The sequence below is a fragment of the Pleuronectes platessa genome, chromosome 13, assembly GCF_947347685.1.
Source record: "Pleuronectes platessa chromosome 13, fPlePla1.1, whole genome shotgun sequence".
Lineage (NCBI taxonomy): Eukaryota > Metazoa > Chordata > Actinopteri > Pleuronectiformes > Pleuronectidae > Pleuronectes > Pleuronectes platessa.
This window is the reverse complement of record NC_070638.1, coordinates 24,165,466-24,237,554: the sequence shown is the minus strand read 5'-3', so window position 1 is coordinate 24,237,554 and position 72,089 is coordinate 24,165,466. Positions and strand designations below refer to the sequence as shown.

Genomic DNA, 72,089 nt, shown 5'->3' with positions numbered 1-72,089 from the left:
GGTTTTTTACAGTTAGTTAAAGGCCTCTTTCCTGTTTATTGTAAGCTCTGTTCATTGAAAACAAGCTAACCAACAACAGTTTGTAAGGCTGCAGTAGAGATGCATGCCAAGAAGTCCATATTTCTGGTTGGAAGAAAAAAACACAATTTTTTTTACCATTATAATGACATGGAAAAGCTTGTAATTTTTACATTTCTGAATACATATGGTTTAAAAAACCCTCCTATATAGTGAACTTTATAGTCACTGACATTGATACTAAGCTAAACGTATCATATGCTATACAAACATAGGAGGTATCAATCCTCATATCTCTGCCACTAAGCTTATTTCCCACAATGTCATACAATTCCCAAACTGCTGACACAAATATGGAAAAACCTTGTTGTCTGCAATATAATTTTATGCTGTAGTAATGAGAGTTTAAACACACAGCACAGGTGTGCATGTAGAGTGAAAAACTGGCAACAGCAGCATTTCAAAACATACACAGTTTTTGTGTTGAATAGTTGGTTCATATTAAATACATTTTTTAGAATTGCTTTCCAATAAAAATTGGCATTCTCACAAAATACAGTTTAAAAAACCCTGAACCATGGATGGGTCTTTTTGAATCAATAAAGTCTTCTTGATTCAAAACTTGATGCCTACATTACCCAAAATGCAACTTGACTGATGACAATTCAATTAGGTGTGTTAAGATAGTAGTGGTGAATGAACCCCGGAGCCTCCAGACTTAAGCAGAGATTAGAAGCAGGTTTCAGATGAGATAACTTCTTCACTTATCTAACTCCAATTTAAGCTGCCTTCAGACATGCATTGAACTCTGGATATTCTCCTGAAATGATTGTGAGGGTCTATATGTGAGAATGCAAATGTTTGAGTCAGTTGCTGCGGACATTCTGCAGAGTTTCAACTGCCAGCCCACTAGATAGAGCTAATGTCCGAGTGAGGCGATGTGAGAATACAGCATGGGATCGGACGATTCACAGCGAGTAGATGGATGGCTTTGATGATGTTTCTACCACACAACAGGTGCAAAACTGGAAAAAAAGGAACATATCTCAGGATGAAAAATGAATTCATAAATTAGGTCCTGCCTCCTGCTTGCAGCGCCAACCCACACCTAAACGCTCCATATTTAGGCTTTGTTCTTAACATGTCATACTACTGCTTTCTTGTTCATGTGTGAAAGGCAAACTCAAGATAATGTCTGGACCCAATTGTCAGAACATTTAACAGAGTTCAAGTTTGAAAACGGCTTCACAGTCTTCAGCCCTGTTGATTTAAAAGATCAATCAACAATCTGTGGTGTTTGTGTTTTGTATTTCTAGTTTGTTGCTGTCGTCTCCTGCTTTTCTGTGTTTTCCCTGTGTGTTGTGTGTGGCAGGGGGCGTGGCTGGCTGGTGACTGCAGCAGGACGAGACACACCTGCCTCCAATTCTACTAATCATCACTGCTATATAAGCCTGGTCGTCTCGTCACTGCGACGCCAGATTATTCCGTCGTCGATGGTAGCAAGTCACAGCCTGAATGCGTTACTCGTTGCTTCTCCTTGATTTATGCTAACCTACTCTGCTCTTCACTCCAGGACGCTTGTGTGCCTCACTGCGCAGCCCTTCGTCCTCCAACCAGCCAGGACCTTCTAGCCAGCCAGCACCCTGCCTCTCCAGCCTTATCCAGCCTCGTCAGCAATAAACTTTGTTCCATCTCCATCAACTACCACTCCGTGTCTGCTTTGGGGTCCGACCTTTAACTTAAACCCTAACACAATCAATAAAATGTTATTTTTATAGCCCGTATTCACAAATCACAATCTGTCTCATAGGGCTTTAAGGAGGTGAGACATCCTCTGTCCTTAACCCTCAGCAAGAGTAAGGAAAAACTATTAAAAACCCTTTTAACAGGGTAAAAAGAACGTAAAAACCTCAGAATGCCACATGTGAGGGATCCCTGTCCCACGACGGACAGAAGTGCAATAGATACCACGTGCAATGTACACCAACAAAGGTAAGGGTAGAGAAATCAGGTTTTACCAAAATAGTTGTAATTTAAAAATGATTTGGTCCTAGTGGCATTCACAACCATCCGTCTTGACAATATCTACAAAGTTTTTGTTCCATTTTGTGTTTAACAAAGCTCCCAAGTACAAAGATGTGCCACAGCACCTGTGTTTGGGTCCCCTCTCCTGTGTTCTTGTTGCATCAGTTGTGACAAAGAGCTCATGCAGGAACCATGATGAAGTGTGCGATAGCTGAAATCTCAATCTCTATATTATTTTTATCTTACGATTAATTAATCAATTCAGTCCCCTACTCTCATTGCAGGAAATCCTCTGCCCCATGTTTCTATCACCTTGACAACTAGCAATTACTATAAAGCCACAGGATCCAGTTTATGGTTTATTATTGTCTTTCTGTAGTGCTTTGTGTGTGCGTGTGTGTGCGTGTGTGTGTGCATCTCTGTGTGTGTAGGCCAACCTGTCAAAGTGGAGTAAACCTCATCGTCACATTGTTGTCTATGTAAACTGACAGGCTGTCAGCAACACTATCTCTTCTCTATGTCAAAATTTGCCTCTCTCCCAACTCACTTCAGTTCAGTTCAATTTAATTTAGTTGAATTCAGTATGCTTTTCTGGCATGGATGTCAGGTGAACAATCCTACCAAGCACTTCAACAATGAGATTAGAAAAAATGATATAATTCATGAAGTCAAATACAAATTAATACATAGATGAAATGATCTAGTAAATGCCCAAAAATGGTACAGGATATATCATTTTTGTGTTGTACTGATTTGTACTAATTGGTGTCCATATAGGTTGGTGGGCCCCACTAAGATGTCATAACAAGTTAGAACACACACACACACACACACACACACACACACACACACACTCATGGGCGGCTGTGGCTGAGGGGTAGAGTGGTCGTCCTCGAACCTGAAGGTCGGCAGTTCGATCCCCAGTCTGACCCATCTGCATGCCGAAGTGTCCTTGGGCAAGATGCTGAACCCCGAATGGCTGCCCATAGAATAAAAAAAGTGCTGCGAATAGATGCACTGTATGAATGTGTGTGTGAATGGGTGAATGTAAAACTGTACTGGAAAGCGCTTTGAGTGGTCACCAAGACTAGAAAAGCGCTATATAAATACAAAACCATTTACCATTTACACACACAGTTTATGTTCCACTGTGAGAGTGAAAAAGCGACTAAGAGGATGCTGAAGCAGCCATTCGGGGTTCAGCATCCTCATTGACTTAAACCAAAGAATCTAATTTGAAGAAGAAACCAACCGATCCTCCAGCTGTTGTTACAAATCAAGACAAAGCTTCTTATAAACAGTTTCAATTTCATCATTGATACCTCATTATTGTTTGAGCGACATATTAAGAAACTGGAATTAGATTAGAATTAGATTTCTTAGCTACAGGTTAAAAAAAGCATCTCAAACAGACGAGTATGTCAACAGAGTTAAGCTTAGCCAACAGCACACACACAAACAGGTGTAGGATCCAGCAGGAGACAGGAACACCAGGAACACCGCAGCCATATTCGTTGGGTAAAGAAATCTTATATCGTCTAACCCTAACCTTTACCCTAACCCCAGGAACAACATTTAATTATGACCGTCTGATAAACCTCATTCATGATAATCACTGCAGTGTGTTTTCATGTGACATTGTGATATATTCTTCAGTAATTGTATGATTGTGTTGTTAAGTTTATGTAAATAAATAAAAGTGCTGCTAATAGATGCACTATATGATTGTGTGTGTGAATGGGTGAATGTAAAACTGTACTGTAAAGAGCTTTGAGTGGTCAACATCAGACTAGAAAAGTGCTATATAAATACAAAACCATTTATCATTATTGTAACTTTAAATTGTATTCATGTAGAACCCAACGACACTGCTGAGAAAATGTGTTATCAGGGCCTGTAGGGATATAGAGTTACTGTGGTTATACTTGTTGACTTTGGTAGCAGTTCACAACCTTCCTGATAGACAATACCAACAAAGTATTTCCATACCAGAGCCATTACACAGAATGTGACCAAGCTCCGGGGCTGTGATGAAATGTTCTCATAGAGGCAATGTACTGTATAGGGATGCAGACACCCTTTCTACGTCCAAATCTTCATCTTTGATAATCAATCAATTCATCAAATTTTTTTTTGAATATTTGTATAGCCCATATTCACAAATCACAATTCGTCTCATAGGGCTTTAACATGGTGTGACATCATCTGTCCTTAACCCTCTCCCATGACGGACAGAAGTGCAATAGATGTCAGGTGTAGGAAAACATCATCAAGATTAAAGTTTTTAGCAGCATTGATGAGGGTTAACATTTTGAGGGATAACTTCAATACCATATGTCAAGCAATCCTGCTGCTATCATAGTCTATGGTCAGCAGCCAGCAAGATCCTGATCCGCCATCCAGATCGGATCCAGTATAGTCCACAGTCATTGTCCACTGCTGCTTATTAGAATCCATCATCAGCCGCCGACCTCGGTCTTGGTCCACCACAATAATATGATGCCAACGCGACACAGGATCCGCCATTACCACTACGATCAGCCCGCACGATATAGAATCCCCCATACTGGATCCACCATTGCAACCTCTGATGCGCGATCCACAATCGTAATCCATGGTGCGGCCACAGCGAGCCCGGATCTGCGGGCGATAAAGCAAAGGGACTCGGGGAAGGGGTCAAGTCAGTAACATGTATTGATGAGATATGAATTACTTTGATGTGATAGGGATGAAGAAGAGGAAGAAGAAGCTGGAAAGAGAAGCTCCATGTGTCATGTGTCATAAATTCCCTTTGCGTCTTAGCGTCATTAGGGGTTTTTGCCTTGTAATCCATGATAAATTGATACAGGCCGAACTTGGGAGTACACTGAGGCTCAAGGTAAATCTGACTGGCTACTGGTTTGTATGGTAGTACAATGAAAACCATGTGGCCCACTCAATAGATCAGCCATCAATACCTCTATGCCTTTTTAAACTAAACGCTTCCTATTTTAGAACATAGGACAAGTAACGTTCTGCCGCACTAATTAGCTCTAACTATAAGCTTTATCAAAAAGGAAGGTTTTGAGCTTACTCTTAAACGTTTTAAGAATTACAATAGTCCAGTCTCGATGTAACAAAGGCGTGAACTAGTTTTTCCGCATTTTTTGGCGAAAGGACATGTCTAATTTTTTAGATATTGCACAAGTGGAAAAAGGCTGTCCTAGAAATTTGTTTTAGGTGTGAATTAAAGGACAAATCAGGATCAAAGATCACTCCCAAGTTCCTGACTGTTTCATTTGAAGCAAGGGCAATGTCGTCTAGCGCAGCTATATCTTGAGATAATGTATCTCTAAGGTGTTTAGGGCCAAGTATTATAACCACTGTTTTATCTGAGTTTAATAAGAGAAAATTGCGGGTCATCCAGGTTTTTATGTCCTTGAGACATGCTCGAAGTTTAGTTAATTGATTACTTTGATAAAGCTTATAGTTAGAGCATGTTCAGGTTTGTCTTGGACCAGCTATTAGTTATGCTGCTATAGGTCTACCATGTACGGGGACACATGACACACAGAGCTTCTCTTTCCTCTTTTTCCTCTTCATGACATTAATGTATCATCAATACATGTCACTGACTTGACTTCTTCACCAGAGTCCTTGTGCTTTATCGTTCGCTTATTCAGGATCGCAGCTGCAGCCACATCATGGATCTTGTTCATAGATTGTGACCTTGATTGTGGATCATGATCGTGGATCATAATCGGGACGGTTTTGTGATGGTGGATCATAATCGTGATGGTGAATCCTATAATGAAGTCTTATCTACTGAGCGGGCCACATGGCTTTCATAGTACTGCCATACAAGCCAGTAGCCAGTCAGATTTACGTTTAGCCTCAGTGTACCCACAGGTTCAGCTTTTAACGTTATGTGATTAAAAGGCTGATGATGCCAGGGTACAACTGAATATTATTATTATTTTCATTCATTCAGAGCTCAAATGTGATGGTTACACAATTGTTCCTGGTCTCTTAAATTGAACTGAATTGATTACCATTTATCATGCCACCACTTAGCAGTCTATGGCAAAATCATGTTTTTTTGTGCAATCAATCATTCTCATTGCTACTAGGTACTCTGCTGGTTGACTGCTAGGAGATTCGCTCCATCTCCTGCCTGGGTTAGCTTTAGGTGACTCTTTGCTGTCTGTCGAGTCAGCGTACTTAGCGTACTCACCATCTCTGAAGATCCGCTGTTGGCTGTTAACTGCCAATCAGCTGTTAGCTTCTCCTCATCGCTGGTGTACACACAAACCTGGGGATTTTTCCACTCAGGTCTTGCCCTGGACCCTCATCTACCTTGATATCAGGACTATCCCTCCTTGTTTCGGCCGGTCTTTTCTCGACCTCGCTCAATCCCGTTGCCCTGGCGCCTTGTGGTTGGCAGTGGCAGCCGCTTCACCTGCTCTGGCTTAGCTGCTGGTGACCGGACAATCTAACAGCTGAATGTTGGATGGCTGCTGTTTCCTGCTCCAACTGTTCCCTGACTGGACCCCCGCCTACCACAACATTTGAGCTTTCCCAGGCAGTCTACTCCCTGTCTAATAGCTAACTAGTTTGCTGCTGCTTCCCTGTACTGCTGAGATGGTGCTCATGAAATACAATAATAATTGCTGTGCAACTCCTGAATCTGGTCTGCCAATACACTCCTTTCTGCCTGCCAATCATTAAATCCCATCGTGGACCCTGTCATTCCCGCAATGGTGTCTGACCAGCGCCCAATCGCGCAGTGACGATGTCATTACAACAAACCACATGTGCACACAGGAAATCTGAGACCTCTCTTCACTGTTGATAGCATTTCCCCCTCACCCCCTCAACCTCAGCTTCTACCATCAACATAGCGTCTTTTATGTTACAGAATGCTCGCTCCCTAAACAGTAAAGCACTACTCATCCATGACATCATCACTAACAGGAAAATAGATTTTGTTTGTCTAACTGAAACATTGCAGAACCAACTGGACTTTCTGACTCTAAACCAAGCCACACCCCCATGTTACTCTAACATTCTAATCCCCGCTCTATGGGCCGGGGTGGTGGGCTGGCCAGAGCCGACTTCCTGGTTAAAGAACTTCCTGTACCCAATACCAGCTTGTTTGAATGTGTCGCTTTCACCCTGGCTCGTCCTCATCTACCGCCCCCCAAGACAGTGAGTTCCACACCCCTGGCAAACCTACTGGCTACACACCTGGCCTCAGATCCCCCCCAACATCATCGATGATCTCCTGGTCGCTCACTACTACACTGCTCTAACCCTCAGTCTCGAATCTCTAACCCCTCTCAAAACCCAAACTGTATCCTACACCCGCCCAGCCCCCTGGTTCACAGCTGAACTTCAAGTAATGAAGGCCTCTGACCCTCAACTGGAGTGGCTCTATAAAAGATCTGGCCTCACTGTCCACCTGTAGGCCGACAGAACATGACCATGAGCGCTTATACAAGAAAGTTCTCTCACATACCAAGATACCACTCCTCCCTCATTGGCAATCAGCGAAACCAACCCAGAAAGCCATTCACAACCATTAACCACTGCATCTCTGGATATCTTCAAAACACTCCTCAAGCCCCACCTGTTCACTAAGTCCTTTGGCCTCAGTTAATGCTCTGTAGTATGTAATACAGTTAATGATATGTAAAGGGTCCTTGGGTCTCTTGAAAGCTGCTATATAAATGGAAACTATTATTATTATTCACTATTCCTTTTGCCATGGATTTTTTTGTAAAGCAATTTGTAACCTATTTTAGAGAAGTGCTATACAAATAAAGTTATTATCGTGGCCGTGATCGTGGACTGTCGATCATGATCTTGGTGGATAATAGATCATGGCTCGTGATTGCGGTGATCATGGTGACAGCTGAGCGTGAATTAGGATTAGAGCGAGATTGCTTAGATATACAAAATATGACCTCCTCACATATTTTACCATTACTGACAAAATCTTGTGTGTGTGCGTGTGCATGTGCGTGTGGGTGTGTGTTTGTGTTTGTGGGCAGTTTCGGATTGTTTTTGGCCCAAACACCCTTGGGAGGAGACACAAAACCACACATAATTGTCTTGCACAAACCTGTATCTATAATAGAGTATAATAATATAACAATCCGTTACTTCGTATAGTTATAAGCAAACCTTCAAATCTAATATGTGTCTTTTACAGGATAGGCATCTTTCAGTGAAGCAGCCAAATGTACTATAATAGAAATATTGTAATAAATATATTCAACCCCTGTTTTTTTATGTCATTATTCCTCACCGATGACAACATTCATAAAATAGCAAAGTGCAATGTTTCAATTGGTCAGATAAGTTGTAATGAAGAGGACCTTCATTACAACGATCCATTCACTCTTGTTCTCGTTATTTCCTGATTTATTCTATTGAAATCAGCAGCACAAAGAATTGTCTGTTTTTGATGATGTGCTTCAGTAGCTGCTGCTTTTGCGATGGCTGATTCAAATGTACTTCAGGGTTTTCTGGACCAAACAGGCTAACTAAATCAGAATCTTTCCGAGAAAGTAGCTCAGATGAGAGAGAAACAGAAATCACAAAGGAGCGTTCACTTGAGGCAGGTTTCAAACAAGTCCAAACTGACCCTTATATACAGTGGATATAAAAAGTCTACGCACCCCTGTAAAATACAAGTTTTTTTTATGTAAACAAATGAGATGAAGATAAATCCTGTCTGAACTTTTTCCACCTTTAATGTGACCTTTAACGTGAACAATTCAATTGAAAAAACTAACTGAAATCTTTTAGGGGGAAAAATAAAAATAAAAAACAAAAATAATGTGGTTGCATTAGTTTGCACACCCTCTTATAACTGGGGATGTGGCTGTATTCAAAATTAACCAATGACATTCAAACTCATGTTAAATAGTAGTCTGTACACACCTACCATCATTTGCAGTGGCTCTGTTTAATTAATAATAAAGTTCAGCTGTTCTATAGGATTTTCCTGACATTCTCTTAGTTGCATCTTACAGCAAGAGCTCTGGTACGCAGAGAGCTTTCAAAGCATCAGAAGGATCTCATTGCTGAAAGGTATCGGTCAGGAGAAGGGTACAAAATAATTTCCAAGTCATTAGATAAACCACGGAACACAGTGAAGACAGCCATCATCAGGTGGGGAAAATATGGCACAACAGTGACATTACCAAGAACTGGACATCCCTCCAAAATGGATGAAAATACAAGAAGAAAACTGGTCAGGGAGGCTTCCGAGAGGCCGACAGCAACTCTAAAGCAGCTGCAGGAATTTCTGGCAAGGACTGGCTGTGTACTACATGTGACAACAATCTTCCGTGCAAGACAGGAGCTTTTCTTACCAAGGAAAACATCCAAGGCCGGCTAAATTTAGCAAAAACATACATGATGTCTCCAGAAAGCATGTTGGAAAATGTGTAAGGGTCTGATGAAACCATGGTTGAACTTTTTGGCCATAATTCCAAAAGGTATGTTTGGTGCAAAAACAACACTGCACATCACCCAAAGAACACCATACCCACAGTGAAGCATGGTGGTGGCAGCATCAGGCTCTGGGGCTGTTTTACTTCAGCTGGAACAGGGGCCTTAGTCCATGTGGAGGGAATTATTAACAGTTAAAAAATACCAGTCAGTTTTGGCACAAAACCTTCAGGCTTCCGTTAGAAAGCTGAAGATGAAGAGGAATTTCACCTATCAGCATGACAAAGACCCAAAGCATAAATCCAAATCAACAAAAGCATGGCTTCACCAGAAGAAGATTAATGTTTTGGAATGGCCTAGCCAAACCCCAGACCTGAATCCAATTTTACAGCTGTGGGGTGAACTGAAGAGACCTGTGCACAGAAGATGCCCTCGCAATCGGTGAAGTTTGGAGCCCTTTTGCAAAGAAAAATGGGCAAATATTGCCAAGTCAAGATGTGCCATGCTATTAGACTCCTACCTTAAAAAACCGAGTGCTGTAATAAAATCAAAAGGCGTTTCAACAAAGTATTAGGTTATTTATGCAGCCAGGTTATTGTACTTTTTTTATTTTTCCGCCTAAAAGATTTCAGTTTGTTTTTCAACTGAATTGTTCACGTTAAAGGTCACATTAAAGGTGGAAAAAGTTCGGACAGGATTTATCTTTGTCTCATATATTTACATCACGAAAACCAATATCCACTGTATATCCCACCTGCTGTAGTGACCCACGTCTTTCCCACCTTCCGCATGCACCAACCTCCAATGATATGTGGATATACACTCCTGATCAAAATCTTAAGACCAGTTAAAAAATTGCATGAATTTGCATTTTGCACTGTTGGATCTTAGGAAGGCTCTAAGTAGAGCTTCAAAATGCAAAAAAAAAGAAATGGGAACAAGAGACCAAAAGTTGTGAGCAGGCAATTTATTGAAAACAACAATTTAACTCAAATAGGCTGTTCATCAGCTGATCAAAAGTTTAAGACCACAGCCTTTAAAAAGCCAAAATCTGTGCAAAAATTTGGATTCCATGTCATTTCCTGTCAAGTAATCACACTGTGAAGATCTCTTGAGGGCAAAGGCAAAAAAGCTCACCGTCTTTGAACGTGGTAGGATTGTTGAACTACATAAACAAGGCCTCTCACAACGTGCCATCGCTGCTGAGGTTGGACGCAGTAAGACAGTCATTTTGCATTTCTTAAAAGATCCTCAGGGTTATGGAACAAAAAAATCAAGTGGTAGACCCAAAAAAATCTCACCGGCGCTGAGCCGGAGGATCCGAATGGCTGTCCGTCAAGACACGGGACGATCCTCGTCCCAAATTAAGGCCATTACTGGTGCTGACTGCAGCCCAATAACCATCAGACGGCATCTGCGAAGGAAGGGCTTCAAAAACAAGAAACGTCTTCAAAGGCCACGTTTTCTTCAACGCCACAAAATTGCCCGTTTAGACTTTGCAAGGGAGCACCAAACATGGGACATTCAAAGGTGGAAGAAAGTTCTATTCTCTGACGAGAAAAAAATTAACCTTGATGGTCCTGATGGCTTCCAACGTTACTGGCATGACAAGGAGATGCCACCTGAGATGTTTTCTACGCGGCACAGTGGAGGGGGCGCCATCATGATCTGGGGTGCTTTTTCCTTCAATGGAACAATGGAGCTCCAGGTTTTGCAGGGGCGTCAAACAGCAGCTGGCTATGTGTAGATGTTGCAGCGGGCATCCCTCATGACTGAGGGCCCTCGTCTGTGTGGTAACAACTGGGTTTTTCAGCAGGACAACGCTCCAATTGACAATGCCTGTCTGACCAAGACCTTTTTCCAGGAGAATAACATCACTCTTTTGGACCATCCTGCGTGTTCCCCTGATCTTAATCCAATTGAGAGAACATTTGGGGATGGATGGCAAGGGAAGTTTACAAAAATGGACTTCAGTTCCAGACAGTGGATGCCCTTCGTGAAGCCATCTTCACCACTTGGCGCAACATTCGCACTAGCCTTTTGGAAAGACTTGCATCAAGCATGCCAAAACGAATTTTTGAAGTAACAATAATGGTGGAGCTACTCATTACTGAGTCAGTTTTTGACACTTTAATTTCTGTTTTAGGAGGGTTTTTTTTTATTTTTAGCTGTGGTCTTAAACTTTTGATCAGCTGATGAACAGCCTACTTCAGTTAAATTGTTGTTTTCAATAAATTGCCTGCTCACAACTTTTGGGCTTTTGTTCCCATTTCTTCTTTTTGCATTTTGAAACTCTACTTAGAACCTTCCTAAGATTCAACAGTGCAAAATGCAAATTCATGCAATTTTTTAACTGGTCTTAAGATTTTGATCAGGAGTGTATATCTATCTAGATATATTGCTGGATATTCTATTTTTCTTACCTGTTTTCAGCCTCCGGCCGTATGGTTTTCTTTGGAGGTGAGCTGCTTGATCTTTTTAATTGGGATTCTGCGTTTTGCATTTGAGCATTTGATATTCACTCTATAAACATATGTGAACAATTAAGGCAGCTAGGACTGGAGGTGGGGAACATTAAGAAAGGGTGCTGTCAGAGGACATTTTCTTGTAACCTAGATTCAACCTCTACCTTCAGGTAAAAAGTTGCTCTTTAGACCAAAATGATCAGACCCCTCCAGCAAGGGTGGGAATCTGACCTGCAGTAGGAAAAAGAGAAAAGGGAGTGAAGGAAGGAAGGTAAAAAAAGAGAGAGATGCTGTAATTTGGAATTTTAAATTTTTTAACAAATATTTACCCCCACACATGCCCCTACAATTTTAGGGGCATGTGTGTGTCTCTCTGTGTGTGTGTGTGTGTGTGTGTGTGTGTGTGTGTGTGTGTGTGTGCGTGTGCGTGTGTGTATGTGTGTTGGTGTTATACAGTAGCATAATAAATTGCCCTGTATTAAATAATGATGAGCCTGGGTATAGAACAGTGACAGCAGGGAAAAATAGGCCTGAATGATGCATCAACCCTTGGTTAAAAATGTGCAAATGAATTCAATGGACTTGACATTCACTGAATATGAGACTGTCAGATCAGTGTCTGTGTGTGTGTGTGTGTGTGTGTGTGTGTTTTTGATAAACAGCGAGAGAACCTTGGTATGTTGGGTTCTGCGGGGTTCATAAAAGTTAATAATAAATCAATGTTTGTTTAGATTTTTACAATATGAATTCGGCTTCTCCTTTTGCCTTCCTGTTAAAGCTTCCTATCATTTTTCCTTTCCTTTCCTTCTCTAAATTGAATGCTGACCTGCGCTTATGGAGCTGGTAATAAGAGGTAGAAGTATAAAAGGTGGAAATTGTATCATATGTATAGATATATTTCTATATCTAGATATAGATATAGATCTAGATATATAGATATTTAAACACATGTCAAAGGATATTTATATATATATATATCCATAGTCTCTAAACGTTTGAGTAGGAGCGAGAGCTTTATGTCTCATCAATAAATGTTACTGACTTGACTTCTTCCCTGCAGTCTTTGTGCTTTATGCTTTGTAGATCCAGGACCCAGCTGAGGCCACTTACTTGATCTCGATGGTAGCTCGAAGATTGTGATTGTGGACCATAGATCATGACCGTGGATCTGAATCAGAGATTGTGATAGTCTATGGTGATAGTGGTGGCAGCTGATCATGGATCATAATGGTGCATCATGATCGTGGTGGTGGATCCTGATGGTGGATCCTGATCATGATGGCAGCTGTTATTACAACTAGACTGCTTGATATACAATATGCCTATACTCATATTCTACTATTACTGACAATTACTCCTTAATTTAAATTGTCAATGCTGCTCCCTTCATTTCTATCAGGGATTTTCTCATTTATAAATATTTTAAACATCGACATACTTTTCCATTTTGTTCAAAACTTCTTCTAATCATGGTTGTAAATACTGTTATTTTGTCGATGTGTTCAGTGGCATCTATTGCACTTCTGTCCGTCCTGGGAAAGGGATCCCTCACATGTGACTCTCTCTGAGGTTCCTATGTTTTTTCACCCTGTTTTTTTGTTTTGTGGTTTTTCTTTACTCTTTTTGAGGATTGAGGGCAGAGAATGTCGCATAAGTCCTATGAGACAAATTGTAATTTGTGAATATGATATAATGAGTGATCTTTTTCAAGTTTGACTCTTTAAATCCCTTTATCTAATTACATCCTGATCCTCTGCAATGGTTTAATTGCACCCGATTGGAGAATCAGCATTAACCAAAAGACCTAAATTATTCTTCAGTTTCACTTTATTCACTGCAGACATGGCAATCACTTGAACACAGATGGAAGCTGACTGAATGTAGAGCATGATACATTGGGACGTGTTGTGTTGGTCAGAACGTTACTTGTGACTCTGAGTTATCTCTGAACTACTCTATTCATATGTTTAGCAGGTTCAGTCATCACATAAGGCGACTGTTTTAATGTGTAGTAATATGACTGGAGACTGTTTAGACCAGTGAGTTGTTCAAGGACAGAACTAAGTTTGATTGTATCATACTGATATGAACCGTCTGGTCCTTAACCAACCAAAATTATCATCAAAAAACCCTTATGGTAAATGTATTTGTTTTCATCTGAAAAACTGCTCCACTGCAACTTAACCAGCCAACATAACAGACTGCTGCGCTGCCATCTGAACCTCATGCAGCCAAACCCATAGAAATGTATTATGATATCTGGAGGAGATCCCAGAGTTTTCAATGATATCATATGTGTCATGCTGAATTATAGAGAAAAGTGTATAATATACAACACATTTAGAATATTTCTTTTTGTTGGATTATTGCAGCTGTGAGCAAGATTGTGTCTCAGATTTGTAATATCTCACAATGTAATAATCATATCGATTCAATAGAGAAGCAATAAGTGGATACATCATATTTATATATGACACTCTCTGATGCTGTGTAACTGTAATAATAGAATAGAATAATACAAGTTTCTGTTAAGGGAACATTTTAAAAATGGATTAAAAGAGGCAAATTGCTTAGATAATTGCTCTGTTTTTCTCAGGATCAATTTCATTAATTCACATTCATTAATGCCTTTAATGAAACATTATCTATATCATTACACTATTGATTAATCTGGTGCCAGTAGAATTTAAATTAACACTGTTCTTACACAAGATACTGTAATTACAAAAGAGAACATTTACAAAACTACAATTCAAATGATCCAATTCAAGCATATGGCTACTATTGTTCTAAATGACAGTTCCCCACCTCTTCAATTGTTGTCATCATAATGCAGCATAAACATTAAATAAATCTCACAATATTTTATCATATTTTAGACCTTATAGCCAGCTTGTTCATTTAACAATCTCCTTTTTAAGAATTTTTTCCTGTCTTTGCATCTTCTCTTTATTCTACTTATCCTGGGAAGCTATAATAGCTAAATGGCTGGCTGTTTTTACCTCAGAGTGGATAGCTATGCTATGAATCTATAATGTAATCCTCCAACATGAAGAGAATCACACACCATTCAAAAGATACATATCTATATATCTAGTTCATCCTATCAGACATGTTGGAAAGCTCATGCATGGAAATGTGAGAACTGCATGGTAGAGTGAGAGAGAGAGAGAGAGAGAGAGAGAGAGAGAGAGAGAGAGAGAGAGAGAGAGAGAGGGAGCCAAAGAGAAAGAGAGAGCACATACTGCATATGTGCATGTGGTTTAGTGTGTGTGTGTGCCTGGTTGTGTGTTTGTTTGTGAGTGGGCTCTAGATATTACTCCTATTGTGGGGACCTAAATCTGTTTACACAGCTATGATGAAGAGTTGTTGTCCGACTTGTCCTCTCCGTAACATAAATTACAAAATTTTAGGAAGAAGACATATTTTAAGGTTGGGTTAGGGGTTAGGTTTATGCAACTTGTAGTTGTAGGTTAAGGTTAAAGTAAGTCTGCAGGACAAAAAATGTGCGTCAATGTCCTGAAATCCTGGAGACTCAACTGTGTGTGCGTGTATGTGTGCGTGTGTGTGATGTGCGTGTGTAGTTTTGTAGAGAGGAACTGTGTGTGGGGGAGGAGAATATGGAAGTGAATTATGCCTTTTTCAGTGGGGAGGGGTGCATATATGTATGTGTGTAGGTGGGGGATGGGTGAATCGTACACCGTATGTATGTTCACTAAGTATGTGTGGGCTGGTTTGTGGTTTCGATGTGTGTGTGTGCGTGTGTGTGTGTGTGTGTGTGTGTGTGTGTGTGTGTGTGTGTGTGTGTGTGTGTGTGTGAGAGAGAGGAAGAGAAGAATGTTTGAGAATGCATGAAGAAGAGAAAATGCGTTTCATGATTTTGTGTGGATGAACTCTGCCATAATTTTAGGGTTGCAGTGTGCACATGGTTATGTTTCCTACATGTATGTATGTGTGTTTGTACCACATACATATACTCATATATATATTTGTATGTGTGTGTGTGTGTGTGTTTCCATAATGCACGTGATTGTGTGTGTGTGTGTGTGTGTGTATGTGTGTGCGTGTATGTTTTATTTGGGTCTGCAGGTATATCTGCTATAAGGGTATGACTTCTATAATAGTGAACTGTAGCCTATGTGTGTAAATCAGCATCATGTGCACATCTGTGTGTGTATGTGTGTGTGTGCGTGTGGCTGGGAGAGCATCTCTTTGTTTATATGTTTCTGTGTACATGTACTGTATCTATTTGCAGATAATGGAGATGTGTTCTGTCATTAGGACCATTTGTACGGACAGAAAGCTGCAGTTAATCTGCTCTGGTTGTATTGAATGGCCTAATTCTTCTTCTCTCAGACACACACATTAATTATTTTATTTACTATACCTGCACCCCATGTGATTATTTACACCTTATATTGTTCTCTGAAGTCATTAGGACCTCTTGATTGACTTTTCATGAAACTGTTTAATAATGTTCACAAACTGAATAAATCTTATAAGACAAGCAGGGGAGAAAGACAATCGGAAAATTGACTGCAGGGAGACACATACAATAATATTAACTGTCTAACTTTAATTTAGCTGTGAATTAAAGCTTATTTGCTCTAAAATGTACTGACTAAAGATACAGTTGTTTTGTAATTGCTTTACAAGTGGAAGCCTTTCCTCTTTCTTTTCTCTGCACATTAATTGGATTGGGATGAATTCAAACAATTCAATATGATTTAAAACAGTCACCCCACAAAAAAGTGTGTACAATTTAGTGGCTTCTAGTGGTGAGGGTGCACATTGCTACTGACCAAATACCCCCTCCAAGAACATAGGAGGAGCCACGTGGGCCTTTAGGTAATACAAAAAAGGCCTTCCATAGTGCCACTGTTTTATTTGTTCATTCTCAGCTTCTGTAAATCCTGGCGATACAACTGAAAAAAACTCCTGCTGTAGATTTAAAGTTTATTCTAAACGCTGCAATTATTTTTTCTGGTTGATTTAGACAAATGAAACCTCATTATGAACATTATATTCCATTTCCTCTCATAGATCTTCCTATATTCTACATATCGGTCCATTAAGACATTATATCACAGATGTTTAAAAAGGAGTATTTTATTCCTTTTTGGCTGGTTCATTAATCTCAGCCCCTTCTCTCTAGCCCAATATTTACTGTCTTCATTGTGCCTATCAAATAAAGAGCATAAAATTATCTTGAAATCAACAGTTCTTACCATGTTGTTGTCCAACCTTTTTAAAAACCAAAGGTTTTAGCTAACTGAAGGCAGGAAGAAAGAGGAGAGATACGATAATCAGTTATCTAGCTCTGCATGGACTTACAATGGCATGGTTCCTTCTGCTGTTGTTGTTGATGTTGGCTTGGAGTGTTATACATTGCCCGAACCACAAACTGAATTTTTACCACACCTTAGCTCCACTGAATTAAAAAAAAAAAATGCATTGGAAGCATTAGATCTGGTCTTCATTTGCCTTAAGGGTGGGAGACTGGAGCAAACTTTCCACTCCCTGCTGGACACAACATTGGGATACTAAAGAATGGCGGACATATGGGTCTACAGCAGCCTCTTCGCTGTACTGTCCTCAGCTCTCATAAACCAAAAGCTCTGTGCATAATCTGAAGAGGGGGCTGGAAGACTTTTGGTCCTGCCTCCAATGTCAAGACCAAACCAAAGTCAGCTACAATTTTTTCGGCCTTTGACTGTCCCAAAACCAAGTTCAACAACTTTTTTTAAACAACTCAGCTGATAGAAATACGCTTTGCGGTCACAGCAGAGTTCATTTTGGACACCAGACCAGTGTTTACAGTCAGTGCTCCCTGCAGACAGACATTTTCTTTGATGCTGCATTATATATAACGATGTTTCATAACCATTTACTCTTTTTACCTTTACAGTGCCAAGCCTCTTGCTCAGTGTCTTTCCTCACATGTAGTTAAGCTTGGCTCTCTGGGTAATGACTCTCTTGGGCTGGCAATTAAATGCTAGTTTGATGGATTATACACACAACTGTCAACAATTTCATTGGATTCACAGAAAGTGACTGAGGAGCAGAAGGTTGTGGCTTAACAGCATTAAAGAGAGGAGATACAGCACTGTACAGATGGAGAGAAACCTCTGAACCTCTAAGTCCCCATCAAGTACCACAGTACAGACCACTACACTGTATATAACCCTAGGTTCACTGTGGTATTATTGTCCGAATTAATATCGATCACAATGTGCTGTAATTTGTCTGAATCACTATTAATTAAAAAAGGGGCTCACATGTACGAGGAATGCCGGATCTGCATGGACACATTTAACCAAAGACTTTGTGACACACAATGACTTTAATGGTCTCTGAGGATTTAGATACATCAGTACACTTTTGATACACACGTATACACATCAATACACTTACTATTTAAATTTGACTGATGATCAAAAGGTCAAAGCCAAGCCGAGCCAATATAGGCACCTCAATTGAAATTAATAATAAATAATAAAAAAATTAATCTAAATAAAAAAACACAGAGAGACAAACATGTATATCTGACAAGAAAATATGTTCATAGTTGTAAATGAATACGTTACTACAAGCAAATATTAAGAAAGACAGGTAAAATAAAAAATGTGAATAATGCAAAAAAGATAAAATAAACAATGAATCGAGTTGAAACAATAACACCTAACTAGACCTCTAGATGGAGCACATTGTGCTATTGAGCTCTTCCGGGAATTAAAAGATAGTTTAGTGTCCCAACTACTCTCATCCACTGTGGAGGGCTCCCGAAATATATATTTGAAAGTCGTGCTTCTTACGTTATTAATGAAAAGATGACTTCACCGTGTTTGTATGAGCTGCTTTGTTCTTCCCCTGCTCTTATTTTTTCCCTCCCGACATAACTCGAGCTTTTATTTTGCGAGAAGACACACATCCGACCCTGCTGCTCACTGTGTGCCGCTGGCTTGACGGAGCAGCTCTTTGTATACCTGCTGGTCCGGAGCAGCCGCGGCACGGAGCAGACGCGCAGCGGCAGTGGAGGAGCACAGAACGGCACAGCAGCACAGACAGGGTCCAAACCGAAACACGCACCGGCTAGTGAACACAGAGAGTCTGTAACAAAGCAGCGGAAACCGGTTAGGTTTTTACAGCGCAGTGTTCGTATCAAAGAAGTGCGTTTAACGGGAAGTTTGCTCCCCAGAGCAGCGGCCAACGGAGCATGATAGCCGGCGTGGAGAGAAGAGCATCAGCCTAAACTTCAGCGACTTTTTGAGTTCGCTTTATACCGGCCTCATCCGCGTGAAACCCGCATTTTATTACGTGGTTGTAGCTGCAGGACTCGCTGAAAAGCTCCACTATATCTTTATGAACAAATACAATAGATAGTAGCTCATTGTTTGCCGACAGAGTAGAAAGAAACTCGGAAGCAGAGTTCAGCGCAGGAGAAGTGGATGTATTGTCAGCCATGGATGTGACAGTTTACCCACCTCCTCCTCAGCCCCTGGCCGTGTCAAGCCACACCAGGCTCGGGCAGCTCTCCTACCAGGACCCGGCCTATGGCAACAACAAGGTAAGACCGGAACGACAGAAGCAAATATTCTGTTGAAACCTTGTCTGTTTCCCATTGTGCTGTGATGAAAGTCACCTTTGTGCTACTTTAACCAGCCTCGCTGTGCATTCATCTGTTCTGCTCAGTCAAATTAAGTGGTAATTAATTTATTTATTAGGCTACAGTTAATTAAAGCAGCTAATGAAGGTAACTGAACCCCCCCCCCCCCCCCCCCCCCCAAGTGGCTTTATTCGCACCAGAGCCACTCACTCACTAGATGATACACATGATCTAATTCCATTCATGATACATGAACAACAGCTGTAATTAAAACTTAGTACTAGTGGTTTAAATATGCTCCACGTTGTAAGTACTAATAAAGGAGTTATGATTTACGAATTAGTTGATGTTTACTCGAATTCCCAGCAGCACATCATACCTGCTCTGTGATACTTACATTGGTGTGTGGGATGCTCTGCTGTCTTTCTGCCCCCAGAAAGCAAGGTCAGGGTCAGAAACACTTCAGAAACATATGCAAACAGATGATGAGTGCAGCTAGCAGAGTCAAAGACAGATGATTAACCTCTCTTCAATCTTAGCACAATTAAATGGAGCAGACACGTTGCATTTGCATTTTCACTTTTAATAATATCGCTTAAAAAATTCTTAGCTAACAGTAATCATGCTCGGTCATCAGTTTTATGTACATTTATTTTGATGCTAAGGCGTGTAAAAGAAAATCATAAGAAGATTAAACAGACAACGAGTTATACATTTGTACAAGAAGCAAGGATGTTAACTTAAAGAGGATCAGATAATATTTATATAGATCTGACTGTATAGATGTGTGGTACTTCTCATCATGCCCGGAGGGTTAATTAAATGTACACTACCAGGTGAACCAGGGGCTCTACTCTAACTTGTGTTGGTATATTTACCTATTCCACTGAGTTCACACTGCAGGGACACACTAAACCCTTTCTTTCTTTTACTAGCTGCTTAAAATCTTAAACCATCTCTCTCACTGTTTGAATGAACGGAGTCTCAGAAGAACTGTAAACAGTGACAATGCCGTGCAATTACAGAAGCATGGACAATTAGTTTTACCCAAAACCCTGGGTAAAAAAACTGTCTGCCAGCGGGTGTTGAAGGTACCCAGACATCTTACTCTGACTTTTATTCAAACAAAGTTCCAACTTAGATCTACTTTTAAACAGGTTCTTGGGAGTGTAGTATGTTTTAATGTCCTGTTGTTCGACAGTTTTTCCCCCCTATACATGTAACTAGTGTTTTTTAGTGGAATAAAGAAAAGTCTGCAACAATGCCATGTACATAGAAAACCGAGATGCTACCACTGTAAAAACAAAAAAAGGGAAAAAACTTGTGTAGAGGCATCTCTAGAATGGTGTGATCCGCGACGGGGCACAAATGTGGATTTCTTTGGCAATTTTCCCGATTTTCTTCTTCAATATTCTACTGAAACGAGGCACTTAATAGAGTGCATGCCTCCTCCCAGGCTCAGCAGTCCGGTCATAAAATTCACATGATCTGGATTTTTATTTGGATCTGCGGCAAATTTCATGCACTCATAAATATGAGTTCCTTTAATATGCCAGAATAATTTTTTTATCAAATACATGAATTATTCCCTAAGAATATGTGAAAATAAATCCTGGATCTTTGTCTGGAACCCTGGATGTAATGTGTTCTTTCTTGGCCCATGTCCCATCCTTCTACCAAGTTTGGGTAAAATCCGTAGTTGTTTTTGTGTAATCCTGCTGACAATTAGACAGGGCTGAAAATATAACCTCCCTGGAAGTCCTAATGTTTGGATCTTGATATAAAATATCAAATGTATGGTGTTGAGATCTACGAGTTTTTACAGTTTAAATTCAAATTATGAAACGACTATACCTTTTGTGTTTATCTTTCTATTATAAGAACAGGACCGATGTGTTGGATTGGTTGGCCTTGGCAGAGGTATGCGCTAGTGGTAAATACTGCATACAGGCAGTATGTAGTTTGGAGTTTGACCTCACTACATGCTGGTTGAGCATTAACCCAAATATGACATTAACATCTTTGTTAGCAACATCATAGTTTTTTGTGTTTAATTTTCATGACCTCTTTTTATTAAACAGTGAAAGACTGAATTATCTGTACTATATATATCAATCTGATGATTTTTAGCTGTGAATCTAACATGAAGCATTGAAATGCTCTACCCTCAGAATCATGAGTTTCGTAAGGGAGCGTATTTGTTTCAGAGAGAGAAAGAGAGAGAGGCCGGAGATGTAGAGTGTGGGAGAGAGAGCAAGAGAGCTCTATGGTTGGGGGTAGGGACTGGAGAGAGGTAGTAGGACGGTTGTTGGGGGTAGGGATGATGTAGATGAGAGAGAGAGAGAGAGAGAGGGAGAGAGAGGGAGAGAGAGGGAGAGAGAGAGAGAGAGAGAGAGAGAGAGAGAGAGAGAGAGAGAGAGAGAGAGAGAGAGAGAGAGAGAGAGAGAGAGATTCCCTCAACATCCTAAAGTTGGGGGCGGTGTGGCCTAGGGGGTAGAGTGGTCGTTCTCAAACAAGAAGGTTGCCGGTTCCATCCCCATTTTTCCCCATCTGCATGCCGAAGTGTCCTTGGCAAGATATTGAACCCTAAATGGCCCCTCATAAATGTCGCTTTGGACAAAAGCGTCAGCCAAATGACAAGTTATAATAATAATAATAATAATAAAAAAGTTAGCTAAATGTCATCCATTTTGTTATTTTGTAGATCAGACATAATGACGCAGAATAATCCTATTTTATCTCCTTCCTGCTTGAACATATTCCAGTTATAAGACTGTTGTTGGAACTGATAATGTGTTATCATTGTCATCCACACAAATTCAGATTGATTAAAAGAGAGAGAGAGAGAGAGAGAGAGAGAGAGAGAGAGAGAGAGAGAGAGAGAGAGAGAGAGAGAGAGAGAGAAGTGGGGGTGGGGCCGGAGCCACTATGGTTTGCGCTATATTTCAGTGTCTTTAGATTCACAGCTCTGTCGGCCTGATCATATTACTGTGTCGGGGAACAGAGGGAGGGGGAAAATACAGACAGGGGATGTATATAAAAGGGTGTGTGAGAGAGAGAGAGAGAGAGAGAGAGAGAGAGGCATGCCTGACAGATGTGTGAATGTAAAGATGTAATGCCTATAGTGGTCTACATTTTCCATCTCACCTAAACAGAGAAATTCCAGTGCTCCCAGAATATACTCAGATCCCACCACTGTTTGCACACTTCATTTAAAGATAGAACATTTAACAATTCTTCATTAAAAATTTTAAAAACAACTACACCTTTGGTAAATATTTTGTTGTCCTGTGAACTTACACTATCCAAAATGTTTCCAACATTATTCAAAACCAGAAAAATCTCCAATTATGCCGAAGTTAAGGTTTTGGCCTCTGCTATAGGTTTTGAACCAATTAAAAAGCAAATTGACAACACCATAAAGTTATCGAGGGTGAGGGAAGTTAGGGACGACTACTTACTCTTATTACAATTACATAAATCTGGTGCTGAGCCCTTTGTACATCGACCATTCACCCTGACCTCCTCCCTTGTATTGTGTGTGGAACAAAACATGGCAGTAACTATACCAACCATTGTACTGACACATCATGTAGGAAACAGTGATGTCTGCCCTTTCAAACCATGAGTGGAAAAACAGAGAGTCTGTCAGCTACTGATTATCAACATAAACTGTTGATAATCCATTAATCATAATATATTTGGGCAAAAACATTGTATGATTCCAGCCTTTTAATAATTTGTTGCTTTGTTTGATCTTAACTGTATAAAAACTGACGATTTTGTTGGTCGCACAATTCACATCATGAGATAACGTCACATTGGGCTGTAATAAATACATTACAGTATTGTAACTGTAACCGCAATAGTGTTCTGATCGCTTATAGACAAACAAAATTAATTGGATCAGTTACTTGATTTATTAGCACATGAATCGGTAATGAAAATAAGTTCCTACTAAGTAGTTGTATATAAATGTAATTAGCAGAAGACAGTTTTGAAGAAATAATCTTTGTATTAAACAGGACCCTTTCAAATTTAGTGTCACACAAGTCTATTCTTCAGAATTTAAACTCTAAAGGACCATGCAGATCATGAACATCATTAATGTTAAAAATATTTCACTGTTTTTATGGCAGAGACCATACCAGAGCCAGCATATCCTCTCCCTCTCTCTTTTTACTGCCCATAGTCACTGCTGTTGAGTTGGTGCAGTTGGTTATAGATTTGATATATATTAATTTCTTTAAATATTTTGTTCTTTTGACCAAATGGATCACTGAGTGGCCCTTTAAGATCCATGTAACATATATGTATGTACATTGAAGGAACCCACATCAACCTTTCGTTGTATTGGTAACAGGATGTGACATTAGTTAGATTGTACCTTAAATATCAGATGGCTCTGCTTTTATTTCTCCAACAGTTTGTACTGCAGGACACATCCACTCTTTCTGTGTCTTTTCTTGTTAATACTACCATTGACAATGAAACTCCTCATGACTGAAGTGTCAGAGGAGGTGTCTCTGTGGCCAGCAGTCAGCACAATGTCACTGTTTGTGATACTTGTGAACGGCTGGATGGATGAGCCATTCTGAGCCCTGATTGGGTGACAGTGCTCACAATGAGTGTCCACAGACACGAATATGAGCAATACACTTAATACCAGAGGTGAATAAGATGTCCCCTGCTGTAATCTTGTGAGGCGACTTTGGCATCTTTATGAAATTATACACGTATTTATGGTGTAGCCATTTAAATGCATCAACTATTTACTGAACTTATAGCCGTACAGAAAGTAGACAAAAATAGAGAGGGACAAGAATGGGAAGGATGAATCTGGGAGAGCGGGAGAGGAAGGGTCGGGTGCAAGAGGGACGGGTAGAGTGAGAGAGCGCCTAATGTAAACATGATGACTGTGAAAGCTGGGTGAGGTATTTCTAAAGCAAATAGAAAGAGAACAGGCAGCACAGAAGTAGGCCTTAGGCTACGTCCACACTACCACCTTTTTGTTTTAAAACACATCAGTTTTGCTGTTACCATTGATCTTCCTTGTTCATAGCATTTTATACAACTAAGCAAGCAACTGCAGGATAGACAATTTACACTGCCCAGTGTTTGTGAACGTTCATGTGCTGTGATTCAGGTGCGTTAATATAGTTAGAGATCTTTTTCATTTTATTTTTGTGGATCTGGCGTTAGTGAATAAAAGGAGAATACAGAGTGGAGAAAAGCAAAAAAGCAAATAAATTGTACGAGTGAAAAGGATGAGAAAATGTAGGGAAATAAAATCTAGACCAATAAGAATTAGAAGCCATAATCTTGTGATCTGGATCTAAACCAGTGCTGTGATGAGTCAAGAGGTCACTTCATCTGAAGTCATGACTTGTTTTCAAATCATGCAAATCATAGGATTAGCTTAGTGGGTATGCTGTTTAAACTGGACTCAGATATGTGTATAGCTCTGGTGTGGTATCATCATCATTTTAAATTGATAGCTTGAAAGTCTGAGCCCAGTTTTCCATGTGTGGCCTCAGACTTTTGGACCCATGGTTTCAGTTTTATGGAGAAACCCACTGAGCAGGGTGCATCAGCAAGACCAAAGTTTTCTTCATTTACTCTGGGATGCTTTTAAATTTGCTTCTCAAAGTATTGTGGGATGGCAGACAAAACTGAAGTACTTAGTGAAAAGAAAAATGGTTTAAAGCTGGGACACTTTTAAATTAATGCTATATTAACCTGTATGATAAAAACGGACAAATAAAATAAAACGTAGCTGGGAGACGAGAAGTTTGTTTTCTTTCCAAGTGGAAAATTATTAGATGCCTTTGTCACAGAGGCATTTTTGACATGCCATTGTAGAAAAATAGTACAAAGCCATTATCAATGCTTGTTGCACCTGCATTTACACTACTGTGACCTGTCAAAATGTCTGCTGTGGGAAAAATGCCTGTTGTAACAGGATTTCTATTTCACACATGGTATCCTGCCTTTCAAAATTACAGATACAAACCAAAATAAAGCTTCCAGCGCACAGAATTAATTCAATCTATGGTGGTAACGGGGGTGCACATGCGAGTGCACAAAGGTCCCTCTCATAAGCAACAGATTCCAAGTGACAGGCATACAGATTAAAGAGTGAAACAGATGTTACGAGAGGGAAAGAACTATATTGCATATCGCAACTGAAGCTGAAAAAAAGAGGTGTGTGTGGTTAGTAAAGACATTATGGTCCATAGAGAAAGAGAACGGAGCGCTGAAAATTAGCATAGAGCAAATAATCGATAAACCTATAGATTATTTTTTAATCGATTAATCTAACGATGAGTTTCTATTACTCGATCAATATTATAATGAGTTGATCAAAAATGAATACGTAAAACTTATGTAATTTATATTTATTTAAACATCTTCTCTTTAATACAAACAAATATAGCATGAGACAAAGTATGCACTGCAGGGCATTATTCCCCAACAAAAACCAGCCCAGTCTGAAGTGAGAGAAATAACGTCTACCATATGCTGCCAGAATTTACTACTATAAGGACGAAAAAAGCTGCGCAGGTTAAAATAAAAACGCTCCATCAAAATCTTATTATAGGTTTGTGTCCGCAAAACAGCGGCAAGTTCTGGATCTGGACTGCGGTCCGCCTATTGGTGACCTATAGTTGGTGGGCGATTTTTTACGCTTTAGCTTGCTCTTCGGGTGAATCCATGCTTTGACTGCAGCCACCTTCCAACGTTATCATTACTTCTGAAGGAAATGTATCTCAATTTCGACAAAAAGCCAACACAAAGTTAACATTTAAATGATGTATTACTCCAAACTTTAATAAGGACTAATTAGAAAAACGCACCAAAAAATCTGCAGAAGCTTTAGGCCTCCACTTCTCATACAGGCCTTCATAAAGCCTGCCTCCAACCCAAAGCTGTGATTCAGAGTCACCTTGGGGGACAGTTTATTATCATCACACCCTCTTCTCATCGGTGCTCGTGTATGCACGGCACATACTTTATGTTGTAGTAGTAATAAATCTGCTCCACGTGAGTTGGCTGAGTTAACTTATGATGATTGCTGGCGACTAGCCACGGAAAAAGCAGGATGGTCCATTCTACTGTGCAGAATAATCCTCTCTACACCAAGGGGCTACAGCTCTGGAGGCTAACACTGCTGCAACTTTTGCGGCGAAATGCACTTAAAACCCCGGTTATGAGTTTATTTTAAAGAGAGCGACTGAGGCACTGGTTCGTGCAGCTCGGGGTGCGTGGAGCAAATCTGTACGGGCCACAAAAGTTATAAGGCGCAGCTCTTTCCCCCCCTCCTCCTCCTCCGCTTCGCCGCCCGGGCATCGCAGGATAGGCTGTCCGCTGAGCGAGCGCCAAAGCACAGGTACAATGAAGCCGGAGACCGGGGGGGGGGGGGGGGGGTCCTGGAACACGTTCCGGTGCTATTTTCTAACCAATACAGACACACACAGAAGCTACGACTCGGGTTAGCCTCCGAGTGCATTGTTTTCTATGTATACCTGCTGCATGCCCGGGGCACCACTAACACACACAAGCTGCTTCCAGGGTGGGGTGCCACATATCCCTGCAATACTGCTGTAAACACATTCACAAGCAACCATTCCAGAAAGTGCTGCAACTTTAAACACAAACTAGCAATAAGCTAGCGTTAGCTCGCTGCTGCTACCCGTAAGACATCTAAGTGTCCGCAGTGGCAGAGACACGGTCCCCTCACCGGCACGTCCCCGGAGCTAACACCGACACGTCCACCAGCAGCGAACCGCTTATGTGGAGCCAGCAGCCCGAGGACAGCACCCAGCGAGCCAGAGCATTGTGACAGGAACGCCCCGAGCTGAGGAGGGGGCTGTGGCTTGTAACTTACCCCGGCCGCCGGCTCTGCTCCTCCGCCAGACCTCCGCCTCTCAACCCGCTCCCCGGCTGGTTAGCTTCCCCCCCGGCTAGCTTCCCAGCTAACACCCGCCGCCCCGAGCTAAGGAGGGGGCTGTGGCTCGTAACTTACCACGGACGCCGGCTCTGCTCCTCCGCCAGACCTCCGCCTCCGGAGGGGGGCAAGGCCATGTAGCGAGACTGTGACGTCAATTCGTGTCGTAATCCCATTCGACACACTCTAGCGTATCGTTTTTGACATAGAGGAACCACAACAAATCGCGGTAGTTGATTTTTTCCAGAGTTTTTGGGACAGTAGACATGCCAGTTACCCAAACTAACGTGTAGAAGCACTATAAAAGTGGAATTTTCATAGTATGTCCCCTTTAAGATAATTCATTTTATTTTAAAGGATTTCCAATTGACTACAGATACGTTATTATCTTATCCTTTGTTCCCCCTCCAGTGGTTTTTGGGAGTATCACATACTGCTATTGTCTCCTCATACAGTTTTCTTACCGGCCAAAGTGTCGGCATCTCATCTAATTATCTATGAGAACAACAACCAGTCAATCTGTCCGTCCGTCTGTCTGTGTTGGCTGTCATTCCCGTAACAGAACATCAAGCCAGACTCTCCACAACACCACCCACTGCCCAACGTACACCCTCAATTGGGTAACGTGCAGCACTGTTGCACGTGTGCCGATGTGGCTGAAGGTGTTTCATTTGGTTTAATTGAGGGGACGAAGCACCGAGGGACCCCCTGGTTGGTGGTGGTGGGGTTGCCAAAACGAACAGATGGGCAGAAGTAGATTCCTGCCAGAAGAGACTAATTATCAGGATTTCGTTTCCAAAACAAACATATTGCAGTCAAATCACATACTGCAATCATCGCTGCATTGTTCCGTGTGTACTTTATTAGTGACAATGGCTCGGATCAATTAACTTGTGGTGGAAGAGATGGGATCAGTTCCTGAGGCATTATTTGGGAGTTGTCGCAATTTTTTAACGCACTGCCTTTGTTAACGATCCTACATTATAAATGATGAATTATTATTATTATTATAAATGAAAAAAAATTGCCAAAATTGAAAGGTGTAAACTTGTTTATGCTGAAATGTTCTTTCTGCCTTCATAGACAATGACTTGGAGTTTTCTGCTTATCTGTGATTGAACTGCTACTTTTGTCCTGTGTATACAGTAGGGACTGTCAGACTTTTACTGCTATCTTAGCCTACAAAAAAGAGCCTCATGCAAGAACATTTTGGTATTTTTATATCATGCCTCTCTAACGTTTTACATTTGAATACTGATTTAAAACCGGTTTATTTGGAGCTATGAATCTGTGATCATTAGCATAAAACAACGCTGAAAAGGCCAATGCACACCGTCAAAAAAACAGAGGACAGGTGCTCAGGAGAAAGAAGCACATGCAGGAGAGAGAAGAGGAATCCCTTACACTGTCATGTACTTTCCCCCAAAAAAGTAGGATTGAAATGTTGTACACTTGATAACGTTTTTTTGCAAGTACAGGACTTTATGCAGGATTCTTCTTCTCTCACCTGCATGATCATTAGAATATCACTGCCTAAAGGTTGCCATATAAGGCTAGCTACTCTGGAGCCGCAATTACTTAAAATGAAAAGTGTCTGTCGTCAGAGAGGGGACCAAAAACACTTCTATCTACATTTAAACAGATCATCTCTGTGCTGTTACAGGAGCATAAAGAACGTTTTCGCATGAAGTTAGAAACTATCAAATGTCTGAGTGAGTTAAATTGAGAACAATTTATTCTGCTAGGCTCTGAGTCTGCTGTCCACCCATGTAAAGTCGGATACGACTTATCTGATCATCTTGAGAAAATGATATGAGCATGCAGTAGTTTTGTGCTAAAAAGTAGTTGCCAGGAGTTAGCTTAACAATGGGTAGCAGCATAGAAGGGTCCTGATTTGTAACTCACAATATGTCTGTGGAGTGGAGGGGTCTGGGAGAACACCTTCACCTGTACCAGCGCAGGTAAGAGCTATTAGCTGATTGATCCTCAGGTATTAAAGGCAGTGGCTGAGCTGCCTCAGGGTCACTCAGAGATAAAAGGACAGCCACGAAGACGCACTCAGGTCTGAGTGACGAGAGACACATGGGAGAGCTGGAGACCGTGAGAGATGCTGAGCTGTAAAGCTAGTCGCCAGCATGAATTGCTGGCCCTTTATGTTTGTGAGCTTTCTGATTCTAGAAAGGTGTGTATCTTTACTCGACCAACTAATAACACACAAAAATTATGTCATTTCATGATTAACATTAAAATATCAGCTTGTCAGTCTCAAAACAGTTTTGTTTTAAGCTTCTTGTTCAAATAATGAAGGTCATGAATCAAAAATATTAAGTCTGTAAGCTTAATTTATTGATATGATGCAGAGGCCATGACAATTGCAGTTTGCACAGACACAAAAGCTTTCCTCTCCCTGAAGTGTTTTTGGTACCACTGGGACACATAATTACACTGTACAATGGCAATAAAGGAATTGAATGGAATGGACGCAAATTATTTGAATGAAGATATCTAAATGAAAGATTGATTATATTGGCGTCAGCTTGTTTTACTTGAAGTAGTTCAATTCCCATCATGCATTGTTTAAGAATTAAAACTATATACATTTTAAGTGTTCAAAACTTATAAAACGTAAAATTATAGCGAAACTTTACATAGCAGGGAGACGTTTCGAAGGTGAACAAACTTAAAATTATTTACAGTGGTTTATGTTGTTCTCATTGTGACAGAGATAAGACAGACAAAACAATTGCTTGTTGAATTAAAGCTAATAAGTTGAATTATGTCCCCTGATACTGAGTCAATAGAAATCCATTCATTCCAGTTCTACACAACTAGTTTCACACACCAACCAAAATCATTAATAATTACAATAAGCAGGTGTCTTGACACATTTACTCAAACACAGCAACTTGATGAGATTTCATGTTTCCCTCTGTAACATAGGCTTACTTGAGGAGAGTTTTTGACTTTAGAACGTTTACTATAAAACATTTTATCTTTCTTTGAAGCATCTGCAATTCAGAATTCTAGTTTTAAATCTTCTTTTTTCTTTGTTCCATTGAGTAATGAAAATAATTTGAGATTGCACAAATTCTCCGTGAGAGGTGGAACAGCCTTCTGAAGCAAAGAGAGGCAATAATTTACATATTTATAACTCTGCTGCTTGGATCACCTGCATTTGTTTACAGCCTCACGTGTTAAGCCCAATTCATGCTTCTGCGACAAATCTACAGCGTAGGTACGCACGCCATGTAGCCTAAGCACAGATGTGTGTGAGTCCAGCTGCCATTACACCGCTGAAACGCTAGTGGTGGTAAAGTTTCTATGCTGGTGTTGAATGTCCTCCGGTTTATGGTCCATTATCTACAAATTCTCTGCTGAGTGTTTAGCAGATCATGTTGGAGTTGGAGCGGATAGATGTTACACAGCATCACTTTTTCTTGAAGAACTGCAATGAGGAAAAGAATGACGTCGTCCGTGTTTGTTCTTCAACTCAATTAAAAAATGGCGGCAAGTCTGCCGGAAATGCGATGCTACCAAGGGGACCAATCAAAGCTCTTGCCTTCTGCTTCTCCTCAATGAATAGTTAAACCCCCACCCGGTTGCTGTGAATCCAGCTATAGTATCACTCTCTCTCTCCTTTTTAATTCCTTTTGGAGTGTTTTCTCCATCCTATTGTAAACTGCATATGTAATTTCTCTCTACCTCTCTTTTCTCTATCTCTGTTCCCTTTTCTTTCCTCAATACACTGTATTTCTCTCTTTTCCTTTGTCCTTCATCCTAATAGTCTCTCTCCCCCTTTCTTCCCCCTTCTTCCACCCTGATCCACTTAGCTGGCTGCTTGTTATTCAAACCTTTGCTTTGCCCACACACACGCACATGCACACACACACACACGCACACACACGCACACACGCACACATATATAGATAAAACAGCCAGGGAGGGAGAGAGAGACAGGCCATGAAGTCAGAGAGGGGAGAATTTGGTCTGGTCAAGTTATCTTACTGTAAGGTTTGACATGCACATTGACGCAAACTGTTATTTTTCTATTATTGTCTTGTACAATAGTTGCACTGATTGACCGAAAAAAACATTTATACAAACACCTTTATACATAAAGCCCCAACATCTAGACCATAGGTGCTCCCTCCTGTCTCAGAATGAAGCTAAAGTGTGGCCCACTGAATATTGACTCATTTATTAAATGGGAAATAAATGTCAATAAAGCTATAGTCCAAACAGAATGATGGCGGTTCCACCTGCATCATCATGCCTATATTAAGATCATGTTCTATGTAAAATATGTCATGAGTTTTTAAAAGGATGTGCAGTGTTTATATACATTTTTTAAACGGCTGTTTATACAAGGTGGAACAGTAAGTAGTACAAAGAAAATATTTACACACTACCTCAGCTGTTAAAAAATGCCTCCTAAACAAGATGACAGAATATCATACAGGCACACATCCCACTTAGGGTCAAACAATCATTGCACATGTCAAAACTGGATGAGAACAAACTTTAAAACACAATATTGTGGTAACACATTTTATATGTTTTATGTAGGGTTAATTCGGGGGAAATCTGGGACATTGTGTAATGTGGGACACATGAGTTTGTGGTAAGACAGCTTCAGTTACTCTGCAGTGTAAACTATAGTGGTCAGTATGTTCTTATTGTAGGATATCAGAACAAATATTATCTGAAAGGTGACATAAGATCATGTTGAAAAGCTCTTAAAATAGATTTGGATCCCAAAAAATCAAGCTTATCAACAATGTCTCACCTGATCACATGCTGACAAACTTGCTTATAATGAGTAAACCAGTGCAGGTTGTGTCTGTGTCTGTTTATTTATTTACTTACATCTTTGTGAGGACCATTTTAAGCACAGACCCTACAGAGTGAGGACTTTTTTAGAATGGAGGACATTTTGATCTGTCCTTATTTTTCAATTGGGTGTTTGAGGGTTACGATTTTGTTTTAGGGTTAGAATTAGGTTTAAATTAGGGTAAGGGTTAGGGTTAGGCATTTAGTTTGGATGGTTAAGGTTAGGGTAAGGGGCTAGTGAATGTATTATGTCGATGAGTGTCCTCACTGAGATAGAAGTACAACATGTGTGTGTGTGTTAAGTCGATTGCGACAGTGTTTTGGCTTTCTGTTGACTCTGTAAACCTACACCTCATTTGCATATTACCCCAGCAGCTGGCAAATGGATAGGGCAGTTACACGTGTCTGTCCACCTGTGTGTGTGTGTACCCACCTGTTCAAACGTTCTTGTGTTAGTTGTTTGTCAGGACGGTGATTATGTCCCCAGGTCACCATTGTTACTTGAATATGTTTTATGGACCCAAATATTTTTGCTTTCCTCTTGTCGGTTCTGAGGTTTGACTTGTAAAGGTTATAGCAGCTGATATAACTGTTTTCAAATTTAAGATAATACGAGGGCCACAAATCAAAAGGTGTTCTGATATTTTGCCACACCTTGTTAAATTCACTGAGCTGAAACAAATACAATTTAACTACTATAGCATGTGTCAAATAACAATATACACAATATAAATACCAAGAAAAGCAAAGACCCAAAAGCTGAACATTAACCATCAGGAAAGTGTAATTTCAGTTACATGACATTATGTAAAGTCAGATTAGGAGAGAAAGATGGCCACAACAGAAATTGAGCAAATCAGTTGTTACATTACATTTGTCTCTCACTTAACATTAAACATGACTTCACAGAGATTTTAATAAGTGTGGAGACCCTGTAATCTGAGTTATTATCCAATTCTGTGTCATCCCATGTGAACAAGGTACTGTGAGATTCTCTCTGTGAGTTCATCTGGAATTAGTTTAGGCTGTAAGATATCCATCCAATCTGTCAGCGTTTTATTACCCTGATTGAGGGCAGTCATTTATGAATAACTCATGGCCCCCACACTTCTACTGTTGTAAATATAGGAAATGCAACACAGGAATACCACACAATGAAGCAACAGTGGATTATGACGTCTGAGATCATAAATACTGTAAACGATCATTTGACTAAAAGGCTTTAGAAAGTATACAGAGCCCTTCATTATTTGTTTTGTAGATTTTAATTTTTGCCGATCAATTATTCATTATAATATTTAGAGCCTCTACTGGCTCTACAAACAGTGGTCATTGTGAGTGTGTTCTTAACCTGACCAATAGGTTTTTGGACAACCACTCTATTGATTGGTCTCTGAGGGAGATGGATACACACACACACATACACACACACACACACACACTCACACACGCACAAACGCACACACACACACACACACACACACACTCACACACAAACACACACACGAGTGACTGGCAGCGGTCCGTTATCTCCATCTCCACTTATTGTCTCCTTGCTGACTGTTCTGTGTTTGCCGTGTTTTATAGTTTATTGACATTGTTGCTGTTGCTTTTTGTTCCCTCCAGCTGGACGGGGACACCATGTTCCTCGGTATGCAAGAAGCAGGCCTTGACTTTGCCTCCACCAATCAGGTTAGTGTTTACGTGTGTGTGTGATTGTCAGGGACAGTGTGCAAAGTGAAGTTGTTTCCCTGGCATTTCATTGCTTGTAATAGCATTGAGCTGTTTTCTAAATGGAATCAAAGTTTTTGTTTCCACTGTAACATTAGATGTTCCACATCTTGCAATCACATCAGTTGTCAAGTTAAAGCACATTTATTTTGTTTCTGCAGTGCTTTATATTGAGCTAAATTACAGAGCTTTTATTTATTTTTATCTGTGAACTTGGGTCTGAAGATTGTGGCGATGGCTTAACAGACCTCTGAAATAGCTGACATGCTATAAATGTAAAAATAACAGCCGTTAAGAGAATCATTCAAATATATACTGTATATAAAAGCTACACATGTGAACATTAATAAATTGAATTCAGTTTCCTTTTATGAAAATGTGGACTGTAAAATCTTTGCAGATTGCAGATCAACCGGTTAGGATGAAAATCAAGTTTTCTAACTTCTCTCAGTACCAAAGACTTATAAAAAGCTCTGCACTCAACGTCCAGCTCACTAATGATAAAAAGGTGACATACAGTGCCTTGCATAAGTATTCACCCCCTTTGGACTTTTCTACATTTTGTCATGGTATAACCACAGATTAAAATTTATTTCATCGTGAGTTTATGTAATGGACCAACACAAAATAGTGCATCATTTGGAAGTGGGGGGAAATATTACATGGATTTCACAATTATTTAAAAATAAAAATCTGAAAAGTGTTGAGTGCATATGTATTCACCCCCTTTACTGTGAAACCCCTAACAAAGATCTGGTGCGACCAATTGCATTCACAAGTCACATTTGCAAGTCACATAATTAGTAAATAGGGTCCACCTGTCTGCAATTTAATCTCAGTATAAATACACCGGTTCTGTGACGGACTCAGAGTTTGTTGGAGATCATTACTGAACAAACAGCATCATGAAGACCAAGGAGCTCACCAAACAGGTCAGGGATAAAGTTGTGGAGAAATATGAAGCAGGGTTAGTATATAAAAAAATATCCAGAGCTTTGAACATCTCTCTGAGCACCATAAAATCCATCATAAGAAAATGGAAAGAATATGGCACAACCACAAACCTACCAAGAGGAGGCCGTCCACCCAAACTGAAGAGTCGGACAAGGAGAAAATTAATCAGAGAAGCAACCAGGAGGCCCATGGTTACTCTGGAGGAGTTGCAGAGATCCACAGCTGAGGTGGGAGAATCTGTCCACAGGACAACTATTAGTCGTCTACTCCACAAATCTGGCCTTTATGGAAGAGTGGCAAGAAGAAAGCCATTGTTGAAAGGGATCCATAAAAAATCCTGTTTGGAGTTTGCCAGAAGCCATGTGGGAGACACAGCAAACATGTGGAAGAAGGTGCTCTGGTCAGATGAGACCAAAATTGAACTTTTTGGCCTCAATGCAAAACGCTATGTGTGGCGAAAACCCAACACTGCCCATCACCCTGAGCACACCATCCCAACAGTGAAACATGGTGGTGGTAGCATCATGCTGTGGGGATGCTTCTCTTCAGCAGGTACAGGGAAACTGGTCAGAATAGAGGGAAAGATGGATGGAGCCAAATACAGGGAAATCCTTGAAGAAAATCTGATGCAGTCTGCAAAAGACTTGAGACTGGGGCGGAGGTTCATCTTCCAGCAGGACAATGACCCTAAACATACAGCCAGAGCTACAAAGGAATGGTTTGGATTAAAGAATGTTAATGTCTTAAAATGGCCCAGTCAAAGCCCAGACCTCAATCCAATAGAGAATCTATGGCAAGACTTGAAGATTGCGGTTCACAGACGGTCTCCATCCAATCTGACTGAGCTTCATCTTTTTTGCCAAGAAGAATGGACAAACCTTTCCATCTCTAGATGTGCAAAGCTGGTAGAGACATACCCCAAAAGACTTGCAGCTGTAATTGCAGCGAAAGGGGGTTCTACCAAGTATTGACACAGGGGGGTGAATACTTATGCACCCAACAGATGTCAAGTTTTTTGTTCTCATTATTGTTTGTGTCACAATAAAATGTATTTTGCACCTCCAAAGTACTATGCATGTTTTGTTGATCAAACAGGAAAAAGTTTATTTAAGTCTATTTGAATTCCAGTTAGTAACAGTACATAATGGGAAAAAGTCCAAGGGGGGTGAATACTTATGCAAGGCACTGTATATTGTAGTAATGTAATGGAAATTTACTTAATAACTTCTTGGTTTATGCTTACAGCAGACATTTCCATCTAGGGTACAGCTCGACATAAACTTTATGGTGCACCCATTGTCTAGCAAGTTAGGTCACCTGAATTCTATATTGACCTTTGGTGTGGTTGGACTGTGTTTGTCCTTTGTTCCAGGATCTATGCTGACTGACAAACAAGCTCACCATACATGATACTATTTCCTCTCCAACACATTTAGGATGCAGCCTATAAGTCACACTTGTACAGACTACATGTTCCAGACACAGAAGAATAAATTCTTCTGTGCAACTCACGTGCAACCTCCACCATGCCTGTGTGATCCTTTCTGAAGAAAGCATTTACAAATAAACCTACAAAGACAACAGCTAATTCGCCAACAGGATGGTTAAGAATGGCCTCTGTACTAATACTTGTGAATGACAGGGAAATTATTCAATTAGGATGGAATGGTATCCCAATATATCTCTCTCGTCATATCTCTTGCTTACTGCAGGTCACAGAAAAACCATCAGACACACCATGTTGTAACACCTGTCAGAAAACATATTAGACATGACCTCTGGGGCTTTAATGGACTCATTTTGCTTTCATAGACTTAATTATACTTTGTAGTCAGGAATCCCATTCAAATCGGTTCTGTCGAGTAATGCCCTGATGTAGAGACCTGCTTAAATAAGAGTTATTCATCTACACTGTACACTGCAGGGTGTTCGTGATGCCCATGCTCAGATTAGTTAACATTGCAATGGATAAAATATCTAATTTCCATATAAGATTTTGGTTGATGCTTTCTTTAAGATCATTAGCTCGTAGCCCACTGTCTCTTTGAACTGACCTTCTTGCTATTTCAATCTTCACAGTTATTTCCAGTTGCATCAAACAAACTTTTCCTCCCATAATTTTCCACTAAGCAATATCACTTACTGCACTTACAACAACAGGCACATTAAGCATTACAATGATTTTCTATCTCCAGACCTTCTCTTCACTTTCCCAAAATAAAAAGCTGCTGTAATGTAGTGTAGTGTATACAGGATTGCTCATTAAATGCAATCGTGACATTGACAGTAGTTTCTCTATTTAGTATGTTTGAATATTAAAGTTTGTCTTTTATGTTGGTTATGAAGAACTCACTTTAAGCCCACAAAAAACTGTGATTGACTTTTTCCAAAATGTTTTGAATTGGCACGAACAACAACATTCATTGACAAAAATGTACCAAATTAGATTTATTGTGTTGAATAATAAATTAATATGTAGGAGTAGGGCTATTGTACGTACAGCTTTCCTGTTGCATTCATTGGCTCAGTGCGATGAACAACATATAAACGATCAGCTGTTATTGGATTAGTTAATAGCCATAGAACTGCACAATGCAGTGAAAGCAGTTTTACCTATATATGTGGATAGAACTGTATTTAGTATTTGGTTTCCAGAGGCCAAATGAAATCTCTTGAGAGTAAGATGTGTGTTTGTTAGTAAAGAATTACCTCACTGCCAAGCAAAGCCAATATTAATAAGAAAACAGCACAAGAGATACATTATTCATAGAGTAGAATATAGAGAATATTGTGCGGCATAGGAATCTCTGGTTTGATGTTTTATTCATAGTGTTGTGCCATACGAAGATGGGGGTGGGGGTGTTGTGTGGAATAAGAATTTAGGGTTTTATTATTAGTATCATTGCTTCTATACAGTCTGAGGTGGTTGTGATGAATGGGAACAGTTCTAATCCAGTCCGACCCTTGTCATTTCTTGTGTCGCTAATGGAGCAGCAGTTACAGTGTAAAAGCTGAAACGGGGAGGCTGTTGTCTGAAAGGGAGGTGAAGTAATACTTTGAAAAGTTGAATGGGTCAGTCAAATAATAACTGTACCTTAATAAATGTTGAAAAGGAAGGAAAACATCAAAACACTTTTCCAGGCCTAAAAGAGTATTTATAATCAACAAAACATAACCCATTCAAACTACATGTGTGTGGGTGCAAATTAAGAGGGTGTTCGTCACTTCTCTAATGCATGACGATGAATAGAGACCTATTACTTTGTAGAGCTGCTTTCAGACATGCACTGAACTCTGGTTAATCTCCTGAAATTATTCTGGGGGCTGCATGTGAGAACTCAATTATCCGTATTAATTTATGGAGACATTCTCCGGAGTTCTCCCACCAGCCCCCTAGTTAAAACTCCAGAAAATGTCAGATAGAGCCATGTTAGAAAACAGTATATTGTCTGAGTTTATAACTGACGGACACAATACTGAAAAAAATAAAGAAATGAATTAGAGATGTCAATTTGGAAAAACAATGACATTGGAAAGTTTTTGACTATAATGGCCGGTGCGATGTGCTTTAAACAAAAACATGCTCTCTCTGCAGTGGAATTTATAGCAGGCAGGGATAGAACCCTGCCGCCTGCACGCTCTAGAGATTTCTGTCTTGTGAATGCATTTGAGCAGAGAATCTCCTGCTGCGTTTTTCATATGTGTAAGGTAAACTGTGGACAGAGTCTGGACCACTTGTACGTTAAGTATTTACCTATAATGTCATGCTCACACACATTCATTTGATACATATTCTTGTGGTTTTGTTAAGACTATATTCAAGCATACGAGTTTCTGGAGGGACTGGCACTGACAGATATATGAGAGTAATATTTGATTATTTTGTTAAACCTGACCTCCATGTAAAAAAACATGTTTATCAGCTACAGAATATCACCAGAATCATTTCTGTCCTTCACTGATCTTGAGAAGGTTATTCAAGCATTTATCTCATCATCACTCAACTATTAAAATGTCCTGTACACATGTCTCCTAAAAATCTCTTGTTTCCCTGCAACTTATACTAAATGCTGCAGCCGGTCTCTGAAATCATTTGAGAAAAATGTTGCTACATTGACTTTATCTTCCCTACAGCGGCTAACTATATATATATTTTTAAATACCGGTTTGCCAACTCCTTATATGTAGAACTGCTCTCTCCGTCCTCTGTCAGATCTTTGTTATCTATCCTTAAGTCTGAGTTATAAACCTAAAGTTTGATATTTTGAGCCCCCAGACTTTGAAAGGCTCTGCCCAAGGAGTCAGGCTGATTTGATACCCGAGTTCAAATCAATGCTCAAAACATACATTCACACAGCTGCTTTTGATTCTTGACTCCAAAGCTTTTATCCCTGGTTTTTGTGTGTGTTTTTCTCTATTTTATAGTTTTTACATATATTTGTAATATTTAGAAACTGTTTTAAACAAGTGCTTTATAAATAGAGGTTTTTACTACTATTATATGATTATAAGCCTAATTAATAACAATGCAGATTTGATGCCTCATATCATCACATATCAGCTTCTTGCTTTATTGAGGATGTGATTCAAGAATACTAAAGATGCACAAGGTCAGAGTGTGATAAAAACTTCTAATGTTACTAGTTACTATAAGTAGGACTAGTGGAGCTGGGTTAGTAATGATGCCAGCTAGTCTAATGAACAGATGCTGTCTATCAACTCAAGCCAGCTTTGGCAGTTCAGCCTAAGGAGATGCAAAGCAGGTATGAGGCTGGACCAAGCTGCTAATTATGTGCACTTTGCTTGACAGTGTGAGTTGGAATGAAAAGTAACTAAAAGGTACATTAGGTTAGTTTAAAGGTATTGTCACAGTGGAGAATAGTATCCAAAACACACTGTGAGAGCAAGTACTTGTGGATAATCTCTCTCTCTCTCTCTCTCTCTCTTTCTCTCTCTCTCTCTCTCTCTCTCTCTCTCTCTCTCTCTGTCGTTTTCTTCACACCCCTCTTCATGACCTTTTTATTTGACCTCTGACTTTTCCTGACCTATGGGCCTGTTTGAACCTTTGTTTGTCTCTCTGATTCCTTGCACAGTTTCGTGTGCCACAGCCCCCTCAGCCTCTCTGCAAGGTGTCGCCAACAAACCAACCCACACAGCACTGGAGGAGGGACACACACATGCCTGACTCACACCGTCTGCCATGGGTAAGCTACACAGACACCTCAGACACACACACAGACAGCTCTTTCAGGTGGTTTTAAAATGGTAAAACTCTCAGAGTTTCACAGTCACACAGCTTAGACCTACAGATGCAGACATTCATGCTTGCCATCTACAGGCAAGGGGATCCCGTGAATTTTACTCTGCCACCATGCTGGAAAAGAGTGATGCAGCAAAAGCTTTTCTCTTCTACAAGCTGTTTACACTGCTGTTACATTGTTGGATCAAAAATGGACAGTTTAAGAGAAAACCAGGTCAAAATTGAGAGACACCGTGTTTTAAATTCTGAACATTGTTCTTTCTTATCAAAGCATTGCAAATACAATTCCCACAATGCAACATAAAGGTAGAGTGGTCCTCCACTGTGGTCTTTGCAGGGCTGTAATAAACACAACCTATCATTTTATATGGACTGAATGAAATGATTGGGTGGATACCTCTAACGGACCTGCTAGAAGTTAGTGAGCCAGACACAGAAAAATTTGCTTCTCGCAGTTGTCAGGCAGTGCACATTTATATGGGCGTAGCTTCGATGAGAGGGCTGATGGAAGGGGTCGGGATGTATCAGGAGCTTTTCTTTCAAAGTATTGCCTGCTCTTGCTTGCTTTTCCATGCAGGTTCACTAACCTTATCTTAAAATGACAACTTTTCAGTAGAAGGCATTACAATGCACAAATGCCTCATTCAAATCTAAGCCATTTGTTGTTCTTTATTCATTACTTTGCACTTGACAGATAGTGCCCTATTTATTCTTGTTACTTCAACCATTCAAGTGCTCTCTCACCCAAATTGGATCTTCAGTGGTTGAGCTGACCATAGACAAATGGGCCTTGTGTTTGAATGAATTGAAATTATTTTAATGTTATCTAAACTTAGATTTTATTTAAACTTAAGCTGCCGTCCAAGACACACTCTAGATAGCTGTTTCCACAGACTCCCAAAACTATGCATGCATCTGGGAGATTTGGTTGCATTACACTTTTTTCAAAAATGGGTAGAATATCCCTATCTACCTTTTGTCTGTTCTTCTGAGTTCTTGTCTATCACACATTGTCACAAAATTGTCATGAACGTTAAGTTAAGTGAGAAGTGTGTTTATCTTGTTAACACAACATGTGTGAGAGAGCTTGATGCTGACTGCATTAGTTTTTCGATAAGCTCCCAGTTCTTAGGGAATGGACCATTGTACTGACATGAATGGGAGAGCGGAGAGAGAGGGAGAGAGAAGGGAGTAATATATGCAGAAGTTGAATAAATTATGGACAGGGGAGGGATAGGGGAGGGAGAGAGACCGAGAGGCAGGCGGGCAGTGTGATTTATGCAGAGCTCTGTGCTTCAACAGGACACGGTGTCAGAAAATAGGACCATGAAACACTGTCTGGCCTGAAACACACAGGCTAGTGAGTATGAAGTTGAGCAAACGACTAGATGTCCAGGCTGAAAAACACATGCAGTTGGAGAAAATGGTCAAATACAAGAGAACCCACTTTTTGTGACGCTACAAAAGAGCTGGATTTCTAGATTCTAGATTGCAGAGCAAGGAGAGAGAACTTTGTGTGTGACTAACAAGGAAAAAACCAACAAACGTCTTATTTTACGCCTGAGTTTTTATGATATATGATACAGCGCTATTGTGATATTCAGTGAATATCCCCTACCACTGCCCCCGTAGACTAGACAAACACAAAATATCATAGTATCATATATTTATATCATTGACCTTATGGGCCTGCATTGGATTCATTTCAGCTAAGTGTGACGTTTCTAACGTTTCTATCCTGTCTCTCATGACAATTTGGTCACCTCCTCACACACGGAGCAGAGGAGAGACAGGTTGATAAATCCTCACAATAATTCAGAACTTCCCAACAAATGTTACAAACCCCCCCTGAATCCAAAGATTGACAAACACTGGAGCGGAAGCTAGTCCTGGCTAGAGCACATGCAGCTTTCCTGCAATTACAGCTGCATCCCCAACAATTATAGGAGGATAGGCTTTGACCTATGTTGGCCAATAGGGAGGAAACACTCCTCTGGAACTTTCCTGTAGTACAACATTTTATCCAATCATTGGATGGATGAGTGGAAGCTCCACAGTTATAATGAAGTCATTGTTTTTTTCTGAATTTGCGATTAAAGTTACAACTAATTGTATCTGATGACAATTAACCACTGGCCCAGGTAACTGAAGAAGAGAACTTCAGAGTATCTGTGAGAGCTACAACTGCACCAGCATCTTCAGGATGCACAATAATTGTTTTCTTACCCTGATAATGACAGTGGGAATCCATTAATGTATGTATGCCGTGTGTGGAAGCTGTGTGGTGTACTTGTGGATGAGGACAGCAGGGAAAGTGGTACGTTCCTTAAATTAGAAGAGAAAGTTATACTTCCCAGTGGGTGTTAACTGTTGATCCACTTAACTGTAATTAAAGGGGAGAGCCACCAATCTCACATGTCAAAGTCAATTTTCTAGTCACAAAGACTAGAAAATTGATTATAAAAGATGTAATTGAGCTGCATTATGTGAATTGCTGGATTTAAGGATTTTGGAGCTTCACCCACACTAGGAACTATGTCAGGTCTCTTTGTCTATGTTGCACAAATTAACCGTCCTATTTTTTGGAATAACAATTTAGAATCACTGGACTATCCCTGTAATATGTAACAAATTTTCTATTAGTATGAACGTCTAAAGGATGCTTATTATTATATATTGTATTCTGTGTTTTATCATCGACGTTTTTTTCCTCCTGTTTAAGCAACATTTGCTTAAAACTAAAGTGCATTTGTTGGATAACTTTTTGCGACAGAATATTTCACATATGATGCTTAAGTGAGTGTTTGCAGCAGCAGCAGCAGCAGCAGCAGCAGGAGCAGGACAGTGTCTGTGGGATAGACTGAATATAAACCACAGTGTAGGTGTATAAAGAATAACTGATATGAGTTAGAAAACCAAGGGTCACAGATGTGACTACATGGATGAACAATCAGTCACAACATTCCTGTACTGAAAGATATGTCAAAAGTGCAATTTCCCTGTGGGATTAATATCTGTCCATATGCCATGGTGCCTGAAAAGATTGCATTCGCGGTCTTCGAGGTGACGGGTGTCTCATAAAATATGTGAGTCAAACCTTGTGTGCGGTTACTTGTGCCATGTGATGTTAACATTACAGGGATATATGCACCCACATGGCTCTATTGAAAATACACAAATTCACTTGTGTCAATTTGGTTTTTGTATGGTTGTATAATTTCTTGATTCATAACATGGAGTGTGTATTCAGATATATATTGACATGTGTGAAGCTGGGCATACACTATACAATGTAAGAAATATTGTTGTTAAATTCCAGCTCATACTGTTTGAGTAAATTGTCTGCGATGTGAAGCCGAAGCTAATGATGTATGTGCTCAGACTGTATGGTCCGATCATCAGCCACGATACCACTGCTCACACTGTACACAATGCCTGTATGGAAAGCTACTGAGCCCTTGACATTTGGGGGGGAAAATTACTACGTGGCCATGAAATAATATGGCTCATGGAAGTGCAGTGTTGAATTTGGGGTTTTTTAAAATTCAAAATTACTAAACTGACGACTAGTGGCAGCAGTGGTTGGGACTCATTGTTGTCGATCACAACAACAGCAACGACAATTAATTGTCAAATTTGGGGTTGTGCGTACTGAGTTGAGCTTCAATGAACTTTGAAGCAGCAGTTACAGCTTCAGAGTTCTGCAGACTGATCCTGCTGCAGGTCTTTATTTGCTCTGGCTCTATTACTGTAGGTCACTTTCACAGTTTCAGAGAGAAATGTGCAACCAGCATTACTATGGGCAAAACTAACAGGTCCTTCCAAACAGGCAGGTTTAGAACAGCCACTCAGGTTGTACTGTTTCTTGATGTGGTGAGATCATGATCCCAGTGATACGATGATGACCCACAAAATTACAGACCAACTGAAGGTGGTATAAAATCCTTTGACCATGCCAGGTTTCTATAAATTGTTAAATGTCTGCCTGAACAAAATTAAATTACTTTAAAGAGGTGTTTCAGATTCTATCTGTGACTTTGTTTTTGTAGTTGGGAGATGAACAGTTGAGATGATGTTTTATCATTTTCTACATCTCCTATTGCACATTTGTGTTCCCTACATTTCTCTTTAAAATGGTGAATGTATTAACTCAAATCACGATTTACCACAGTGGCTGCTCATTACATTGAGAGCATATACATCATACAACACAAGTCATGCAACCCATAACGCAACACGGCGTCAGGGTTTGAGACAGAAAAGAGAGAGAGAGACAGAGAAAAAGAGAGAATGGAGGAGTGAGCGAGATAAAAGAGAGAGTGATGATCATAGGAGTGAGAAAGCAAAAGAGAGTAGGAGGAAGAAGGCTAGAGAGAAATGAAGAGCAAAGGAGTGTGGCTAGCCAAGCAGAAAAGGCTGTCATTCTCTATAAAAGATCTCCTCTGTCAGATTAGTATGAGAGGGCTTCTCCAACACTGCCTTTCTCTTCGCCCTCGGGTCTCTCACTTTTCTCTCGCATGATTCTCTCACTCCATTTCCCTCTTCATGTCTTCCTCTCATTTGTCTTTGCTTTCAGAACAATTCATTATCATATACAGGACTGCTCCTGGTTTTCTTTTTGTATGTCAGATTAGCACCGTTGTATTTTAACACACAAAGAGCCACCTCTGCATATTCTATCAAGCAAATGGAACTTGTAAATATAAGGTACTGTGTTGTACTGCTTGTGAATGACTGAGACTTTGTTCATGATGCTTTCTTTCAGGCCGGGAGTATTATTAGTGATAATTAGTCTGTGATAGGAGCTCAGGCTGAGGAAGAATGACTACATGACTCAACACAGAGATGTTTAGGAATTTAACATTCCAAAATAATGGTGATAAGCAGGTTTTCCTTTTCTTCCATCTATTATCTCTGAAACTAATGTTTCATGTAGTAGTGGGCGACATTCCCAAACAATCATACCACAATCTTATTATCACACAATCACAACAAATTTTCTGTGCAGGTTTCCAAAATTGTCACCTGCATCAACATGTAAAATCCCACGATGTCCACATCTTTGAACAGCACCGTCCTTAGTTAGATAGAATGTGTTACATCCATGCTACTACATTTTATTTTGAAAATGCATCGACTCTGCTATGGATACAACCGCTATCCACAGTACTATGTCATTTTAGAGCTGCTAAAATGGAGACCGTGTTTTAGTTTGAAAACTCTGAGGCGGCTTTTCAGTGCGAACAGGCATAAATACAGACGTTTGGAAACAATGATGTTGACCCTCACCACAGCTTGCTTTTTGGGTCTTTTCCTTCACGACATAGCCTTCGCTGATTAGTCAGGCTCCTATCACATGAACCCCTTCCAGAAGCAAACAACTGGCATTAGTCTCGGCTACCAGTGTAGAATGCAACATGGATAAAGTTCAACATTGCATTTTACAGTGCTCTCCCTGCTCTTACTTTTAGCCATTGCTGCCTCTCTTTTGTGGCCTAGCTTTTTCTGCAACCAACAACCAAATGCTTCCTGGGTACTAAAATCTCCCCAATAGCCTCCAGTACAACACAGATTCAACTTAAAAATTCTGTTGGTAGTTTTCAAAGCACTTAATGGTTTAGCTCCACAGTACATTTCTGACTTGCTTACTGGATAGAACCCGGTCAGGCCTCTAAGATAGGTCAAGCTGCCTGATGACCTGAGGTCCGTCACAACATTGTCTACTTTCAAAAGCAAACTTATAACATTTCTTTTCTCTCAGGCCTTTGCCTGATTTTCTGTATTTAGTCTGTCCATATGTAATGCATGTTTCCTGTTCAGCTGCTGTTAAATCGTATCATTTAATTGCTATAATGTCTAATTGTGTGGTGCATTTGATGTATGCCTTATTTTATCATATTCTTGTTTTACATTTCATTTTCATTGTATTAGTTATGATAGTATACACCTTTACATCTGTTTCTATATGTTGTTTTGTTTTTTGTTTTGTTTTAATGTATTCTCTCAATGTGAAGCACGTTGAGTTTCTTTGAATGAAAATTGCTATACAAATATAATTCTCTAAAAATGTTTATACTCAAAAGGTTTATTACTGGATGGATTATTGCTGTATGTCTTGCACAAACATACTTTGACTTTACTTATTGGGAGAAAAAATGTTGGATCTCTGGCAGTGTAAATGTTGCAGTTGTGGAACATGGATGTCGTCAAAATCGTACAACATTTTTTTCCCCATGAGCCTTTGGTCTCCTATAGGTTATTTTTGTTGATTCACAACACGGTTACAGGGTGTATGTGTCTTTCTTTTTTTCCAGTCATACTCAGTTGGTGGTTTGGGTGATGAGGACTTCAACATCCCTCCTATCAACCCCCAGAACCTGCCAGACCACATGATGCCCCCCCACATCTCACACAATTCCCCCTCTGGACCATACCACTCCCTTGAGCCTCCGTCCAGCTCCGCTCCACACCACCTCTACCAGCTGCAGGGCATGGACCTGCCTGGCATGTCCGGTGGCCAAGATGGAGCTGCTATGTTGAACCAAGATGGCCGCACGTTCAGCCCAGACAGCGGCCCGATGACTAGCACACTATCAGTGGTAAGTAGTCAAAAAACAAATCACATACATACTACATGAAAATGAATGGAACTGTATTTTTAGCAACGTGACATGTTGTTTTTTTCCCCCTTGAACATGGCAAGACTGGGCCCTTCTAGTTTGTATCTGATATGGTTTTTCCAGACCTACTTTTTAAATCTGGAATTAACATATCCCTTTCCTTCATTGAAAATGAAAATCCTTGCTTATCTATATACGCAAGGATGTTGAGGCTCAGTGGAGGTCTGCACAGAACCATTCCTGTTTTTTTTAAATATACGTTCATACATTTTACATTTACCACATCATTCATGTCGATCCTGTGAATGATGTCTAAATGAGAATTCTCTGTGACTTCGGCTTGGGTCAATGATCTCCACTTATGTTCTCTAAAGTTGAAAATCAGAGGCCAGTGCAGTTTAAATTGTACAGAACCTTCCAATTGCAGAGCTTCTTTACAGTTTTAGAACAACATTTAAAAATAAAATAAATTGAAAAATACAATAAATAAAAATGGGTTCCTGGTGCCTGGGCAAAGCTCCTGCTGTGGAAACACTTTTTATGTTGTAGGAGTCCAAAATATTTCTAGAAAGGTTTGAATATTTTTGTCACGGTAAAAAACACTCAAATACCTGACACTGAAGCTAACCAAATCCATGCTTTACAAATCTCACTTAAATTGTGCTGATACAAAATGAACAATTACTATGTCTTGCACAAAAATACATAGACTGTAATTATTGGGATAAGATTAAGGATCTTGTCGAGCCTTGAGATTTGAACTGACATCCAGCAGATATATTTTAACTATACTCTTTCATATTTTATTCAGTTCAACTATGTGAAATAGGATATTGCCCGGGGCAGTGTTATTTGAAAGCCAATCATGGAAGCCGGTTGATTTGACATTTGCCTCATATTTTAAGTGCTCATTTTACAGTGGAGTGAAAATCTTGCTTTAGTTGTGACATTTAGAACATCTAACTGTGTCATACAGTATAAAAAAAAGGCCTGAGACTTACATTTATTTCAATTGTCACAGAAAATTTGTTTTCAGCAGGTGTATGTGTCAGTGTCTATAATAAAGATCAGTTTATTCTGTCTGTCGGTTGTCTCGGTCTTCATATTAAAGCTGCATGTTATAATAAGTGTCAGTATGAAACCTCATGATGGCCTTGAATTAGAATTACACTAGAATAACACTGCAGACTCCTTTTATTAACTATCTTATTCATTTGAGTGTGACTTACCTGTCTGTTATGTGTGTAGCATTGGAGATAATGATTTTAGTAATGTGAAGAGAAGCTCCTTTTCCCCATCTTACTCTGTCTATGCCCTGCCCCTCTCTCCCTCTCTCTCTCTCTCTCTCTCTCTCTCTCTCTCTCTCTCTCTCTCTCTCTCTCTCTCTCTCTCTCTCTCTCTCTCTCTCTCTCTCTCTCTCTCTCTGTCTCTCTCTCTAGCTCGCTGTTATATTCTCATACCAACATACATTTAGTGCCAGTCCATGAATTATGGTTGCCTAGCAACCATGCCTGGCTCAGTCTAAACAGGGTGGATGGGGTGTGTGCATGTGTGTACGTGCGTGTGTGTGTTCCTAGAGGAGGCATGTACTCAATAGCAGTTATTGTTGACATCCAGGGTTGGAAAGATAACTGAAAAACCGCTCTCAAGTAAAATACTGTTGCTTAAAAACATATTTTGCTCAAGGAGAATTTACTCAAATGAAAGGACAAAGTTCATAAGTAATCGTGTAATCTGAGTAAATACTACTAAGTTCCAATTTAAAAGACGCTTCTCTTCTTTAAAGGTTAGAAGTCTCCAATGCTGAAATTATGCTAAATCACAAGTTGTCAAATGAAAGAACATCCTTGGCTACGAATATATACACACACCATACTAGCCAATACATTCTGGTGAGGCACTTTTAAGCCTGTGAATAAAACTGATGATTGATATTGATAATTACAATCCTAGGAATTCCAAAGAAGTTATCCTAAGTCATTATGTAGTGATATATAGTCACTTAAATAGAATATCTGCCACTTATACAGAAATAAGTAGCAGAAAAGGCCAAGATATATAAACAACATAAACTCCACAGCGGCTGCAGCTGACAAACACAGACAAAGGGCTACGTTGCTGGGCAACGTGGTGGTTAATGATACGCTCCTCTGTACAGTGACTTACACCGATCAGTCAGTTGTTACACTCACCTGTCTGAGCGTCAGTCTTTGAGTCTACTCCATTGCAAAGTCCTCAACAACTTCTCTGCTCGTTCTGACACCAGTCCAGATACTTCTCACACAGTCAAGCATAACTTCATTTGGCTTTTGTTTTTAATGTAATACTTTTAACTATAAATGTAGCAAAGTAAAATACTCAAAATAAAAGTACCCCTCAGGAATTCCCGCCTGATAGATAATAAATAAGAGATAAGTAATAAATGTATTTTTTCTACGCCATAGAGGAGACACTAGAATTGATTTGTGTGTGGTGAGTGTGGGGGTGGGGTCATTATGTTGGGTTCAACATCACGATTACTGACTGCATCAGTGATGGATGGACCATCCCTAATATTAACCCTATATTTAGTAAGGAGAAACAACAGTATTTTATAGCTTGCCATTGTTTGCATATTTTGGTAATTCAGACCAAAGATTCATATTTTTGTGTTCAATCATATGTCTTGGTCCAACAATAATAGTAAATACAATCAAACAATTTCAAGTTCTGATTTTGCTAAAAGCAATAACCGATTTTGTTTGATTTTGTTGCTGTACTTTCATTTTGAAATACCATCATTAATGACACCTATGTAAAGATGTGCCCCTGGTTTATGATTAATCAACATTTCCCTCCCTCATGGCATGAGTCAGTCAGTACTCAACGTTCAGGGGTTCCCCCTCTCTTACTCTCTTCATTCTTCAAAAGACGTGATTTTGTGAACGTCAGAAGGAAAATTAGGTTTTACTTTTCCCGTTGTTAAATTTCCATGTATGGTTCAAGAGTGTTTAGGTTAGGTGCTCTATGTTGTTTTTTCTGACCTTGTGACAAATTATTCTTATTAATTGCTAATGACGCTTCCACACAAAACCACTCAAATTAGAGCTTAAATACAGTAGCTCCTTCCCAAAATGTCTTCTCTTGTATTTTTAATTTTTGTAAAGTAACCATTTAAATGTTTAAAAGTTTTAATCTGTCATCCTTAGCTTTGTAGATTCATTTTATTATACATAGTCATAATAAATTAACATTAATATGATAATTTATAGTACTTTTTAGTCATTAAATCCAAACTTGCCAAAAATGTTTCTGAAAACGATAGGTTTTCCATTAAGAGGTTTAATTAGTTATTTTAAATCCATGCATTGTTTTATTTAACATGTGTGGTTTAATTTTGATAATGATGTGGGCTCTTCAGAGTGCTGTGTCACCTCTTATTCCAGTCAACTGACAGTGATGTTACCACGCAAACTATTAAAATATAGTACCTCCATCCCCTCCCATAAATTTCATCTCTTGTGTTTTCAGTTTTGTAAATATTTATTCTCTCATCCCGATCCTCGCAGCTTAATTGTCATAATACAGATAAAACAAAAAATTCATTCAAATCATTAAACCCAACCTGCCCAAACATATTTCCAACAAACAAATAAACCAGTAGAAAATGTTGATTGCTTCATTTAAATCCATGTATTTTTATTTATTTCTCAATGCGTCATTAATATCTCAGCTTGTACGTGATATCAGATTGAAAAGCTTTCGAGAGCATATGACAGTGGAATATTTTGACTCTTCACTACGATGACATTTATCGAAGTCCTACCCCAACCAGTACCAAACCGCAGCTGATCTTTTTCAGCACGTCTATCTGGTACGCACATGAATGTGAAACCTGTTCCAAAGTTAGAGAAATGTCACTGTGCATTCCGTCTAAATGCCGCAGCTGTATTCAGAGCCTGTTGCCAGTAACCGAGTTCAGGTAATGCTTTCCCAAGAGGGGCAGTGCGTAGAAGACCACATCCGTTATTATTCAATGCTTACTAAGAGGAAACTCTCAATACACGGCATCAACCGAGTCCCATCTTCATATTTTGCTATAATAGGTGTCAAAGTCCCCACGCTGCAGGTCTTAGCAGTGATAACTTTTGTTTTCCTGAGAAATGAACAGAATACCACTGATGACTAACTCACTAAGAGATGTTCACATTTTGGCAATGTCAGTTGACTAAGCTACACCACACAATGGTTGACAGTTGGAGCACAAAGGAACAATATGCCATGAAATAATATTCAATCCATTTGTCCAGAACTGCTTAAGACTGCTTTGTGGTCGTTTACCTCATTGCTCTGGAGCTACAGTTTTTACTAAGATGTATTTTGATGTGACATTTAAATTTCAACATTAATGGAACAAAATGTAAGATGCCCTTTATTTATTCAAGATTGCCTCCATTATCTATTTGGGAGACAAATATTTTAAAGGAAATGTTATGCATTCTTCCATGTTGTTCCTTGGTTTCTAGGGGTATTGTGTGCTGTGCTGCCCCGTGTGTGTGTAGGTGGTGGGTTAATAAACATCTCATCTTCAAATGTAAAAGGACCACCACTTACTTATATTGTCTCATATTTAAGCCTATGTTATAATTTTCTTTTCATTTATTTATCGTATTGTACAAAAAATAAGTCTTATATGATGTCTCCTCACTTTACATCTCGAAGCAAACAGCTCTCTGACAAATAATTGAGTGGACAAGGTAAAACACTTGTGCTTTTTTCTGTCCAATCTGCATCTGTGGACATCATAACATTTGCTCCTGATCAAGTTTTGTAGCCGCTTCTGTGGAGTATAGCAAAGGGAGTTTAAAATCTATATTGATGTATTTACAGACGAGTTGGAATTGACGTTTTAAATGACTCCTGATCCCATCATCTGTCTGACCTGTATTGCCGGTTGCCATGGTTACTATCAGACTTCATTATTAGTGAATCCTGTACGGCTGCACACTGTACAAATCCTATCAGGCAAAGGCAGAGCCTGTCTCAAAGCCTAAGTAGGTCTGTTACATGAACATGTTATGTCGCTCAGATACTGTTTCAGCACACCTTCTGTTCACTCCATCATGGAATCTTAGATACAAACCTTATATAAAAGAAAAAAACATGACCTGACACACTGATGTTTTAAGCAGAATTAAATAGCTTTTTGACTATTTATGACAAGCATATGCCTAAACACTGTATTTTTTATTTGTTGTTATTCTAGTCACCTGATGGATTCCAGCAACTCCTATTCAGCTTTTTAGCTGATAAATGCTTCACTATGTTCACCATTTAAAAGCCTTATAAAGTTCCCATCACATGACCCCTCTCCGGTAGAAAACAACCGGATTAACTTCAGCCACCAGTGTATAACTCAACATGGATGACAAATTCTTGTTGACCCTGTTGTGCAGTTAAACTCTGCATTTTACAATGATACAACTCCTTACATGCGTATCAGTGTATTTGAGTGTTCATGTGATCATTCGATATGGCCTGCGTTTTCAGGCCTGTTAGTAGGGATAGTTATTAAACCTGATTTTGTGCCAAAAACCTTTGAGTGGACAGAGATCATTTTAGAAGTGCAAAAAACAACAATGAAATGGCAGACAGGAACATTGTGTAGAGGTTGGTTGATCTTCCATCCAGTCGTCAGAATCATTCACTGCAATGATCGCTTGCTGTCTTTGCACAGATGCAGCAGATGGTGAACTCAGATTCTCGGTTTACCAGCAGCCAACAGCCAATTGAAGCAGCTCTTGGACCCAGGAACCAATCAGGCATGTCTCAACAGGGTCATCTGTCCACCATCAACCAATCCCAGCTGGGGCTCAGCGGCAACTCTGTCACCCATCATTCTCCCTCACCTCCAGAGAGTAAATCTGCCACACCATCTCCCTCCAGTTCAGCACATGAGGATGATAATGATGATGGACTCAGGGTAAAAAGCACACACGCACACACATGGTTTTATTAATATGACTGATAACAATAATGAGCTTTATTTCTGTAAAAATTATTAACAAAGCTAAAAGGTTCTTCAAAAGAATATCAACAGTCATCAAGTTACATAAAAATGCATTTTAATACACACATTTAGGCTTTTTAAAATTGTGTAGAAAGGATTTAAAAGTGGTAATATAGTATTTCTGATCTCAGCAGGTAAGTCATTGCAGAGTTTGGGGGCCTGTACTGCAAAAAACAGAAGGCCACTATCAGCTGATCTAAGATGGTACTCAGGCTAACAGGAAGTTAGAAGATCCATGATATAGATCATAAAAAAAATTCAATTATCTTTTACAATCAGTATAAAAACAAGCAGGATGCCAAAGATGGAGGCCAGAGTTGTTGTATGGTCCTGTTTTCTTGAACCAGTGATTCTAGCAGCAGCAGAGTAATACCTGTAAAGAGGGCATTACAAAAATCTAGTCATGAAAAAATACAAGCATGGACAGGCCAGAACATTTAAGAGAAAAGGATAGATTGGATGCTGATGTCACTGGCTCTGAGATTTTAGTTTTTCTTCACACGCCCTGTCATCAGTCGTTGTTGTCCTTGGTTGATCTGTTAGATGTTTATTGTCATCAAATCAGGAAACATTCAGTTTCAGTTCAGTCAATTGATGTATCTGCTTTGCCCAATGTATTTTACAATGAGTTTAAGACAAAATTTGCTAGTTTAAACATTCAAACTGAAAGACAATACCTGGGCAACAATAAACACCTGTCAGGCACATGTTCCAGTATCGTCTATCAGTTGAAAAATTGGGTGTGTTCAAACAAAAGGGTGTTCAACATATCTAGATGCAAATACCAGGAAATAAAAGCAGAAATTTTCCACTCTCGTCTCATAAAAATGTTTTACACCAAGATGTCAAAAGAATAAGCTCTGACCCTCCGATAGTTCTGGAGGGGATTTGTATATATATAACCATATTTTTATGTTGTGGCTGATTTTGTGTATACACAAACGCAAACAATCCTCTGTTTCTTTCAGTTAGTGAGTCATATCGCACTAAGCTGTAGCAACCATTTCTGTGTGTGTGTGTGTGTGTGTGTGTGTGTGTGTGTGTGTGTGTGTGTGTGTGTGTGTGTGTGTGTGTGTGTGTGTGTGTGTGTGTGTGTGTGTGTGTGTGTGTGTGTGTGTGTGTGTGTGTGTGTGTGTTAGACAGTGAAGAGTTGCTATGTTAATGTGATGTGTCATAATAGACCCATTCTCCCTGCATATCAACTAGATGGAAATCAGCTCCCTCGTTCTGTGTCTCACACTAAAACAAGCAACCTGCACCAAACTGACTGCTCAAATTCTGGGGAAATGAAACCATACTGTTGAATAACACAATCTGTCGTTGTGTTATTAAGAACACCTAGATGAAAGTGCTTTGAGATAATATATAATATGATTTGGGGCTTTACAAATAAAATTGAATTGAATTAATGAGTTCCAAATGAGCAGCACTGCGATACAGCCTATCTTCCTTAAGATTTCAGTGTTGAATTTGGATTGAGGCTGAAGAAGTAAGGAGGGCTTATGTGCATTGCTCAATTCAAACAAGAAAAACAACTAGGCAAAAAAATAAAATATAAAGCTATATTTGTTCATATTTAATTAGTGCCTCCCTTCAAGTGATAGGTTCATATATGAGCACAGGTTAGTAAGAAGAGCTTTGGTTATTATACATGAGAGATTTCTGCATTAATGCTTTTCACTGGTAAAATAATTGATTATTGCTCTGGTTTTCTTTTTTTAAATCAGTTTCTTTAGATTTAAATAAATAGAGAATTTACAAAGCTCCTGTCACTGACATCAGCAGCAAGTTGTCTACTAATGTGAGTGGTAACTGGAGCACAGACCCTCCCATTTAAGTCCCTGTCTTTATTGTTGCTGCCAGTGATGCTCCCTGACTAAAGCTGTAGAAACACCGTTGCCTTTGTTCAGCAGTAACTTCTTCCACTATGTCAAAAATTTTGGAAAATTCATTAGAGATACTGTATGTACTGTATGTAATGTGTACATCTGAGTTACCTGGACAAAGGCAGACATTTCGGAAGCCTCTTTCATCCTCCATCTGACAGAACCGATATACTTGAAATGTTTTAGTTTGACAGTAATTCTTTATTTTACAGATCTGCTTTTTTCTGATCATATCATGAAAGTGTCTCATTTAAAACTACATAATTTGTAGCTAATAACAGGTTAACATTGTGACAAAATTATATTTGTCATGTTGAGCATTGAATATATATTTATCTTTAATTTATTATTGGAAATGTTATTCTTCACATTGATTAGATTGTATGTTTGTTTGTAGACAAATCGCACAATGATGCTTGCTTGGCTGACCTTCTTTGAATTGATAGTCTTTTAATTGGAATTAATTAGTATGTTAGTAAATGTACTATTTGAATATGTCCCTTTTATTGGTAATAAGTACCAATGATATCGTTCATTTAAAAACATCCCATTCAATTGGTAATACATGATTTAATTATTATAATATACGGACTCATAATAATAAATGTAAATGTGTACACCAGTCTAACAAAGGCCAGGGTGAAAGAAGGGAAAATTACAAAAACAAAGAATAATCATCATAGCATATTTTTTATTAATACAGTATTGCTACACAATATTTACCCAACCAACCATGTAATTTTTCTACCACTGTTTTAGTTTAGAGTTTATATTAATTTACAACTTAGCTCGTTCTCAAACTCCTCCTTCTCCTCTCAGCATGGGAGCGTAGCAGAGAAGCGGCCAGCAACAGTGGACATCAAGAAACCGAAAACGCCAAAGAAGAAGAAGCGAAAGGACCCCAATGAGCCAGTGAAACCAGTGTCTGCCTATGCCTTGTTCTTCAGGGACACCCAAGCCAACATCAAGGCCCAGAACCCCAACGCCACCTTTGGAGAAGTGTCAAAGATTGTGGCCTCTATGTGGGACGGCCTGGGAGAGGAGCAGAAACAGGTAGATCCACCTTCCTTGATTTACAGTCTCCACCAGCAAATCAGCACGTTGATCATATTATCATCTTAAATATAATTATGGAAGCAATCTATAGTCATATCATAGCAGTTACAATCAAACTAATAGGGATCTAAAAAAAAACGGCAAAAAATATTTATGTATTTTTGGCAAAATGTTATCGCTGTCGGTTTCCCAACACTTGTGGCACAGCAGCATCAGTTAGACCAATACACACCAGGTTTTTAGCTCTAATGTCCTCTGTGATCCTCCTATAGCAGGGGTCTTCAACGTTTTTCAGGCCAAGGACCCCCAAACTGGTGAAGAGATGGAGCAAGGATCCCCTACTATATATATTAGGGATGCACCGATATGGAAATTCTTGGCCGATACAGATGTTTAAAACATAAACATATTTTGGTCAAAATACCACAAGGTTCATTTAAAACAGCACCCTTTTTACCCTGTCTAAAACAGCCCTCCTCAGATTGACCTGTTTGAGTGCCAATAGTTTCTCCCGCCATTTACCCGCTTCATTGAATTTCTTCACTTTGACGTGAACGGAGGGTTTCCCCAGCGGGCGCCGTAGCTGAGGTGATCCGCGAGAAGGGCCCGACACACGTCCAGATAAGCAGCCGCCAACTGCGGTACCCGGTCCCCTTCAACGGCCCGCCTTCCGCACCAGCGACGGATACCAACCCGCGGTCCAAGAGAAAGAAAACATAAACATAGCTGCCCTGTTATTGTGCATTCAATACTAAGCTATTAAAATATTACACGGGTTCATATATTCATGTTTTTAATTTAAACATGTGCAAGGTACAGGTTGGCCATGCCACTGCCATTTATAAACATACATCTTGCATACAACACTGAGCTATTAAAGTAATTCACAGATGAATGTTTTTATTTATTTTAAACATACATGCAGAAGAGACAGTGAATCCTCAAGCCATCTGTGGATGGCACACATACTCCCACATTAGTGAGATGTCGAACACTGATGGGTAGCAAACAACTTATCTAACCTTGGACGGATGGAGGTTGTCAGGCAGACGGTCATATCAGCCTCACAATATGTCGAATGCATGTTAATGTGTATTTAAAGACAATTACATTTGTGGGAAAAAAATTGGTTTTAAAATAAATAAAAAATTATAAAAAATATTTAAAAAATATCTAATCAACCAAACATTTCGCGACACCCCTGCAGTACCCCCTGTTGAAGACCTCTGTCCTATAGTTACTGTAGCAGTAATTGCAACTATCGCACGTTCTCACGATACTCACAAGCTCTCGTGTGAAATGTCATTTACTTTACATGTATTGGATTTGGCTGCAATGCTGTTTACCTCTGAAACGTAGAAAGTGTTTTGTTGACTCAAACACACAACCGTCCATCCGCATAGTGGTTTTAAATTTTTTGGGTCAACCATCCCTTTGACTTTGTCATTGTGGACATGTTAGCTTACTGACGAATACTGAATAAAGTTTTTCCTTCAGGCAAATCTGTGCCTGAGTACAGCCTAATTGAGCTGCTAGCATGGCTGTCATGTTTTCTCAGTTTTTATAGATTTTATGGAAAAAAGTCCAGTGGGAGGAAATAACGTGTTAAATGATAAAGGAAACAAATGCAGTGGACTGAAGTCAAGGTGGAGCTACATGGTCTTTTTGACAGGATACATCAGGTCTAACCTTACAATTGAGAATATTTGTTATTACTGACTTGGCATAATAGCCTACAACAGGCGACGAGTTGTAGTTGGTGCTTTGGAAATTCATTATTATGGTTGTGTGTTATAGGATAAATGAATCAGATGGGAAGAAAAATTGGCCTTATGAGGATTATACCTGAAATACTGAAGACTTTTCACATTGATAAAAACATTTACTAAACTATTGAGTTACTTCTAGTTCTAGTTAAATAAATGTGTAAGTTATTTTTTGATTAATGAGTTTTTTTCTTGAGAAATACCATTTTTGTGTTTCAGTTGTACAAGAAGAGGACAGAGACAGCAAAGAAGGAGTATCTGAAACAACTGGCTGCTTACAGAGCTAGCCTGGTCTCACAGGTACTACACACACATGCACGCGCACACACATACAGTGCCTTGCATAAGTATTCACCCCCTTTGGACTTTTCTACATTTTGTCATGGTATAACCACAGATTAAAATTTATTTCATCGTGAGTTTATGTAATGGACCAACACAAAATAGTGCATCATTTGGAAGTGGGATGAAATATTACATGGATTTCACAATTATTTACAAATAAAAATCTGAAAAGTGTTGAGTGCATATGTATTCACCCCCTTTACTGTGAAACCCCTAACAAAGATCTGGTGCGACCAATTGCATTCACAAGTCACATTTGCAAGTCACATAATTAGTAAATAGGGTCCACCTGTCTGCAATTTAATCTCAGTATAAATACACCTGTTCTGTGACGGACTCAGAGTTTGTTGGAGATCATTACTGAACAAACAGCATCATGAAGACCAAGGAGCTCACCAAACAGGTCAGGGATAAAGTTGTGGAGAAATATGAAGCAGGGTTAGGTTATAAAAAAATATCCAGAGCTTTGAACATCTCTCTGACCACCATAAAATCCATCATAAGAAAATGGAAAGAATATGGCACAACCGCAAACCTACCAAGAGGAGGCCGTCCACCCAAACTGAAGAGTCGGACAAGGAGAAAATTAATCAGAGAAGCAACCAGGAGGCCCATGGTTACTCTGGAGGAGTTGCAGAGATCCACAGCTGAGGTGGGAGAATCTGTCCACAGGACAACTATTAGTCGTCTACTCCACAAATCTGGCCTTTATGGAAGAGTGGCAAGAAGAAAGCCATTGTTGAAAGGGATCCATAAAAAATCCCGTTTGGAGTTTGCCAGAAGCCATGTGGGAGACACAGCAAACATGTGGAAGTAGGTGCTCTGGTTAGATGAGACCAAAATTGAACTTTTTGGCCTCAATGCAAAACGCTATGTGTGGCCAAAACCCAACACTGCCCATCACCCTGAGCACACCATCCCAACAGTGAAACATGGTGGTGGTAGCGTCATGCTGTGGGGATGCTTCTCTTCAGCAGGTACAGGGAAACTGGTCAGAATAGAGGGAAAGATGGATGGAGCCAAATACAGGGAAATCCTTGAAGAAAATCTGATGCAGTCTGCAAAAGACTTGAGACTGGGGCGGAGGTTCATCTTCCAGCAGGACAATGACCCTAAACATACAGCCAGAGCTACAAAGGAATGGTTTGGATTAAAGAATGTTAATGTCTTAAAATGGCCCAGTCAAAGCCCAGACCTCAATCCAATAGAGAATCTATGGCAAGACTTGAAGATTGCGGTTCACAGACGGTCTCCATCCAATCTGACTGAGCTTCATCTTTTTTGCCAAGAAGAATGGACAAACCTTTCCATCTCTAGATGTGCAAAGCTGGTAGAGACATACCCCAAAAGACTTGCAGCTGTAATTGCAGCGAAAGGGGGTTCTACCAAGTATTGACACAGGGGGGTGAATACTTATGCACCCAACAGATGTCAACTTTTTTGTTCTCATTATTGTTTGTGTCACAATAAAATTTATTTTGCACCTCCAAAGTACTATGCATGTTTTGTTGATCAAACGGGAAAAAGTTTATTTAAGTCTATTTGAATTCCAGTTAGTAACAGTACATAATGGGAAAAAGTCCAAGGGGGGTGAATACTTATGCAAGGCACTGTATGTGAGGAACGGCCAAAATGTCCTCACTTTCCAAAAATGGCCTCACTCAGTAAGGTTTATACTCAAAATGATCCTCACAAACATACAAGTGCAAGTGCAAGTACACGCACACACACACACAATTCAGATGCAACATATGCACAATCTCCTTTAAGCCAGGGATGGGGAACATCCTGCTTTCGGGCCAAGATGAACCGATGAACCATCACAGAGCAGATTACTGCTGTCGTACAAGATAATAAAAGAAAACTGAACCGCAATAAGTATTTTTTCATTGCTATGAAAAGACAGACATAAAAAACACTGTCTGAGATATTTGTGTGTGAGACAACTACAGAGTTTGACATGAGGGAGGAATTAGTGTCATTTAAGCCAGGTGTGGAAACACCATAGTTAAGTATTTGTTTGCAGATATATATTTTGTATAGCAAAACCTGCTGTGAGTAACATCATCATCAGTACCATCGGACATCAAATTAGAAAAGAAGCTGCCGCTCCCCCTGATTCAGAGCTGGATGAGACATGTTGATTTTATGTGTTATTTACAGGGTTCCTACGGTCATGGAAAACCAGGAAAAGTCATGGCATTTTAACATGTGTTTTTCCAGGTATGGAAAATTCCTGGAAAAATAATCCCAAAAGTTTTGGAAAAGTCATGGAATTTTGTTATAATCATTTTTTCATGTCGTTCATTTATGCTGAGTTTTAAATAATTCATATGCTTTTAAAGAAATACACTCAAAATACAAGCAGGCATACTTGGGTTTGTGCCATTTAAGTTATACTATATGCCTTAGAACTCTCATTGTTAGTTTAAATACTACATTTTGTCACTTTTTCGCGTATACATCAAGATTTCACAAAATGTTTTGTCATGGAAATTTGGTTTGAAGTTATTGAAAAGTCATGGAAAAGTCATGGAAATCCATTGGTCAAAATGTGTATGAACCCTGTATTGAATACATGACAAATTCAATACTTTGCTAAAATCAAATAGGAAAGTGTCATGAATCATGGGAAATGAAGGTTTTAGTTTTTTTTTTGTCATTACAGTACTGTTAGGATGCTCTTCTAGAGGACGTATGAGGTCTGAGTGTGTTAAATGAATAAACACTTGGGTTGTAAAACTGATTCTCTTTTAAACTTCTTTTCCTTCCCCAGAGTTACAATGACCCATCTGAAATGAAGCTGCCCCACTCCTCGTCTTCCTCTTCCTCTACCTCAATGTTTACACCCAAACCTTCAGTCTACACCAGTCACCCAGGCCAGCACCCTTCCTCCAGCTCACTCTCCCACCCTCACCATCTCCCTCCCCATCAGCACCAGGGCATGTACATGACGTACCCTCACCCGTCCCATCCTTCCCACGCCTCAAGCCCCGGCCTCGGCCCTCACCTGTCTCCTCCTCACACCCAGATCCACCCCCAGCTCCAGGGTTTGTCCTCCAGAGGGAATGTGCCACGGGCCAGTGTCCCGCACCAGGGAGGTCTCTCGCTCGGCAATGTGGTGGCAGCATCCACCCCTCCCCTCCATAGCCAGGCACACCTGGGAGGACTACATAGTCCACACCACCAGCACCAGCACCAGCACCAGCAGCTCAGTGGACACTCACTGGGAATGACACACTCACCTGCCATGCCACAGGTCAGTGATTGTGACATGTTGTTTTACTTGCTTGTTAATTAATGGTGTCTACCAATCATATTTACTATAGTGTTATATATCAAGCCCTCTTTCTCCAGCAAACCTGTGGAAAAATAATTATGCCATATAACGTTTTAGAGTTTTTACCATTACATTTTAGTTGACCATCCATAGATTGCCCTCTTTAGTTTTCCAATGCTTAGTACATTCATTCACTGATGTTGCTTAAGGTTCCTACTTTGGTGACATCTTGAGTAATGATTCAAATCATGGATGTGTACAGCTCAGCCTGAATTGGCAGACAAATATGTGGAGATTTCATCAGAAGTATAAATATGGCGACGCCTGCGAGCTAGTTCTGGCAGGCAACTCGAGCTGCGCTGCGCCAATCACGTGACATACATCATGTGACATACATCATGTGATATACCTCAATCTCCACAACCATCTATAATACACACCCACCTTATCAGGTGGTCTATTTAACCAGAGAGACATTTCCCATCAACCCCTCTTGCTCGCACTGCTGCTGCAGTATGGCTACCTGTTGCTACAGTCCCTCCACCACCCCAGCATCCACCTGTAGGCCCAGCATCCACCTGTAGGCTCCAACGGGGGGTTACAAGTATTTGCTCATCACTCCCATCATTCCTGTGTAATCATATGGGGGAGTGATTAAGTTGGAGCCTAGACGCCAAACACTAAAATCTGTTGTAATAAATATATTACATGATCAAACGTGAGTTGTCTGACAGAAATACTTTTTGTCGTAATTTAATGCTACAAACTATTTATATACTGTACACTAGAATCATATATTTTATTATTAAAACACACACACACACACACACACACACACGTTCCTTGCCCAATACATTGTGGGACAAAACAGACCAAGAATCTATTTATTTTCTCATGTGTATACAGATTTAATTTTCACTTCAGTTTCCTTAAATATGGAATGGGGACCCACACAGGGTTTCATCTGTACTGTTCAATTGCTTTGGGTCATCAAACAATTTTTCACAATCACAATGGGATTAATTCCAGCCGATCCTAATTATTAATCATGTTCATTATTGAGTGGTTATGACATTTGGTGCTGAATTAGCTGATCTGAAAAAATACAGACAGTACAGATAATGTTATACAGACAAGTTAAAATACTGAGGAAGATCTAAAGTTGTAAATAGTTGTTAATTGTAAAGTTTCTAAAACATGTGGAAATCAACTTTTAATCAGACATCAATTTTGGATCTGTTGTCTCTATTTCTGTCTCTCTCTTTCTACCCATCTCTCGTGTCGTCAATCAGTGAAGCTACGGCCATAGTACAACTCTGCTAGGGATATGCTTGGCGCTCACAAGACTTTTTAGAGTGTTTAAGTTTTAGAGACATTAAAACTGAGAGCTTTGGAAAAGCTGCTGGCCCTGTTAATGTTTGTAATCTCTTGGCTGCTTTGTAGTCTGGACGGGCAGAAACAGAGATGTTTAGAAAGAATGACATAGACACTCCCAACCGGTCACTATATAGTCTACTGATTCTTCAGGCTCGGCTACCAGTGCAACATGGATAATCAATTACAAGCATTGCTGACTCTGTTGTCTTTGCTAACAGCTGCTGTGCAGTTAAATTCTGCATTTTATAATGATCCAACTGCTACTTTCTTTTCCAAATTGCTGCTTCTAGTTTCTATCCTTGCTCTTTCTGAATGTAACAAACAAAAGCTTCCTGTGTGTACGTTAGTGGTCACATGTTGCGCGTGTTTTGGCATGTTAGTATGGCTAGGGATTAAAACTGATACGTAACCAATATTCCGTTTGTACAGAGATCGTTTTAGTTTAACAAAATTTTAAAATTAAAACCTAGTGTTAGGCATGTAGCCTCAGTCAGTCAAACACTCTGTTGATCGTTAACCGAAACAAGAGGAAGCCGAGTGGCTGTATTGGATAATAAATATGAACTTGTGTTCAGTCTGGTGTGAGACGGTCAGATGGTGTCTCTTCCAAGTAGTTAAAAAAATGGGGGGATGGATTGCCACAGTCTCACTTCCCATTTTTTATGGAGCACTTTTAAATCCCACACTCCCTTAATCCTCCATTTTTGCATATTCTTAGCAAAGATGAAAAGAATAAACAAAATGAAAAGAGGACACAGTGACAGAGCTCCTAACTTTTTTATTTTCCAAGTGAAAAGTGGGAAATAATGGGGGAGAGAGAGAGAGAGAGAGAGAGAGAGAGAGAGAGAGAGAGAGAGAGAGAGAGAGAGAGAGAGAGAGAGAGAGAGAGAGAGAGAGAGAGAGAGAGAGAGAGAGAGAGAGAGAGAGAGAGAGAGAGAGAGAGAGAGAGAGAGACAAAAGAGGCAGATGGGGTCTTTGTGAAGGAGTGAAGGAGAAGAATTTGCTAAACAATGGATGAATAGGTGAGTTAGAGGAGGAGAGGGGGAGGCGAGGGGGGAGAACCCAACCACCTGCTGTCCTCCTCTTTCACTCACAACACTCAGATTAACTTCCCTTTCAGTCTCTCTGTCTCTCTCTCTCTCTCTCTCTCTCTCTCTCTCTCTCTCTCTCTCTCTCTCTCTCATGCACACACACCCCTGCACATTTTCTCACTGCACTCGCTTATTTTATTTTTTTCTTCACCTCCTCCTCTTCCTCTCCTCTTACCTTTCCATCCTAATTTTTCCTCAGCTTCCCTCCTCCCTCTCATGGCAAAATACTTAGTAATAACTGCTGATGAACCTGTAATGGCTCTGTTTCCATTCCACTTAAGTTGGGTTTGTGTCCATGTTCATCAGAAACCATTTTACTGAAGAAGTGCTCTCAGCTGCCCACAGACTAATATACATAGTAAGAGGAAATAAATAAGATACATCAACCTCTATACACATGTAGTAAAACTGCAATGTATGTCAAGGATTTAACTTTCTTACTCCGCTCTGACTTTTGAAATTTTGGCATCATTACGTTTCCAGAATTGACTAATAGCTCCTGATTGTCAACTATCAATGGATTACTTAGTTTGTCTCAATCGCTGGAGTTATACTGAGAATCTTAGTGGATTAACAGACGTTTTGTTTTACCAACATTGGAGGTAATTATATCCTTGGAAAGTGTGCAGCTGCTGTAGCAGTTTGGCCCAAGACAAATTTCCCTATTGGACAATAAAAGTATAGTTTGATTTGACATCCCTCTGTGTATAAATTTGACGTCAGATGCTTTAAGATCTGCATTGAACTCCTGAATACAGTATCTGAAAATAGCCGGAGGGGCTCTATGTGAGTAGCACATTCACCGGAGTTCCTCCGACCAGCCCCTTAATAAAAACTCACTCAGAAAACGTTTGAATGAGCCCATGTTAGAAATGGGCGTGTCGATGATGTTTCTAAAATGTGATGGACGCAACAATGAAAAAAACAAGATGACCTCTCCGGAGATTTTTCTGTTGTTGTGATCATGTCTGAAAAAAGGCCTTAGTTATGACACTTTCCCCATTCACAAGTACATGATGGTGACATGAAGTTTGTTATCAGGGGATGTCACGTACCCTCCAATTAGTTGTGTCCAGGCTGACTTGTCCTCACCAGTCTGCAAAGCCACTAAGCCACAAAGGAACCAACTGCTCATGCACCCCTCCTAGTGGACTGGACACAAGATATAATCCTCAGCTTGTGTCTGCAATGTCGTAGAATCGAAGCCTAAGGATTACTGACTCTCCGGGGTGACATTAATAGTGTAATACTCAGTTGTTCAACTTAATAGTGTCCCATTTCGTGAAAAAGAGACACACAGCTACACAGTTGGCCAATCACAGTATGAAGTGAGAATGATTTTTGAATAGTTGGTTTTGTAAAGTTACAGACTTTTTGGACACACTCCCAAATCTAACATCAACTAGATGCGTGGTTTCCGAAGTAGGAGTAAAAACCCCACTCATGCGGCTGAGAGTTTAGTGTGAGATCACTGCGTGTTTGATACTAGAGAGGAATTTCTATTAAGCAGTGTTTTGCCAAACCAGTGATTAGAACCACTAAAAGTAACTTCTGGATGCATTTCTTCCCCTGGGTGAGGTTCGCCTCACAGTCTGTCTGGTTGTGATAGACACACTTCCATGGCTGTTACCAGACTCTATCACAGTCAGCTTTAGAAAGTTCAGAAAGTAGAACCCACCAACCTTTAGCTAGCACCTCCTGTGTTGCAGGAAGATAAAAATGCATCTTGTTGTTGCAGCAGCATTGCTCGTCTGGTATTACACACGTCTTTTGTATCAGCAACTGACTGTCAAGACTCAAGATACTGAGCCCCAGATTGTCCCTACCGGCTGTGCAGTGTATGAATTGTATGTGAATGGGTGGATGGCAAAACTGTACTGTAAAGTGTTTGGAGTGGTCATCAAGACTAGAAAAGTGCTATATAAATATAGATCTTTAACATGAAATGTTTGATTTTGTATTTCAGGGCTACCATCCCTCCCTCCGGTCTGACTACCAGCAACTAGGAGGAGGTATGCTCAATGGTGGAGCGGTGATGCCATCATCAGTGGACTACCACCAGCTGGGTCGACACACCCCAAATCACCACCCCTCTCTGGACTGGAGCACGGATTACCATGGCAACGGGTAGGTAGAGTCATTGACCATTACAGGTTTTTAAATAGTAACTTACTCTTGTGTTGAATTTGATACAATCCTGCATCCTGGTATCCAAAAAGGACCAGGTCTGATCCAATCTAATGTATGTGTGGATTATGTGGGGTCAATATGTGAAATTGAGGATGTAGATGAAAACTGTTGTGGAACCACTGTAAACAATGAGTTTCTGTTGAAATGAGTTCAATCCTCCTTGAAAAGTCGCTAAATAATGCTGCATGATGTAATATGCTAATTAGCATGTTAATAATGTCAAGCACCTCGTACTTGTGGTGCTGAACTAGTGACCTTGTTTTACTGACAGAACAGAAGGTTTGTCCAGAAAGTCGCTGGATTTGTTGCTTTATTGCAAACAAGTTTTGGTAGAGATCCTGAAAAGTCTGAGAACCTAAGAACAAAGGCACTGAGTTGGCAACAGTCCCTGTGCGGACCCTCCCCCATATGATGCGATAGAAAATGTTGGCGCCAGCCTGAGCAACGGCCAATGAGGAAACTCTCACTGTGACCTCTCTTTTTTTGTCCGTTCTTTACTTCTTTGCTGAGAATATGCAAAATGGAGGAGGGAGAAATGGGATTATGGCAGTGTGGAATTTAAGGGGAATATAAAAAGGAGAAAAATGGCAAGTGGCAAATGTGTTCCCCCATTTTGTTTTACTTGTTGGAGATAATTGCTCCATCATACGGTCTCACACAAGTCCATTTATAGAATCCTTTCACAGACTGACCAATGATTCAGTCATCCATTTGTGTTTATAGGCCCGGCCCTTTTGTTTGCATTCCAGCCATAAACATTAATATCAGCCCCCTCCACTGTCAAACATATCCACTGTATTGGTCACTCTCACTGACTGTTTTGTTCCATCTTTAAGCTCATTCTGTTTCTCCTCTCCTCACAGAGCTGTTCAGAGAGACAAAACTCTGTATCTGAGCTAATCTCAGGACAAACCTCCGCCAAGCCCTTGAACTGCCACACCACGGAAACCTCCAGCCTCACCTCTACACCAACACAAGCCTCGTCCGATCTTAACCCAAGGGGGCGCAACCCACACAGAGACCACCTAAACCTGAACCTGAACCAAACCTGAGGTCAACACTCCAAAAAAAGAGCATTTCAGTGTGTTAATTCTCCTTTGAGGGACAAGGACAGTGTTACAAACTGACAAGATCACCGTCAGATCTTTTCTCTGCAGAAAAGAAAATGTGTACACCAGCGAGAAGAGGTGGGCAGGTAATGTGCTGTGAACCATGCTGATAAATGTATATACTTCTGTCCAATTTCCAGTTAGCCCTCAAAATTTCATATCTACTTTCTCATTTTGTAAAAATGGTGTTAACATCATTTCAAAGAGTGTACATTTCTGTAACATAATTTTGTGAGCTGTCGATTATTTTTCCCTTTCCCCTTATAAATGCTGTATCCTTCTACAACCAAAGCCAGAGGAGCACAGTACGCAAGTGAAGGGTTAATGCCACAGATTCTCACAAATTGTGTCTCTAATTATATGAATATCAGCCTTCAGCTTGATGTAGTATGGACTGACGTCCAATAAAATGTCTGTAGAGACAAAAAAATGTGATTCTGAAGCAGTGCTGAACACAGTCGTGACTGAATTATGTAGCTTTTAAAAGAAATGTTAATTGTTCTCTCGCAGAGAGGCTCACATGTGCCGGGGTAGAAATCCAATGTATTTTAGTCTTTTGAAATAATGAAATGTCAAAGAATTATTTGTTAAAAGAAAAGAAACAAAAATACACCTTTGTACAATGACAGCTCCTCCTCTTGGCATATGTCTGTTGATATTATTGATCTGGATCCAACCTGCATGTGTGAGTCTGTGAAGTGTTAATGAGAGCGAACAGTTGATTGGGTTTGCATGGTCTCTTGTCATCTCTGTCCCTCTGTGCTGAGAGGCTATTTAAAAAACTATAACTATTGCTGGGTTGGCTGTTTTAATGTTGTTTTTTAATCAATTCAAGGTTTGTTTTAGTGTTAATGATGATGATTGATGAGAGACATATCTCTCACTCTGTATCTCTTTTTATTACTGTGGTTTTTTTGGCAGATGAAGGAACTCTGGGCAACAACTACCATGAAGATTTTTTTATTTTTAGATTCTTATAATGTGTTTGAGAATAAAGTCAGTGCTGCATTGATGTGCAGTCATTACTCCAAAACCTGCCTCTTTTATGATGTTTATTTCCCAACTATTTGTGGCAGCTGCTTTAATCATGCGCACATAATAATGTACTTCTTTAGCTCTGCTGTGACACAGTTCACTGTGTGCACCTTGGCCTTTGCATTCACTCAGAGCAGGGGAGCTGTAATTGCAAAACAAAAGCCTTTGAAGTCTTGTCAAATATGTATTTGTTAGCTCTAATAATTTTTTGTAAAAATAGTTTCAACCTAGCCTCGATTGTTTTCAGCCCTTTCTCAGCTGGGCCACTGGTCCAGACTAAAATACTTTGGATTAAATTCATTTTGTACTAATATGTGAACTTTACATCAAGGAACCCACTGTCTTCACTGATCTTTAACATAGATCAGGAGCCATGTGGTCGGACGCAGTCTGGACAGTGTGTCACGGGACCAGCATATAGAGACAAACAACCATTCACACCTTGGGACAGTTAGGAGTGTTGAGTTAAACCTAAACCCAATCTGATTGTGTGAAGGAGTTCTCTTGAGACATCCACGCTGACATTGGGAGAACATGCAAACTCCACACAGAAAGACCCCTGCCAAATTCTGGATTTGAACCAGGAACTACAAACACAAAGCTATACAGACCCTTACCTGAGTATTTTTGTAGAAGACCCTCTGGCAGCAATTATAGCTTCCAGCATTGGTGGTTTAATCCCTTTTAGTTTTGCACATCAGATCCTCTCATGTTCCATCAGATTGGATGAGAATTTCTCTGAATTGCCACCTTCAAGTCTGGGATTTTTGTCTGAGGCACTCAAGAAAAGAGAGACTCATCCTGAGGCTGTTCCAGCGTCTTGGCCTGTGGTCATTGTTGTGCTGAAAGGTGAACCCTTTCCCCGAGGCTGAATTCATTTCTAAAGCTGCCGTACCTGTGAAAACAGTTATTTTAAGTATGTTTGCATTCAGACATCAGCATTGATTAAAAGTACAGCCAACTTTGGATCCCTCCCAGTTCTGACATTTAGCATTTCCTGTAACAACAAGATGTGGTTTTCTGTGGAAAAGCTCTGATAAACCCATCGTTCACTCACTGCCCATCACCACACACCAGACACACACAGCTAGGTAGAGCAGGTTGTCTGCTCAGAGGAGGGTTGGTGATACATAATTTCTCAAACACTGATACTAGTTTACACTGCCCGTTTATTATGGAAAATGAAGGGTGATAAGATCTTTACATTTTGATGATATTTCATACAAAGCAACACTTTGGTTTGTGACACACATAAAAAAGGGTGATTCAAGAGTAAAATATAAGAATTTTAAATGTCAGATAAGCTGATATTATAAAAACAGTTTTCCCTCAATATTGAAAAGATTAAGAGCCGGTGTGAAGTAGGGACGTGTTGGCCGTCAGGTATCCTCATCATATTAGGTATTGGTCTGATACACAGAAGATTAATAATCAGTGTGATTAATAATCAGTTCAGCCGGAGGTGAGCAAATACTAATGGATCGGACATGTAAATCACAGGATATCGGTGCATATTTTCATTCTTCAGTAGAAACAAGTCTAGAGTGGGGTAAAGGGCAAGCAGCTCCATCATACACCCAGCAGGCATTGCAGCATTTGCATTTCACACAGACAAGCCTGGGGACACAGCTACACTAGTGCTAACAAGTGTTGGTGGTTGGTGCAGGCTGGGACTGGATTTGATAAGATGAACAATTCGAGAGAATGCCTTCTTTATTTTCAATATTGCTTATTATTTACTTTTTATAACCACCATTAGTAGTAAAGCATAATTCTGAACTCTCCACATGATGAGGTATGGAACTGTTTGCATGTTATATTTTTCAGACAATGCCATTTATCATGAAGTGATTTTTGTGAGTTTTATCTGCTGGCTTTCAATAAGACTGTTGAAGACTAAAAAAAAAAAAGTTATCACATGAATTAACATCTTGTTTCAATATGCTGTTTCTCACAGCAGGCACACACTGCCCCCTGATGGCAAAAATAGGGGGGTGCTCCTAATTCCTCTAGGTCAGCAGTCGTCAACCTGCGGCTCTTCAGCCCCTCTGCAGTGGCTCCCTGTACAGTGATGTGCATGTTGCGCATATTTTTCGCGAACGGTGAACTTAACGAATACATTTTTATATAATGAACGTGAGTGAACGTCATGTTCACGTTCATTTTTAAATCATCATCGTATCAGGCCGTCATGAACTACCAGGAGCAGCCGCTCAGTAACTGACTGCTTCTTAACTATGGAAACAGTGAAAACACAGAGTTTCTCTGGTCTCAGCTGATCATAGATCAGCGCCGCAGCTTCTTGATCAGAGCAGAAGCTGCATTTGGTTCGCACCGAGCTCCAGTTTATGTGTCCGCCTCCAGTCTGACCTGCTCTCACGTTTTTGTTTTAATATTTCGTCAACTAAAATATGCGTCACATCCTATTACGTCTACGGCCCAGCGCTCTTCCCTGCAGGTCGCTAATCTATGGTGTCCGACCCACGGCCTCGGTAAACTAACCATGGATAAATCCCCAAAAAGAAAAGTCTGGGAGAAAAATAGAGAGTTTAATTCTGCGTGGACAGATTAATTTGCTTTCACTGCCAATTATGCAGGTTTACCTGTATGCTTGATGTGACGAGGAATTAGCAAACAAAAAAAAAAGTAATGTTAAAGGACATTTCCAGAGCAAGCACAAAGCATCTGCTGAAAAGTACCAAGCTGGAGATGAGCAAAAAAAGCATAGTTCTGTGTTTCATTTATTTCAAAGTAGGCCTACACATGTATTTTGTTCTCCTCTTCATAAGAGTTTGCCGTTTCCTTTTTTTGTAACAGGTAAAAATAGCAGTTTAATGTCAACAGTTTTTTTTATTGTCATTCTATAATTTAATAAATGCAACAAACTATAGTTTTTATATATATTGTATAACTATTTATCAAATATGTTTAGCTGCTCCGGACAGATTTAATTTGGGGAAAGAGGGGGCAAAATGGCTCTTTCAATAGTAAAGGTTGTCTACCCATGCTCTAGGTGCATTGTTCTCAAATCCAGCTCACTGAGGATCATCTGGAGTCAACAATATTCCCAACATTCATGGGCTGGGAGTTTGAGGAGCTGGCTCACCTATGTGAATACCACACAACAATAAGAGCTGAGTCAAATTAACATTAGGATTTGAGTAAAAATCTATTTTAAAAATAGACAAAATTACCATGTGTAACATAACAATTGATTATATGAGGTGATGAACCCACAGGGAATAACTTACTCTGCAGTAAGCAGCATTCTAGCATCTTTACAGCCTGAATTTCTATTGCTCTTATCCAGCTGTTTCCAGTGGTGAATGGGCAGCTGTTCACAGGAGCAGGTTCTGATGAATCCATGGTACTTTACATGACAAGCATCACACAACACATAGACCAGGTCAGCAACTAGCTGATGAACATAGCTAAATATTGAACTGTGTGAGAGACACATGTTAATTCAGGAGTGGAGACCAACACAAAGAAAAAGGACAGAATGGGTGGTTTTCCTGGACAGCAGAGCAAGTGTTGGATTTTGTCATGCTTGCAGTTGGGTTTATACCCCCACCTGCTTTCTATTCACACCAATTTCCAGCCATCCGGATCATATCCATTCATCTCAAATTAGGGGGGTTCGATACAATGACCGACAGAGGAGCTGCTGCTGAGGAGTTCGATGTCTGGTCCGTTGATTCTGGTTAGGAGACAGTATTTAAACAAACTAGTCCGTGTATTTTTCTGCTACAGTCTGTTAGTCTGCTATGTCACACATGTTGTTACTCTTATTGGTTGTTGTTATACAAATACAATTTGAATGATTGATTGATGGAAGTTGTAACCATAAGAATTCTCTACAGTCAAGAGCCCGGTGTTCTGGCAAAGGTTTGGTAAAAGTTAACCTAAGGCCAGCGTTTAGAGCAGTGCTCCCAGTCGGCAGGGTAACCAGTGAAACCCAACACACTGCAAAAAGCTGTCTCTGTGCCAAAACCTGAAAACCAACAC

General features: G+C 39.9%; 1 protein-coding gene across 1 annotated transcript; it reads left to right on the top strand.

The window, feature by feature from the left end:
- Positions 1–18,845: 18,845 nt before the first annotated feature.
- On the top strand, positions 18,846–68,079 carry tox (thymocyte selection-associated high mobility group box). Its single transcript, XM_053438950.1, has 10 exons — positions 18,846–19,515; positions 33,959–34,024; positions 40,111–40,221; positions 46,592–46,876; positions 52,614–52,859; positions 55,652–55,885; positions 57,874–57,954; positions 60,776–61,258; positions 65,714–65,874; positions 66,801–68,079. The coding sequence occupies exons 1-10, from the start codon at positions 19,411–19,413 to the stop codon at positions 66,835–66,837; spliced, it is 1,809 nt and encodes a 602-aa protein (XP_053294925.1). The 5' UTR covers positions 18,846–19,410; the 3' UTR covers positions 66,838–68,079.
- The last annotated feature ends 4,010 nt before the right edge of the window (positions 68,080–72,089 follow it).

What these genes read in the sequence shown, in the direction of transcription:
- tox (XM_053438950.1), top strand. Translation starts at nt 19,411, where the DNA reads ATGGATGTGACAGTTTACCCACCTCCTCCTCAGCCCCTGGCCGTGTCA. An exon ending in ATAATGATGATGGACTCAGG is followed by an intron (nt 52,860 to 55,651) that starts GTAAAAAGCACA and finishes TTCTCCTCTCAG; the next exon opens with CATGGGAGCGTAGCAGAGAA. An exon ending in GAGCTAGCCTGGTCTCACAG is followed by an intron (nt 57,955 to 60,775) that starts GTACTACACACA and finishes TTCCTTCCCCAG; the next exon opens with AGTTACAATGACCCATCTGA.